At 41.8% G+C, this 72,089-nt stretch overlaps 1 protein-coding gene across 1 annotated transcript; it reads right to left on the reverse strand.

Annotated features, from left to right (window-relative positions):
- Window positions 1-23,410: 23,410 nt before the first annotated feature.
- On the reverse strand, window positions 23,411-46,550 carry BPNT2 (3'(2'), 5'-bisphosphate nucleotidase 2). The gene is made up of 5 exons (XM_075023322.1): window positions 45,976-46,550; window positions 32,714-32,873; window positions 31,675-31,770; window positions 28,661-28,822; window positions 23,411-27,196 (listed from the first exon to the last, which is right to left on the reverse strand). Exons 1-5 carry the CDS (start codon window positions 46,360-46,362, stop codon window positions 26,925-26,927), a joined length of 1,077 nt encoding a protein of 358 aa, XP_074879423.1. The 5' UTR covers window positions 46,363-46,550; the 3' UTR covers window positions 23,411-26,924.
- Between the last annotated feature and the right edge of the window lie 25,539 nt (window positions 46,551-72,089).

Raw genomic sequence — 72,089 nt, forward strand, 5'->3', positions numbered from 1 at the left:
ACATATCATGATTAGCTTCTTCCAGATCAGAGGATACATATTTGGCATCCTTTCAGAGGAAAGAAAATAATAAGCAACTCGGACTTTCCAAAATTAACCAGAGAGCACAGAATATAGTTTGCAAGTGCTACCAAGATTGAAACAGAGTGTGATTTCCAAATGCTCATTTTGGCTTTGCAATTGACACAAGATTTTTTAAATGGTGTTATTTAGTGACATGGCTTTTGACCAGTTTTTACAAGACCTGCAATGGCTTTCTTCCTCCTACTGAAGTTTTTCCCTTGCCAGACTAGTTTAAAATAAACTGCAGGTGTATTATAGTCAAGACATGTACAAATTAAGGATGAAATTCTGTCTTTACCCATTTGTTATCATGTTTTCTTTCGAGATTTCTATAGGAAATATGAGAGATTATTGCAGTGACTGAGGTTTAATGATGCATTAAATCTCCTTATAGCTGTTAAATCCCAAAATACTATGCCTCTTGTATCAGACATGGGGTCTGATACGGAGGCTTTTAGCTTTAAACTGAGTTTTTCCTGCTTTCAGATTTCACACATGCTTGCCAAATAGCAGAATTAGGCCAGGAGCATTTATTGCATTGGAAATAGTTCCTGTAATAAATATTCAAAGTACTGTGGACTTAAACGGAAACTTTCGTTAAAGCTCCAGATCTAAATAAAACAGGAGAAATGAGGGGATGCAAATGCTTTTTCTTAATGTTAATTGAGAGTAATTAATCAGTAATTAATCAAGAAGAAGAGTAATACCAGTGGCTCAGACTGGGAACACAAGCCAGGTTTATTCTAGAGGATTATTTCTTTTTTTTCAAATGGCTTCTTGATCTGAGTAATGTGACTACTTGGCTATTTTTGGCAGAAGAGGGTGGTGCTCTTAATGACACTTCAAGGTAGAGCCTATATTACTAACATATCTGGATCACCTTTTCCCCCCAATGAATATGTTCCCCTCTGGACTGAAAACAATTAGTGAAAGTATCATTGCTAGAGTTCAGGACTCTGGTTCAATCTTCCACCCCTGGGATTACAGAGGTTAAAGTCATGGCAGAATCACATACTGTTCCCATGGAAACTTTTTTGGCATTGATGCTTTCAGGCAAGTGACAATACTGGTGAATGTTTAAAGAACAGGATTTCAAATGTCTGTTTGAAATACTTCTCAAATCCTGTTGTTGCCTAAGGGAGAAAAATAATAATAATAAAATACCGATATTAATAATACTAATGTTCTGACTCATGCACATTGTCTTTAATTCAATTTTTAAGTGACTCGACATGGGTTTAACTACATGTCGGGATTCATTTTGGACTGGGCACTATAATTGCATCTGATCTGGTAAAGGCTAGAGGGGTGTTTTTTCAGGGGTAGTTTTGTTTTGTTTTGTTTTGCTTTTGCTATTTATTTTAAAATCACTGAACTGATGTTTTATATCTGGGAACTGAAGCTTGCCATAGGCTATTCTGCTAGCGTTCATCAGCCTGAGACAGAGGAAGAGGGGTGTTATTTCATCCTTAGGTGCATGTTCCAACACATGGCACTACATATCCCCCTTGTGCCTGTCCTCCTAAGTGTCCAGGTCCTACCTGCTGTAATTTATACAGCAGCGGTCTCCTCAAGAAAGCTGGGATCTGCTTCTGGGCACTGAGGCCGGAGCACAGAGTGAGCAGAACTTTCTTGAGCCCTGAAGCAGCAGCTATTCACCTGCAGGTCACTGGGGAAAAGTCCCTTTAAAGAGCAGCCTCAGCTAAACCATAGCGGTAGGTCTTTGTAGGAGGAGTAAGGAGAAGGATTTCTCCCTTGTTTTCTTAGAAAATCCTACACAATTGGACAGGGGCCCTACACCCTTAGAGGTGAGCAGGAAAAACCTCATGCTATGGGGCAGTCCTGCTGAGCAGCCTGGGGTGAGCGCCCAGCGCAGCCCCCTTCCTGCAGCTCTTCATGCTGATCACAGGTACAAGGAGCATTACATTGGCAGCATTTTTTCTTGGTCTGTTCTTTACTGAATTAATCCATTTGATCTTTTGCACTGCTTAATGGTTAGCCTTATTAGAGAAACTTCACTGGCGTGCTACTTGTCCTCCTTGACTACCATGAATTACTTTTCAGTTCATAAGTTACTTTCCTCCAAGAGTAGAGAAGACGACTTTTCGTCAATAATGCTGAATGCCACACATAAAACCCCATAGTTTTTCTCTTTTAAAAATACCACAAAATACAGAAAGATAAGCAAATAAAAAATAGTAATACTTCAGAAATGAAAATGTTCATTAAAATGAGGACAGAATGGAGAAAAGAGAAGCTAAATTGCAGGGAACAGGGAGTTGCACAACTCTGGGGCTGCTCCGGTAAAACCTTTGTCGCCCATGAGCTGATGCCAAAATCCTCACCACCAAGCAAAAGGTGACAGCCAAGGTCTGAAAAATAAACAGCACCAGTTCTCACTGAAAATTTATAGCAGCAGTGAAAATGACAGAGATCATTTTGTACTAACAAGGGAAGCAGTTCTCAGGAGTGCTCTCGGTTACGTGTCCTAAACTGGACAATTCACTGCACTGTTTTCCCTTTCTGACTCCAAGGGTTTTCCTCTGTAAATGTTCAAAAGGGAAAAGGGTTATTCTTACAGATAGCCAGCATGTTGACCCTTCCAGCAAATAGTGCAATTACTATACAGGTTTTGCTTAACACTGAACCAAAACCTGTGCTGCCAAAGGAGCAGAAACTACTAATTATTGCTCAGCCTTCTGAAATTGTTTCATACACGAAAAGTAAGTGCTGAAGTGCTTGAGGACTTAAGTGCTACAGGATGCAACATGAGCAGGAACAGCATTGTATCACCGTTGGAGCATACCAGCAAGCTTCCAAGTATTTTGACATCTTGACCAAACATACACACGAATTTGTCTGAAATCACTGCATTTATCCAGCCTCTGAGCAAAGGTTACAGGTAATACTGAAACAATCAGCCATACTAAGTAGTAATACTTTTATGCAGTAATCACATAGGTATAAAACATCATTATTTTTTCCAGCTCCAGAGCTGTTCTTTTGCCTTGTAACGACGGTGAAGTCACCTTTCTGATGTGTCTAACTTGAAGAGGGGTAAAACATTATTTACGGCAGGTAGATTAGATGTCAAGGATTTTGTTTTCCAGCTGGGATCCCACAGTCTCCCATGGTATGGCATTTCTGCATTTCTCTGTTGTTATGCACACTTGTCACCCCCAACTAGGAACAGATCCACCTGAGATCTGGATGCTTTGTCGCCTGTTCTGCCAGAAATGTGTGATGAGGAAGAGAAACTCAGTAACTGTGACACATAGGAACACAAAGTTTTCCCTACTTTGAATTAGAATCATAAGGAAGCTAAGGAGAGTCAAAACAAATATTATCATCTGTATTTTAACATTTTCATGAAATACTTAATAAACAATGATATATGCTATTTGTTGGAATCACAGTTATTTAAAACTCCTGTCTCTGTAGCAATTTTACTTTAGGAAACGCACGGGATTTCCAGTATTGTACAAAGAGTTGATTTTACATTCTGACACAAATGTTCTACTAATAGCTTGCCTAGGCAGAGGCATTAAGAAAAATTAAAACAATCTGACTAAAGTAGTGAAGTTAAAGAGTTCGGGACCCTTGAATAAAAGCTCTCCTTTTTAAAGCAAACACCACCACTACCCCCCAAAAAACCCACAAAACAAACAAAAACTTTACCACACTATGACTTAATTCTTCTATGAAAATAATCTTCACTGTAACTGTTTTCTGGATAAAAATCAAAACCAAGTTTCTCTTTCTGAAGGTTTATGGGATTTTGTAATCACTTTTCAAATTCTTGTAGAAACTTCTGCATTAGAGTTTGTGCAGGAAGCAATCAAGGGGAGCTGAAGTGATGAGAGATTGGCCTCACTCCAGCTGAGTGGACAATTGCATCAGCAGAGCAATCTTTCCTAATTGAAGAAAAAGATTACAGGTTGGTCAAGCAGCAGGAAAGAGGAAGACATCACAAATCCAAAACGTTAATTTCAAACCCACTGATAAATCTCTGACTCCACAGAAAGTGAGGAGAGGGGAAACTCATCCAACGGGAGCATTCATGGCACCTGGAAAATTACGACAGAAAGGGAATGAAAGTAAGCAGGGGGCTACTATTCCTGCCTGTGCCATGCAGCCGCCCACCCTCACACACACAAAGTGGGCACCTGTTGAATAAAACCACAATGAAAGAGGTTAGAGCAAGGTCAGGTTGCAGGATGTCAATGAGACAGGACTTTCTTTTTGCAGAAAACTGGCCTCTGGCCTCATGATTATAAAGTAAGTTCCAGGTTTCCTGCAGGATATATGTCAGACAATAAAAAGAAGTCATGGAGAATGAGAGGAACCTTATAATATCTCCCCTGTCATTCGAGTCTGGTGCCAAAGCAGGGAACTAATAATCACAGATGGGCTTCTAGGTGGCCCATGCATCTGGTAAACTACCACAATTAGACTTCTAAATAAAGAAGAAAGTGGGTGTTGATCAATACAGAAGCCTGTGGTTGCCTCTCAGTTACAAACAGTGATTATTAAAGTATTTAGCATTTCTGGTATTAAAACGCTAGGTGTGCCTCTGGGAGCCTTTCCAATAGTAAATACCTGTATTTTCAGGAGTTTTCTTCTGCACCCTAGCAAAGGAAAAGAAGCTTTGGAATGGAGATTCCTTATCTTTACCCATCTCCTCCAGCAAAGTAAATAAGCTGAACATAAATTTCTCTGGCTGAATAGGGCATATCTCCCAGCACAAGTTTTCTGTGATTCTTCAATGAAGAATATGGATGACGAAGGTTTTTCGTTTTCTCTTCTGGCAGGCAGTCCTTATTCTACAGAATTTTTCTGAAATATGGGGAAAAGGGCAACATGCAGCTGTCAGCAGGAGGCAAGCTGTAAGGACAGTTCAGTCTGGTTCACTTACAAGGTTACATCAGGAATGAAATGGACTGCCAGAAATTCCTGGAAGTAACTGGAGAGCTGGCAGAGGCAGGCTGGGCTTGCCAGGGTGCAGGTGTGGATACATGCACTGGTGATGCAAGTGGCACGGGCCCCAGTGCTCTTCCCATACAAGGAGATGGTGCTGAGCACCCTATCCTGTCAGGGAAACTCATTTTTGCTGAGCTTTGCTTGGCCACAGAAGACCAATTTCCACACCCAAAGGGAGCTGCAATATCAGTGCTATAGTGCAGCCTGATGAAGAATACACATCATCCTGGGAAATACCCTTGACAGAGGTGTGAACATGGGCTAAATGTATTCATTACAGCAGTGGAAAGAGAGCCAGCTAATGGGAACAAAAAAGATTAAGTTAATATCCCTGAAGCTTACAGGTAAGCAACTAAGATGCCCATAGGTTTTCACTCAATGCTACAGTGACAAATCACTCTTAAGCTACTATGGGGATTACAGGAACAGATCCTGCTTCTTGCATCTGAGTTGGAAGACCTCAGTCCTGATCAGGTGCTCAGATCTACCACCAGACCCTGTTCTGTATCCTGGCTGGGAGGAGAATCCAGCTCAAACCGGGAACACAGGTGGTACAGCCCCGGGAGGCTCGAGGGCTGGAGTACCACAGTACATCTGCTGGCTCGCTATTGCAGATGCTGTGTTCTAACTCCTTTCCTTCTTCTAAGATTAATTTCTTGCTCCTTGGGCTCTCAAAGTTCTCCACAATTTGTTGTGAGCTAGGAAGAAGCGACAAAGTAATTAATGCCTTACCCAGATCAACATTCGGGCTTTTCGCATTAGCCTTCACCAGACAGCTAATTATAAAACAGAAGTTTCAAAGAAAGCTTTTGCTGCCTATTAGCAAACCCCTAAGCAGCATGCCTGAATCAGAGGACAGTGTCCTGCCATGTTAACATCTGTGCAAAAAACAACCCCTCCCACTCACTTCACTGGGGACAGTTTTCCACATGAGATTTTCTTTGGGCTGGAGCACTGATTTTGTTATGTTTATCTGAGCGCACACTACTGTCCCTACAGAGGCAGCAGGGCTATTATTAGCTTTCCATGTTGATAACACTTGTAATTCTAAAAGAATAAGAATATTAATCTGATGGCGTCAGTAAATCTGATGGCGTTAGTAGGACCTAGGTTCCAAATTAAGCTTCTTCGTAGCAGAGACTGCTTGAAATAACTTAGGCAATTTTTATCTTTACTATTCACCCCTCTTGCCATATATGCATTTGTAGTCTCTTCTTCTTCGTAAAAGGCAAAACAGCTCCATGCAAGCGCTTTGCAGCCTTCCAGATTGTTAACATCCCAGATGCTTTTCAGTCTCTCTGAAGCGTGCACACACGAACATTAGAAAGCAAAAGCAGCAAGCTGGCACATACCTAGTACCCAATAGTGTTACATCCCCTTTGCACATGGCCAAGTCACAGGAACTTTCAGGTTCCCTGATACCTCAGAGATTTCCTTTCAAAGAAGTTCTGCATGGAGAGAGCTTGGTCTGGGTCACGCTCACCTCTGTAGATGACTGTTCTAGAAAATACTTACCCAAAGGTCTGACTATAAAAAACATCCTGCAATAATGCAGCCATGTTTGCAAGCCTATTCATGTAAATGACTTATCCAAATAAATGCTTCTTAGATATTAATGATGCTTCTGTTCCACTGACATTAAACTTCTGTGTTCCTCATCAGCCAATTCAGTGAAAAGGCACCTGCTTAACAGTTAATCAGTAGCTTCTAAAATACAGTTCTTCATTTTGAGTCATAATCCTGACATCCCAGCAGAAGGCTAGGAAAGTTCTTCTGAAGCCAAGCAGTACATTACAGTCCAAAAGGAGAACTGACGTGTGAGCATCCTGCTTCCAGGTAGTTTGCCCTCATTCATAAAAAATACTAAGGAAAGAGAACTACTGCAAGATTTAAAGTTTACAATACAGAAAAGCAAAGGTTTTATTTTCGTTCTCTAAATAAAAAAATGTTGGTGCACGAAAAGGTTCAGAATTTCAGCTTTCACTGACAAGGCTTCAACTCCGTCAGAAAGAAGGAGCTGTTGCTTGCACCACCATGGATTTACAACAATACTCTACTTCCCCTCTGTGGCAGAGTTTGATAGCTCACCAGTCCTGCAGCAATACAGCAAGGAATGGAGGAGGTTTGTACTTCTATTTATTAAAGAATTTTAATGAGAAAAAAAAGAAATTAGGAATGATTATCAAGAACAGTTTCAACGGTATTCATCACTTCATTACAGTCATTCCTTTTTATTCCCATCTTCCACCTGTTTTAAAACTATTTCTGTCACTATATATTGCACTTGAAGGTAGGTTTTTAAAAATCTTCCTGTAGTTCCAGACTTCAGGCTCGCAGCTGTGTCTGAAGAGGAAGACCGGTGGGGAGTGGGGTTTGCCCTGCAGGTGGGGGTCTTCAGGACCCCCCGCCTGGCACCCAGGCACCTGGGCATCTGAAAGGAGCATCATTGCCATTGCAGGGCTTGTTGACTTGGGAACTGTTGCACCCGGGTGCTGCTGCTGCAGAGCCCGGTCGGGTACATCTGTGGGACACCCCGCTGCGGCACGCTGCTGTGCCAGCATGGTGGGACAGCCGGCCCAGCATGGTGGGACAGCCGCTCGGGGCTCTCTGCCGCCGGGTGCAGCAGATATGCTCCTCGGCTCAGCTCTGTGTCGAAGCTGTAAGTAGAAAAAAAAAGGGAGGCAGCCCCAGAGAGCCCTTTCCAGGGTCTCTGCTGAAGTGTTTAATAGGAGGTCCATCCAGGTGCGCCATTTCCTTTTCATATAAGGAAACCAGATTCCAGGATTACAAGTCAATGTTTTCCAGGGCCAGAGAGTCACAGTTAAATCATTCAAACAACTAACTCTTCTCTATAGGGAGAACCCCAACAACCCACAGCCAGAAGGCACACTAAAACCTGATGACTAAAAATACTTTAATTAAACTTGACTCCAAACATACACATTGGCAACTACTGTCTGCTTATTTTATGTAGTTGCTGGAGGACCGTGTTAAATTTTAGGTAATTCAATGATGCATTTGTATAACCTCTATTTATTTCTCTTAAATGTAAAAAATGGTATTTTAATTTCATTGCTCTGTTTTGATTCTGCAATTCTTTTTGGGGGGCAGATTCTCTATAATTTATGAAATCAAAATTCTCTTACTAATATGAAAGTATTTTATGTCTCTAGACAATGCATATGACCATAGCCTAAAAGTTAATTATTACTATATCCCAGGAAACATAATATATTGGTATTTTTAATAATGCAAGCAAGTACATAATTAAAAATGGAGCTGCATCAGTTTTAAAACCATTGACCAGTGAATCTCTGAAATTTTATTGCCTTTATTACAGTGATTTATAGAATGGTTTTGTTGCTCTATAGACCATTTCTTAATGTCTCACTCTTCTACATCTTCCATTTTTTTTTATTTTTTGTCTTATCTGCACTAGACACAGTATTTATAAAATAAGATGTGCTCTTTCAGCTGTTGTTGCTCACAATTTCCCTTTCTTGCTTAAGCCCCTATGTAGGCACAGATCTGAGACAGATGGGGAAGAATGTGGCATAGTTACCCATCCTGAACAGGTGGAACAATATCCTGAGAACCCAGAAAAGGCTAGTCAGAGATTTGCATTGCCATTGCAACAGGTGAGGCAGCTGTCATTCCTGGCTAAAGAAATCATTAACCTGTGCGAAAGGGAAGGAGAAGAGGCTTGATTTTTAACACTGCATGGTGGGAAATGAGATTGAGAAAATACAGTGGGCATCTTTATACACCCTAATCAGAAATGACCAAATCCGGGACATCAGAAATCCTCTGTTTTAATGGTCTCTTAACTGAAAGGTGGTCATTTTGGGAGATTCCTGGCTAGCTGTCCCATGGTAAAGTTCCTTTTTGGACTGATCTGTATGTAAGGAGTTGGTTGAGACGGTACTCTGCACACTGACAGTATGTGGATGGATTTAAGACTAGCACTTAAAATTGACTGTGACAGGACAGATGGATAAGGATTTGAACACATCAGCAATTGTAAAATGTAGACAATACTCTGACAAAATGTGGGCATCCTGATTGTAGCGTTCGCTACATATCAAGGTGCCACGCTTAGATCACTGGTCGGCCCGGACCAGGGAAAGAGACAGATAACACACACAGTGTGAGCGCCAACTTCCCCCTTTTATTGCGCAGTTAATTCCTTTTATACTAACAAGGGGAGGCGGGATTACAGGTACATCACAAGGCTGCGACTAACCCTCTAACTTTCCGTGACATCGCGAGATCTTCTGAACGCCGAACCCTACACCTGATTGTGGCAGAGTTGGGAGAGGCACACAGGAAACTACTACTGATTGTACTGGGTATCAAACTTGCCCAAAATCACAGACAAAGCAGAGGCAGGAATTTGGATCTCTAGAATTGCAACCCATTGCTTTCATGTTTTGATTTCTCTGTGAAAGTTAGAACTTAAAATTCATCAGTACCCAGGATCATATCAATGTTACAGCTGAAGCTGAGACACGGGCAGTGCAGGCTCCTTTCTCTGATCCTTTGGACAGATCACAATCCAAAACTTTAAACAGCAGAAAAACATCTTCAAGGAGCAGCCAGCCAGCCTGTGATTTTTCAAGAGCAGCACTGTGTGAGGATTGCAGAAGCCTCCTCACACAAGCATCTTCCATAAGTCTTTTTATGAGACTAGTTATGAAGCTATAAAGATGATCTATGGTTGTTTCCTAATTGTTAGTATATTGAACTCTTCTGTCAAGCAGTATGAAGGTGAAACATTTTCCAAGACTGACATAACATAGGTCCCAGAAGAGCTATACATTGCTTCTTCACTTCACTGGAAACAGAAAAAGAATATGATTGTACAATTGCATTTCAGGGGCTACGAGCACAAAGCAACAGTGGGTCAGAGTCGTGCAGGCAGTTCTGTGGCAAGCAAGAGCAATTCAGCTGCTGCCTCTTGCATCCTCCTTCAGAGTGACTGCCTGGCCCTGACCTGAAACATTTCTCTATTTTTTGTCAGGTGAGTTGTTGTGTTGCCTTAGAGAGCTTACACAGCTCTGCACAGGGTCAGGCAAGTGCTCGAGGCAGCAAGAAGGCAGAGAAGGGCAGCAGTGGCAGATGTGGTCAGATGGGTTTGGTCTGCTGTGGCAATAACAGCTGAATCCACAGCAGAGCAGCACCTGGTGCCAAGGTTTGGGTAAGGGATAGAGGGAAGGAGATGTAATGAGCAAAAGGAGAGGTCTGAAGCCATCCTTTCCTCTAAGAGGTGTTGTCCTAAAGCCTTTGGGTGTATTTCTGAGGGCATTTTCCTGAAGGTTTTCTCTGTTACATCTGCCTCATAGAAATAGAGAAAGAATAAACAAAGCAAGTACCCCATTGAAAGTTAGCCTTGCAACCTCTCAACTGCAGGGACAAACCACATTTTCCTTCTTAAGCCTGTGCCTGAACAACTACAGCTATTCTGCTGGGGACACATGCTCTGCATAGCACAAAAAGGTCTATTAAATTCCATTCTTTTCTGCTAAGAAACAGCTGAATTCGGAAATAATCCCAGTTTTGCCTGTTCTCTTTTCTCACTAATCTGTTTGCCCTGCTTGTCTTGGCTTAGCTACAGTTTATGGAAGTAACTTAGCCATACAGAGACTGTCAGTAAAGGGCCTATGTCTGTAAAGGGCTGAAGTACATGTATACTGCTCCTCCTCATGTTCTTCTGAACTACCAGGCACTATTTAAATAACTGATAAGAAATTTTCATTAAAACAAAAAGCAAACAAGGTAAATAGTAATCCAATGAAAAATCACTAAAAAATCCTAGAATTCAGGTATCCTATGAAGATTTAATTCAGACCTCTTTCTGCCTTGCATTCAGCTACAGGTGTCTACTTCCACAGTCATCCTCTGCTGATCTGACCCATGATTTGCAGAAATGCTGAATGCTCATGGCTTTAAAGAAGGCAGTGAGACCTGTGCTCTAATGCTGTGAAACCTTCTATAATACTAGGGGATCCAAAAGTGCTGCCCAAGGGCTTTCCCCACAACTAGTCAGAACTTTTTAATCTTAAACTTAGATGCTCAAGAAATGTTGGGGGGGGATTTCTAAAGGTTGCTAGTCTAACCTCCTAGGAGGTTGCTCAAGTACAATTGTCACCAGCTCTAGATCTGGTTGCTTGTGGCTTTGTATAACCAGCTCTTGAAAACCTCCAAGTCTGGAGGCTCCATAACTGCTCCCGGCACATACTACCCTCATAGTGAAGAAGTTTTTGCAAATGCCCTTTGTTACACCATCTGGCACTGCCAAGAAGAGTGCAACCCTGATATCTTTGTAGCTACACTTCAAGATGCTATTAAATTGCCCCTCAGCCTTCTCTTCTCCATGCTAAACGAGCCCACCCTCCCCCTCAGACTTCCCTGGTACATGGTGCTCCAGGATCCCGACCTTCTCAGCAGTCTCCTGCTGGAGACTCTCCAGTTTCTCTGCAGGTCTCTTGCAGGAAGGTGGGGGGCAATCCTGGGCAAAGTGTTTGGGTATGGTCTCACTGTCACCAAGGATGGTAATAATTTCCCTTGATCTACTAGCCATGATAAACCTGGCATGTGTTTTGCCTTTCTTGCAATGAGACAGTGTTACTAGCTCATACTATGGTGTCCACCACAAGCTTACTTTTCTATAAAAAGGATCATTCCTTCCTTCGCCTCACAAGAAAAAAAAGAAAAGCATTGGAACATCATTTTTTTGACACTTTAGCACTCATTGGGTGGCTGTGTGATACCTTAGCACTCTCAAGAAGCGTGAATTGCAACAGTAAAAATGTAGGTAAAGCTTAACCTTATTGCCAGGGCACAGCAATGAGCTTAGTAAGATCAACATAGGTATAAATTCATGCTCATTTTTAAACTTGACCTTATACTGTGCTTTAAAGGAATTTTCTAAATGTAACTCAAAATTTTCTAAATCAAAATGCAGGTAGGGGAGAACCAATTGCTCTCTGAGCACACGAGCCAAGTCAGTCCCAGAGTCCAGGCATATATCCGCGAAGAGGAAGAGCTGCTAATTCCCTGCAATTTAGTCCTGTCAGTGCAAAGTGGAGGACATGCTGTACTTCTAGATAAATGCACTCCTGCCTCTGCTTCTACTGTCTACAGCACCAGAGGAAGGAGCTGAGACTGTTCAAGTTCACTTAACATCAGCCCAATCTTTTCCCAGTTAATCCTCTCCTAGCATAACTTTCTGGTTACTAGGATGCAGGCATGAATCATGAACTTAGAATAAAAGAGAGGAAGCGGCAATTTGGAAAGGTTTTGATTTTTAGGTCAGATATAAATCATTTAATGCCTCACAACAAGAGAGAAATTGGAAACAGATTTTGTCTTCAAATCTACTTTTGCCATCGTAGAAATTGTTCCACAGACTTGTTCCCTTATGCAAAGTATCTGGAGTCCCCAAGGGCTCTAAGACAAAATAGAAAAGCAGCATTGTCTCTCAAGTTTCAGATGTCTAAGCTTTATTGATAAAAATGCTCAGAAATATACCTATTCTACCATCCACACAAAGAAGGCAAACTCAAAAACTATTCTTGGCAAAACCAGTCATACTGATGAGACAAAAACTGGAACTTCATCATTTAGTTTTCCTTTAAATTCCCATCCTGAATTTTCTTTTGAGGGGCTTCTGTGGGAATCCACACTGGAAGAGTTTTCAAAGGGCTCAAGTATTTGCAGTTCTCACTAAAGACTCACACTCCCACTGTAGCAATCAGCTGAATATCACAGTCTAGATTTAAATCAGCCCCAATCATAAAATATTTTGGAGAGTCTTCTGAGACAAAACTACTGTCACCTGCATAAACATCAAGGATTTCCACTTAGGGGTACAAGGAGGAAACAGGGTCTGAGCCCACCTCATGTCCTGACACAGAGGATGACTTGAATTTCCACCTAATGCAATATAGTTATGCCCTTTGTCTAGTGCTCAGGATTTTTTAGGGAAAAATGGCTGTACTGAGGCAGTGGGAAATGGATGTCATCCATCACCTCTAGTGCCTCAGACCTGAGATGTTCCATCCAGTCCGTAATCAAGGGCACCATAACGGTGACATAGGAGAAGCTCAAGTCTCTCTGTCCTTATTGTCTGGGCAGAAGACTGCCAACACCAAGATGTTAAGTCTCTATATTTAAAATTATTTATTGGCAAGGCAACCATTTTAAAGGATTCCTATAATGAACCACTTAAAACGAAGCATATGATTGCAATGATCTCAGGTAGTCCCTTGCCCATTGTTATTCCATACTTGTTGAAGGCAGAAGCATTAATAAAAGGCACAGAATATGGTATTTGTAGTATTGTTCAGATTTTTGCCTTTGAAAAGGTAAAAAAAAAAACGAAACAAAACTCTTGATGGCTGAAAAAGGGAAGACATGGGAATAGTCTGTCATTGTCAAGAATTTTAATATTTAATATAGTGAAATATAAGATTTTTCCATGAAGAGAAAAACATTTCTAGAGATGCTGCAAAGACTGCGCTGCTGATCCTGAAAATCTTCATTTCATATTATTTGTCCCATTTTTTGATAGTGTCACTCACAAACTAGGGCAGGGCAGACAAATACAGATGAGTGGGTCCTCCAATGCTGAAAACATCTTTGAAACATTAATTGCTCATTATCATTTCAAGCAAACTCCCTGTGCTTTGTCTATTATGTATTTACAATATGACACTGAAATTACTGAAGCATACAAGAATGAACTTTGTATTTTCAATTAATTTCTGTGTTAATGGATGTTAGTTCAAGTGAAAAAAAAACAAACCAACCCAAAACCTAAGTAGCTCAGTTATGTTATTTTTCTGTTTTGGCTTAAAAGTAAGTTTTACAAAATACCAGTGATAGAAATTTTCTTCTTGGCTGTCAATATCTCATCATCACGATTTTTCATCTCATTTTGATAAGAAATTTGCAGTCTAAATATTTGATCTGAGTGATCTATGATGGAATGACGACATCAGAGGACAAGGGAAGAGCTACAGGTGTTGTCTATCTGGAATTCTGTAAGGCTTTTGACATGGTCCCCCACAACATCCTTCTCTCTAAATTGGAGAGATATGGATTTGATGGATGGACTGTTTGGTGGATGAGGAATTGATTGGATGGTCACATCCAGAGGGTAATGGTCAACGGCTCAACATATCGATGGAGATCAGTGAGAAGTGGTGTCCCACGGGGTCCATACTGGGACCAGTACTGTTTAATATCTTCATCAATGACATAGACAGTGGGATTGAGTGCACCCTCAGCAAGTTTGCAGATGACACCAAGCTGAGTGGTACGGTTGACATGCCTGATGCTTGGGATACCATCCAGAGGGACCTGGACAAGCTGAGGAATTGGGCCCATGTGAATCTCATGAGGTTCAGCAAGGCCAAGTGCAAGGTCCTGCACATGGGTCAGGGCAACCCCCGGTATCAATACAGGCTGGGGGATGCAGGGATTGAGAGCGGCCCTGTGGAGAGGGACTTGGGGGGAATGATGGATGCAGAACTGGACATGAGCCAACAAGGTGCGCTCACAGCCCAACAAGCCAACCATATCCTGGGCTGTATCAAAAGAAACGTGGCCAGCAGGTCGAGGGAGGTGATTCTGCCCCTCTCCTCTGCTCTGGTGAGACCCCACCTGGAGTGCTGTGTCCAGCTCTCTGGAGTCCTCAGCACAGGAAAGACATGGACCTGTTGGAGCGAGTCTAGAGGAGGTCCTCAAAAATGATCAGAGGAATGGAACACCTCTCCTGTGAGGGCAGGCTGAGAGAGTTGGGGTTGTTCAGCCTGGAGAAGAGGAGGCTCCGGGGAGACCTTACTGCAGCCTCTCAATACTTAAAGGGCATATATAAGAAAGATGGGGACAGACTTTTTAGTAGGGTCTGTTGTGATAGGACAAGGGGTAATGGTTTTAAACTAAAAGAGGGTAGATTCAGACTAGATATAAGGAAGACATTTTTTATGATGAGGGTGGTGAAACACTGGAACGTGTTGCCCAGAGAGGCTGTAGATGCCCCATCCCTGGAAACATTCAAGGTCAGGTTGGACGGGGCTCTGAGCAACCTGCTTTAGTTGAAGATGTCCCTGCTCATTGCAGGGGGGGTTGGACTAGATGACCCTTAAAGGTCCCTTCCAAGCCAGACTATTCCATGACTCTATGATGTAAAGTCATCTTAATTTCATTTCTAGTTAGATCCTCCTCTGTCCCTCTCCTCCTCCCAGTGTCCTGGATGGGTGACTAACCCACAGAAATTCAAATCACATTTCCACAAGTGATCAGAATGACAGAAGTTAGGAATTATTCATGTAATTTTCCCCCCTTGACTGCAATTTTCATGAGAAGGCTGAATTTCAGATGTAGAATTTCAAACATGGGTAGTAACTGTTCATATTTTCCTTTTTCAAGTGACTCAGCTGACGTGGCCTGAGGAAAATTACTCCTCTCTTCCTAACAGAAACGGTGCCAAACTGGAGGCAGCAACAGGCATCATCCTACCAGGCACCTCACCAGGGAGATTATTTCTGTAGGACTTTGTTTGCCCTAATGCAATTTCCGCAGGTGAAAGTGTTAAGACATGGAAACAGAAATCCAGGGGGTGTTACTCAGTAGGATTTTTCTCTGATGACCCCACATAGTGTGTAGAACAATGAACTGCCAACCCCCAGCCCATCCCCACAGTCAGAACACAGATGCACAGCAAAGCTCAGCCTAATCCTGATACAGTCAGCATTGCAGAAAGTGCCTGTGATGAACACGGACTATGAAAGACTCAGTGATTCAAAGCATTTCAATTTATACTGAGGACGGCTGTCCAAACAAACAGAAAATGCTTGCTTGCTTTTTTTTTTTTTTTTTTTAAACATAAGACTGGTTTTCTTTTTCTCATTCTCTTTCAACTCCCAAAGTACACAAGGAACTTAGTTTCCATATTATTATGAAGTATTGCACTTAAATAGGCAGCTATATATAATTAACAGAAGGAATTACTTGCATACACAAATAACAACTCCCAAATCAGCATCATATTTGGACACAAATGTCAACCCATAAAATTCTCAATCTATTCTGCTCACTGTCAGCTCTTTCTTTAAAATTAGGATGCCTATTTTTCTCCAGCTCTTTTTGTTGTTGTTAGACCTTCTGGTATCCATACCATACCTCTGGCAGGCAAGGACCCATTTACATTAGCTTTCACTGTGGGAGCAACAATCCTTGCTGCTGAAGACTGAAGTTTGGGTTGTAGCAAAGTATATTCTTCAAAACTCCTCTCTTTCACCTTGCCTTAGGTTTGACTACGCGAGAGCCTGCAGAGGTAGAGAGCAGCACGCACACACTTTGTCTGTGCAGCTGGAACGTGGGCATATGGACCTTTTCTTTTTCTCTGTTCCACAGGCAGGGAGGTGACAGTCACTAGAAGTTCATGTGGCATGAATAAAAGGCAATGCAAAGACAGCAATAATATTACATTTTTACGTTGTTAATACAGTACTGGAAGACAGTTGTGGAGAAAAGCACTGCAAGCTTCCTGTAAAAGGCTGAAAATTACTTTTTTTTTTCTCCACGAGAAATGAACACAAAGGACAACAAATGCCAGTGACAGAAATAAGAAAAAACTCCAAACAATTTCAGTAGCAAGTAGCTGATAAAATATCAGTGTGCTCTCCGTTCTCGCTGGCACAGTGGCCAGAAAGAGCCTAGAAAGGTATGATGGAGCTGTTTCAAGGGGCCCCAACATGCTGCTGCAAGACATAATATTTCCAGATAAAGATGGGTACAATAGCTCTCATGCAAGAAAGGCCAAAATAGAAGCCTATTCTTTGCTAACTGGAAGGAAGTTCAAAAGATCTAAAAATATACGGCAATTTATATTAGCTAGAGAACCAAGTCTCGGTATTCTAACAGTAGTAAGATGGGATGTTTCAATCGCTTAAGCAACAGAATAGGCTTTTTTATTTGTTAAACTAAACTGATGAAAACTTGTCTGGTGGAAGAACACCTAGATTTTAAGAACGAAGCCCAAAAAAAACCCGGGGGGGGGGGGGGGGGGTGTTACAGAGAGTCATCAAGTCATGTCTATGGTGGGTGAGAATAAGTTATTATTTCCATGAGACTGAAATGTATTTCCATGCGACTGAAATGCAGAAGTTGAGCTGATGGAAGTGGAGGAGTCACTCCTCCGACAATATCAGATGTGAGCAATTAACTTCAAATGGCAGGTGGAGTGGTTATGTACTGAAAAGCACACAAATCTTGGATGTACATTTGTCACAGCTGACCTTATTCTCATGACGTACAGAAGCAAAACTTCTAGGAAACGAGCATGCACACAGACATATTCATGGGAAGTTCACACCATGACATTCGAGCTCTAGCTACAGATGTCTGTGAATTCATAGGATAAATTTTAAGGAGCCTGAAAAAAGCTACTTAACAAAAAGTATATTGCCAGTAGCTTATACCCACTGTACAAAGGTGTGCATTTTTACAGCCATATTAAATCAAATTAAAAATACAAGAGAAAGCATGCATTAGAAATAATAACAAGCTGTCAAATCGCACAGTAACAATTCAGTGCAGCCCTCTGAATCAGACCCTAGAACTCTGTGGGTGTCCTCTTAACTAAAAACATGTGCCACGAAAAAAAAAAAAAAAAAAAAAAGAAACAGGCATGTAAATTCATAGTCCCCCAAAATCTTTCTGGCTTTTCAGGGCATTCATGAAAAGACAGAGCCCTCTACTGGCCTCTGCTTTTTTCTTTTTTTTCCCACCCAAGTCCTTCAGTATTAAAGAGCCAAGTGTCAGTGCTAAAAGTTATTCTGGCATACGTAGTTTTTTTGGGTCTAAATCTATTAGCATGGGGTGCAATTTAGGTTCCAAAAGCCATTGTTACACCTGCATAAAACTATTCCTGTAAGAGAAGTTTAGGATCTTATCAGATTAGCAAGCAGATGTGTCAGTTCAGTCCTGTAGAAAACATACATACAAGAGATACTTTTCTTTTGCCAAAATAATTGAAAATCTTTGCTGTTGATGCAAATATTTGCAACAGATTCAGGTACTAAGATTTCAGAAAATTATGGGAAGCAGGTTAAAACACTTGCTTTTCCCCTAGTACAGAATTCAGAATGTATTTGATCCCCTTTATTTATTTTAGTTGAACACTATCCCCTTGCAGAAATAGAGCATGCACTGTGTTACTTGCTCTCTGCAAATACAAAGACACCAGACGAACCCAGCCTGGGTGGAGTTCACATCAGAGGAGTGCGAACTTGATGCATTCTTAACTCTACAATAAAAATATCCCTTTGGAAGAAAACCGTGTGGTTTTAAAATGTAAAAGCCAAATCTGTGTAGTTTCGTGTCAGTCTGTTGCCCTAACAGAATTACTATAGATTAGCACAATGCTTGTTGTACTTTCCATTTAGGCCATACCACTTAATTTGGAAGAATTCCTGTAATTTGGAGTCATTTTACTTAAGATACGTGACGAGTAAGGGGTCACCAAGCCTAGGCCCGCAGCGGAGGTGACGGGCACCCACTCCAGTTCGTCTGACCTGACTGCAAAGCGCTCCCATAGCCCCTGCCCAGCTGCCTGACTGTGCTTTCACTGCTTCTGGACTCACCGGTGGCGCCGCGTCAAACCTCCAGTCCTCTGCAGTGGGAGTTCAGCCCTTTCCCTGGGCATGAGAAATTCCCCTCTGGCTGACGGAGACTCCTAGAATGCCTTTCAGCAACTGAGTTAGGGTCCAGACCAAATGAAAAATGCTGTGCAGTGTTATCGTGAAAAACAGAGTTTAATTATTTATTGTAGCACTACAAGTGAGCTGACGTTTGGAGTTGGAGACCATGACTGAAAAGCTCTCAGACACTAGACCAGTGTGCAGGATGTCTGTGTGCCAACAGACAAGAACTCTACTCAGGACAGTCTTACTGTTGTACAAAGAAAGAAATGTGCAAATGGCTCTTAGGCACGCACGACTTGAACTGAACTTACGGTATTTTTAATTATTTTAGCTTGCATTTATAAATAGCATATGGACAACACGACCACCTGAAAGAAGAAAATGAAAAGAAGGAGGAGCTGATCCAACAGAAAAAAGGGAGCCATAAATTGGGTTTATGTTGTTGGGGAGCAGGATGCCACTGCGGGCTGTTTAGTTTTTGTACAATGTTACGCCTGTTACCCATCACACTGCTCTGAATAAGTAAACCTGCAAAAATGCTGGCCCAGGGCAGGTTCTGTGGCTCAGGCAAAGCTGAGCCCTGGTGAGAGGTGAGGCAGGAGGCTGCTGCTGGGACCAGCGTTGGTGGCTAGCGGGTGTCTTCTCCAGGTCCAAGCACGGGTCAGGTCTTTGGTGTGATACCAGTATGACATGGCAGCACTTAGAGCCTGAATAAGCACTGCAAGCAACCAGCTCTTATGCCCTACTGCAGCAATAGGTCAAGTGGGAGAAGTGCAAGCTTGAGAGCCTCATGTAAACGGCTGACAGCACAGGGTAGGCATTAGCCTACAGTTCAATCCTTCACGCCTCCCAAAAGATACAATCATTTTTAAAAAGCCAGCTACCGTTAATATATTTACTCAACTTCTGCAATTTCCTTTGTTGTCCAAGTGTCACCATACTTGTGCTTTTGCCCTTCACGTGCCTTACCACGACCCACAGTAAAGTGCAATTTTGATGTTTTCCTAACCAGTGTACTTGAAAAGACAGTATTTTCAATGCAGCAAAGTACCCAAACTGGGCGTAGAAATCAGCTACTCTGGCAATTAGTCACATGAAACAGCAACCAGACACAAGCTGTGCTTTTCTCAGACAAGCCTGCCATTTGGGCTGTCCAGGTTGCTGCACAGACAGTGTCATCAAAGGCAGTTGGGAGAACGTCAATGCCACTGGTAAACACAAATACCCATTTTCACACACACACACACACACACTTTGCAAGATGGGAAGAATCCCTGCTCCTCTGGGTTGTTCCTTCCACAAAAAGCTCTTCAGAGCATTGCAAGAGACGCTTGGGTCTCCAAATTACTGCCAAATACTCCACACTGATTATCTGGTGAGATCACACATGATCAACAAAGGTTTTCAAAACATCCATGTACAGCTCCTGTGGCATATATTGCCTATGTCCATACAAGTCAGTTATACAGTCCAGAACGATCCTGGACTCCACAGGTCACCGGTCAGTACTACAGCATGATCCTCAGCATGTGTTTGGCCTAAGCAAACCAGCTCTGTCCCAAACAATCTCCCAGTTCAGTAGCCTGCACGATCCTGGGACGCTTGTCAGTGAGCAGTCCACATGCAGCCACCCCGTTTTGGAGTCTGAAAGTGTTCAGCAGTATGTACAATGAGCGCTAGTGCTAGAGCACAGTTTTAGGCACGCTAAAACGTAGCTTTTTTAAATACTGACTGGACCACGCTGGCACAGAGGCTGCCTGGCAAATTTGGTTCATACCTGGGGAAAGATGAGAATCAACAAAGCACGCCAAGCCCACCGTTGCCAGGATGATACACGACTTCATTGTACATCCAGTCTTGCACATATTGGTAGGGGTGATAACCACCGTATTTGAAGCTGCACCCAAGAACGGCCCAACATGCCATACTGATGTGGGACATTAAAGCATCTTTCAACTTATTCTATGGTTTCACTTAAGAGTAGCACATTATTAGAAAAAGGGCTAGTAATGGTACAGTTGCTACTCTATTACTACTATTCTCATGGAAACAAGAGACTCAAGCAGAATGAAGTAACATAATTAGGAAGAGTCCTGGAGATGCTGTTGGAAGGAAAACTTCAGATCCAAGGAACAATACTATATAGGGAATTTCTAAGCACTCATTTTTCATCACACGAATCCACCAAATTTTACAATAAAACACACATATGAAAGCAAAACCAGTGGAGATCTTGAATTATATTTATCATGAACTTAGCTGGACCTGTCAATAACCATAATCCCTCAGGCAGAAAGTCATGCACACACAATGGACACAGCACAGCTGAAGCAGCCTGACATGCATTACTGGAAAAAAAAAAAATCTGGTGCACATAGAAACATAAATACTCAACAGAAAGACAAGATATAGGAAAACACCATCACAGACCAGTATTTTCAGAGAGTTTATTTATAGAATTGTTATTTCAATTTGGCACACAACTGGAAAATGCTAATACAATTTGGTGGGACAACAGGAAAAATGCCAGAGTGTTGCTGGTCCTTTGGGGAGAAAGAAGAAATGTGAATTACAAATAAGGATCAATCAGGGTTGAAAACAACATTATCTGAAAGTGAGCTCTATCAGCAGTAGACCAGAAAAAAAACCCTGAAAGACTTAGAACCTTGAGACACCGGGGTGATGTTTCCAAGTTCTCTAGTAACGTAGACTGAAGCCGCCAGAGGCGAGTTTAACACAACCCAGATTGTTTGCTCTGTTGGCAGAACCCGACCTCTTCAGAACTTAGCTGAATTTACTGTTCGTGTTTTATCTGGCTTGCTTCTGCTCACATTGAATTCAGTGGGAATGCCATTACTGACTTCAGCAAAATCAGGTCTTTCACAGAGGACCAATGGAGCCTCTTTCATAAGCAACAAAGCTCTGCACCCAGAGGGACAGAAATGCCATATGGTTGTAACATTAAACTGAAAAGCTGTTTCCTTCTCCTCCTTTTTAAGACAGTTTAACTTCTCCTTATTCCACTTTTATCTTTTCTGCATGGCCAGTACCACCAATCACATGAAGCTCTCTTCAAGATGCCTGTATTTTGTTGGCCATCTATCTCACTTTTGGTAGGATCAGCACCTTAGACCTTGGTCCCAAACATTAACAGTCTGAGGATAAACTGGATAGTTTGCTGCTGTGGCTTTCTTGTTCTGGGAGTATTTACACCTCTGATCTCTCATTTTTCTTGTCCATATGGACTAAGAAAGGAGTAAGAATCAGAAAGGAACAGAAAAATGAGGAACAGCAAAGAGGGAAAAGTGGCTGCTAACTGCTGGCTCCAGAGGGAGCTTTGGAAGGAAGTTGGATGAACACTTCTGAACCGCTCTCAGAAGAGCTAAAGAGCTGGCGTGGCACCTGAAAACCACGAAGTATAAGGCTTCAGCAGTTTCTCAATACAACCCATGAGTGGCACAACCTGCTTGTAAGTTGGGAAGACATTCGCAGCAGGTTCTAGCACTTCATTATAAGAGCTGCCATACAGAAGGTGTGGTTCAAAAGTCAAGCAATCTTTAAGTTCTCAGTTACCAGAGTCTTGTCTCAGCAAGTTACATCACAGCGAAGGGGATATAGCGCAGTTTTATCACTGAGGAGAGCAGGTCAGAAGATAGACTATGAATGATACTTTGGCAAAGTCAAATCTGCAATTGTTTGTGCGAAAGGGCCTAGGTCTCTACAACAAAGCACTGAAAAAAGGCTCAGCGTGAATGGCCTGACAGGAAGGCATCCATCCAGGCTCTCCTTGGTTAGAGGCAGTCTCCCGCACCCTCATCATGCTTGGGCTTAAAATCACGCAGGCATTTACCTGTGGTCCATTAAATCTTGACTGTATGGTTATCTAACCTCTGAAGGACAAGAGAAATGAAACTATCAATGTAATTTAAATCAAGAAATGGAAATAAGTGTTCTCCGATACAATTTCTCCAACACAGTCACCTGCTTCTTTCCTCTCCACTTCTCTAGTTTACTTTAGAAAAGAGATCCACAAAGGTGTTGGGCATAACTGGGGAGACAGTAGCCTACAAAAGCAGTTTTGCCATCAGAGAAACTGCAGCTGGAACAACATCTACGAGACAACGAAGCAGCAAGCCTCAGTTGGCATAACAGACAAGGCCCAGCACAACACTCAGTCATTTCTCATTGCACTGCTCTGGGGGATGTGGACTCGTTTTACACTATTACACCATGAGTATACAGTATTGCACTGCTGTTGTTCAACTCCAACAGATAAGAGGATGCCGCAAAGATGTTGGGGTACATTTGTTTATAAACAAAAAAGCAGAGATAAACTTCAGTCCTGACTCCCCTCCATGCCCCTGATCTCCAACCACTGGCCATTTAAAAAAAAAAAAAAAAATCTCTTCTCACACCTAAAGCCACTTAGAATATCTGTCCACTCTAATGACCATGAAGTAAAAGCAAATATATGAAACAATATCACTAGATGACTTTGCAGATTCACCTATATGGTTAATTCACCATCCGAGTAAGCCATCTCTGCTATATATTTTCATTATTACTACGTGGTCTGTAAATCAGAACAAACAGCTCTTTTATAAAACTCCATCTATAAAAGTCTGGCAAACAGGTTAAACTCAAAACCAGTTAAGTACAATATTCAACCCTTTTATTTCTGTGTCCTTTTATTTCTAAAACATTCATTCAAGGAATGGAAGTTAGGACTCCTGGTACTGTAGGAGGTATCATCTATGCTACCATTCACTCTTTTTAGCAGAATGAAAAGAGAAAATACATACGGCTTTAGAATAATTTCACTTGCAATTACCTTAATCATAATAGCCACTCAAAAAATCCGTCGTTGGAAAACCAATGCTAAAATAATACATCCTCTTACTTCCCTTGTTTGGAGCTAGAATGATACCATGATTTTTTTTTAATTAAAATTTTTAGAAAAGACATACTTTGTAGGACCCACCTACAACATGTAATTGTTTTAAGTAGCATCCCTAAAACCAGTATGACAGTTTAATGTGGAAAAGGCTACAATGTAAAGAACAATGTTCTAGCCCAGTAGTAAAACATAGACATGGGTACAGTATGATTTCCTACCACTCTAGGCATAAGCTTAAGTCACATCCACACAGCTGAGACCAAACAAGTATTTAAACCAGAATAGCGAAATGTCTTTTCTAAGTGCAGTGTAAACATAGTCAAAGAAATAGGATATACTGAGTGTTAACACTATACAAACAAATATCAAAGTGCACTGGCACATGTGCACTAAGCAAGCACTTTTGAATACTTGCTGGTCTGCATAAGAGTTCTGTTTATTGTAAAATGACATCAGAAACTGCTATTTACCAGGTGTTTACCTATTCTCATATCAAAGAAGTTCCTCTTTAAACTAGACTGGGAGACTCCAAGCACCACCATGGGCCTCAGCTGTGGGAAAGCTGCATGAGCTCAGGCTCATGCCTGAGAAGTACCAGAAGTAATTAACTGGGCACCTCACTCTCACCTTTTCTTCATTTTCACAAGAAGTGAGCTTTGGCCAATAAGGGTCCACTGCGAATGGTACTGAACACCGTAATCCATTTCAACAAAGCAATTTAGGATATAAATGGCTCTAAACAAGCATGTCTTCCTAAAGGCAGACTAGGTATTTTAGCCAGCATACAGGAAGAAGGAAAGGAGGGCTGAAGCTCTTCTTTGTACCTTATCTTCCTAAGGAAAAATAATTTAGGCAACTACTTCTGTTTACTGCTCTATATCTTCAACTAAGATGCAGGTAAGCCCTTGTACAATATGTAACATCTTATTTTTCATTTCTCGTACAGAAGCTAAGTCTGATCACAGCTTATGCAAGGAAGTGATAGAATTGTACCCAAAATAAAAGCAGTCACATTTTCACAAGCTAAGTTTACACAATTTCAACCTGAATCTAAACTCACAACCTGCCACAGATTGTCTTAGTTGCCTACTTAAATATTGTGTATTCAACCTCTGTGACACAATTAAGTTTTTATACTAGGCTAACTATGGCTATTTCTCATATTTAAATTTTAATCCGTGTTCTTTAACTAATAAACAGAAGAGCTGTTTTTTTTATTAGGCCTTAAGTAACTTAATTCAGCCTGAAGGAAAAAAAGCTGCAGTCTTCTTGTAAAATATTACTAAAGCCTTGATAAATATCTGGATTTTTACTCTTCACTGAGGTTTGGAAGCTCCAGAAGTTTTTCAAAATAGATCAGACCCTTTTTAAAGAGGGCATATTCACTTATTAGTCATAGCATATAGTAGTTTATTAAATTTAAAAATTGGAAGTTAAGTTGCTTTGTGTATTATCTACATGTGTAAAAGCTATTTTCAAACAGCAGCAATAGCGCCAATTTTGGAAAAACAGTTCTCTTGGAAAACTACCCGTACCAAAAGGCTAGTAAGACTAAGCTTCAGTCTACTTTGCCAGTAAGGTTACAAAATAAAAGTCTGTATCTGTAGTTATGCAACATGTGAGGACGTCTTTCGGAAATGTGAACATTAGCTAGAAGTTAAAAGAGGTATCTAGACATGCTCTGCTACTTAGGTAAGGAGAAAAACCCCTTTTTAATCAGAACAGCAGTATGATGAAAGAAGTTAAAATGAAAGTAATTAAGAATTTGGTTTAAACAGCCTAAGCTTATACTAAATAAACTTTGAACAGAAAACATCTGTATTAACTAAGAACTTTAGCTTTCTTGAGGAGAGATGGGAAACTTATCTACTGATAATTCAAACAGGTACATTTTAACCTTCTAAAGCCCTTCAGAGGGATGCAGAGAACAATACAGATGGTTACATTTTTGCAGACAGAGGTCCACATATTTTAGAGATGCAACAAATTGTCATTTGATATCAAAGGGCCCATGTTCTGTTCTGCGTATGCTGGATTGACAAAGAATGTTTTTCAGCAAAGTTTTGCAGACCCTGCTGTACTTCAAGTGCCACACGTTCTTCAGACTTGCTTAAACAGATTCAAGTTTAAATGGTCTCTATGTAAATTTCCACAAACCAAGTAACTGCAAGCTGTTAGGGATGGCTCAAGAGCTTTCTGCAGAAAAGAGTGCAACTTAATCTAAAAAGACAGAAAGTAGTTTCTGGGGTTGTAGAAAAATTGCTGGTTTATATGTCATGTTGCAAATGGAAACAACCAATCAACTTACTATATCTGTTAAACTCATTCCATATGACTCTATCCAATGGGAAAAAAAATAACAAACAAAAAAACAGGTACTGAAGGAAGAGGCTGTTTCTATAGGCACAAATACGAAATGATGAGCAAGGCCTACATTAGAGAAAAATCTAGCATGCATCTTCAACACTGTACGCAGAAATCAAGGACAAGAAGTACCTGTTAAAAACTACACAAGGAAACATTGCCTTCTTTTAAAAAGGTATATGGAAATAATTACACTGATTAATAAAACACTGATATTCACAACCCATCTGAACTAAACTGGTTTACATCTTCAGGAAAAAAGTCAAAACAGTATAGAACATTTCTTTTTTTTTCTCTTAAAAAGCAGAAGGAATGCCACACTGTCAAAGATAAATTGCTGCTGCATATAAATTTGTGTCAACCTTCTTGTGCTTTCTGTTCAGGGGATACAGAACACAGGGTCATGTTTCCTGCTAAACTGTTTACAGAGTTATCAGATGCCTATACAAATCAACCTTTTTTCCTACCTAATTCATTATGGAGTTGCTACAACTACAGTAACAAGATGTAAAAGGTTCCAAGAAATTCCTGTGAGAACTACTTCGTTTATTTTATGAATAAATTTGGATTTTTCTTTAGTTCACCTACGTTCACCAATATATACTGTATATGCACCTTGAGTATAAGAACTGCATAAAAGCAGTCTGGAAAAAAAAAAAAAAAAAAACCAACGTGGAAACTGAGGTGTGAGGCAGTCAGTCCCCTTTCTACTTCTGATTATTATTATTATTTTATTCTTTTTTAAATACCACCACTGAAGAAACCCAATGCACTATATAGTCCCCAAACCCACACCAAACTGCTTTGCTTTGCTGTGCATCTTTCCCAGCAGGTTTTCACACCTGCTTCTTCAGACAGAGCATTCGGAGGCTACAAAAGCACAACTTGTACTTCTCCATCAGTCAAGTTTATTTGTGTGATGTTTTTTCCAGATCTGGAAGTTTTTCAATTAGTGCTTTATGGTTCATGTTGATACTGGCTATAAGTCCTCCCTCATTGCCATCTGAGCCAGTGTAACTAATTTCTTCACCAGTTAGGGTAGTCATATGGCCACCCAATGCTCTCAACACTGCATTTCCAGCACATATGTCCCACTTCTTAATGTAGGTGACATGGATATACACATCAGCTTCTTCTTGATTCTTTTCAGCAACGTCAAGGAGGGCCAACACTTTATAACCTAGAAGAAACAGGCAAAAGTTAAAAAAAAAAAATTAAACCAAGTTTTCCTGTTCCCCATAAAGGATAAATCTAATAGTAAGTGTTAACATGCACATACAAGATTTAGGAAAGTGATGTCATTAATTACATCATGCCATCCAGTATAATGGCAGAAGCATCAATAAACTTTGTCTGCCCTCTAACCTGTAGAGAAAATTTGAAAAAGGAACACCCCCACACACACTCCCCAACAAGATTTTTCCACTGCACCCCATTTAAAACCCAGGGTATTTGAGACACATTATTTTTAGACAGCCTTTACCAATATGCTATAGACTTATCTAGAGACACATTAAAAGAACAAGACCAGAAACTCAAATACAGTTTTGCTCTTAATGTTCACTCACTTATTTCTCAATCTCTGTATTATGCTGAAGTCAACCTTTTTCCTCCTGGATTTTTATTACAATAGAAGGGAGATGCATATACCACTCAGCCCAGGGCATTCCTCTTTATCATACATTATGCAGTACAAAGTCATTGCTCAAAATAGTATTCTTTCTTTTATGGAATTTTTTTCAATTTTTCAACTGTTCAGCCAATATCCTTGTTTCATTAAACTGTTCCCTTCTTTATCTTCTTACACAGAGTCAAGCCCTGGAGAAGATCTGCTATAATCAGTTACACTTTCACTTCCTTTATCATAAGAAAACTCATTTAGATTCATTGTCAAGAACCTACGCAACATCTTCTTGACTAAACAATTCGTAAGGGAGCTCTAGCTTCCCATATTAAAGACATAGAATGATACATTTCTGTAAAATTCAAATTTTGCATGGCTTTTCTAAGACTTTGAAACAGCAATTGCTTCACACTAGTGTCTCATATATTTCCATTCTGTCAGCAACACACACAAGGATATTGTGTAAGCTTACAAAAGCTAAGCTAAAACGTCTTTGGACTGAACATGAGGCACATAAAAATGGCCTTCAGTGACACTAGTTTTCTCTTTTGACATAAATGCAAGACATAGTACCAAGCTTTAACGGCTTTTTCTCAAAAAAAAAAAAAAAAAAATTGTTTAATGAAACATACTACTAGCTAACTAAGAACCAACAGATTCTCTTCCATGATTCCGTATGTGGTCACAAAACCCTTTTTCCTCCACAGAGGCACCAGTGCCTTCAATGAATGCACATCAGTGTGTTCAATGAAAGGACCACAAGAACATTGCTGGCCCAGGCTTAGGTTCACTAACATACTAACTTGTGAATAGCTTGAAGCCTGAACTAAGTTTGCATGTAGGTTTCTATATACAGGAAAAAACTGTGTCCCATTGTCAAGTGCTTGCTTTTAAGGATGCGAAGGACAAAAGGTGGGGAAAAAGAAGAGATGCCACAGTTATATCCTTTTGTCTAATAACAGCTATCCCCTTAAATCATTTGAAAGCAATAAAATGGATAGGATGCTTAAGGAACCAAACCTGCTCCACCAGCGGGGATTATCACAGTCTTATTTCCAAATGTCTGCCGTGCAACCTGCTCAACTTTTCCTGCATGGGAGCGGGATACAATAATCCTTGGAGTTTTCTCATTGTAGGAGGCACGAGCTTTTATGTTTGACCCACCATCCACCATTGCCCAGGCTACAAGAAAAACACAAATTCTGCTAAGATTTACAACGACAATCTCTGTTACGTGTAAAGATAAAAGGATACTTATCTGAGAAAATGGAATGGATGCTTCTGGTTTAATTTCCCTCCCTATTGTAAAAGAGAGTTAGGGCTGACAAAAGGAAGGGGTGCATGCCCACATGTGCACACAAGTGGAAGAGAAAGAGAAACAGCACCCACACAAACACACACTTTTGTGCTTATGGCATTATCCCATACCTAACTATTCTTGTGTAATACTTCCAAAAAAACAGAGTAGGAGGGAAAAATCCCAAGCAGGAATATTTGGAACTTACAATTGGAAAGCCACTGAAGTTAAAAGGATGGCTCTAAGTCAGAAATAGATCCAGTATTTCCTCAAACAAACTTTTTATAAGGACAAAAAGCCCCACTATCCTTCAAAGCAGGTAGCAAGGAAGGAAATAGCTCAGGAGGATAGTAATACTAAGGAAAACATTTGATGATGTGTTTCAGAGGACTGGATTTAGAATACACAACCTCCCACTTGTTTCATCATGAAGTTCAAAGCCAAGCTTGGTAGGTGGCACCCCCTAACCATTAATTTGACATTTACTTAGCAGACTAACCAGCAATTTCACCTCAGTAGAGGGCCAGATTGTATGGCAACTGACTGAGTTATGTGTAATAACAATACCGACTGCCCTTTACTGCTTTGTGTTTGTGTGGTAGTATTAGGAACAATCCTACTTGCAACATATTGTTATTTCCAGCTTAGGAAATGAATACTGTTCACATAGAATGACAGACTTCATTGCACCTCATCTGATGCCATGTCTGAGCATTTCACACTTTACTATCACTAAAGGAGATAAATTTTCAAAATTACAGTCCTAAAAAAACATTTCTTCAGGTAGATGTTGATAGTTAGAAAAATGTTCCAATAACCCCAAGATTCTCAAAGCATATTGGAATATAGCACACACTTAAAAGACTGGAAATTAAGTTCATATTTAAAGACAGTAAAATATTTAGCACAAAATATTGAGCATTCAGTGGGCAAAAAAAGAGAACAAATAGGAAATACATTTATTCAGAATTAGTTTCTGTGCCAGAGCTACTGCATAACTTCACAACTCTAGAGGTCAGTATTGCCTAAGGGAAAATGAGAACAGAAATTCTTGTTTCAAATATATGGTAAGACAATGTATTGGGTTTGTGTGGCAAGGTTTTAGTAGCGGGGGAGGCTACAGGGGTGGCTTCTGTGAGGAGCTGCTAGAAGCTTCCCCTATGTCTGACAGAGCCAATGCCAGCCAGCTCCACGATGGACCCACCGCTGGCCAAGGCCGAGCCCATCAGCAATGGGATAACATATTTAAGGAGGAAAAAAAGTTGCTGTGCAAGAGAAACTGCAGCCAGAGAGAAGAGTGAGAACATGTGAGAGGAACAACCCTGCAGACCCCAAGGTCAGTGAAGAAGGAGGGGAGGAGATGCTCCAGGCGCCAAAGCAGATTCCCCTGCAGCCCGTGGGGAAGACCATGGTGAGGCAGGCTGTCCCCCGGCAGCCCAGGGAGGTCCACGGTGGAGCAGATCTCCACCTGCAGCCTGGGGAGGACCCTACACCAAAACAGGTGGGTGCCCCAAGGAGGCTGTGACCCCGTGGGGGACCCACACTGGAGCAGTCTGTGCCTGAAGGACTGCACCCCGTGGAAGGGACCCAACGCTGGAGCAGTTCGTGAAGAACTGCAGCCTGTGGGAAGGACCCACATTGGAGAAGTTCATGGAGGACTGTCTCCTGTGCGAGGGACCCCACGCTGGAGTAGGGGAAGAGTGTGAGGAGTTCTGTCCCTCAGGAGGAAGGAGCGGCAGAGACAACGTGTGATGAACTGACCACAACACCCATTCCCCATCCCCCTGTGCTGCTGGGGCGGGGGGTAGGCAGAGAATTCAGGAGTGAAGCTGGGCCCGGGAAGAAGGGAGGGGTGGGGGGAAGGTGTTTTGAAATTTGGTTTTATTTCTCATTACCCTACTCTGGTTGATTGGCAATAAATTAAGTTAATTATTTTCCCCAAGTTGAGCCTGTTTTGCCCGTGATGGTAACTGAGTTATCTCTCCCTGTCCTTATCTTGACCCACGAGCCTTTTGTTATATTTTCTCTCCCCTGTCCAGCTGAGGAGGGGGAGTGATAAAGTGGCTTTGGTGGGCACCTGGCACCCAGCCAGGGTCAACCCATGACAGACATGAATACTAAAACTACTTTGAAGCTTTCAGAAGTGCATACACATTGCCAAACTTGCAGCTACACTCACCGATACGTTATTAATACTAAAGAATTAATTAGTTCATGGTTGTGGCATTAAAATCATGTCAGATAGTCAATGAGGCTATGCTAGAAAGTCTTGCTTGTTACACACAAACAGTTGCCATTAAGATCTTTAATCAATCTTTATTATTCACCCTGAATAAACAGCAGCTTCTGGGTATAATATCATGGACCAAAGTTCTTCTACTGAATGAGCAAAGTGCTCTTCTGCTAAAGACTAATAGCACACGTAAGACCGTCCAGTACGTGTAGGTTTCACTTTGCTTTGCTATAAGCGCTCCAACTGAAGGGATCTTAATTCTTAAACACATTTTCAGTTAGTTTGTTTTAAATGCATCATTTTTATGTTAAACAAGGGCACCATTTCCCTTTGTGGTTTTACAGCACAGAACACATCTGCAGCTCTAATTCTGAGGTCTGCAGCAGCGCTCTTTTGCCCCAGGTACTATTTTCTCATTTATACCTACAGATGTTCTCTTAAACATCAGATTTTAATTAACAGTATGACTGAAGATGCTGGAAATATGTGAAGGCATAAAGATACCTGTATATGCTGAGAACGGCTTGTGAATCACTCCTATTACTGGTTTACCATTTACAGCCACGCAAACCATTGTCGTGACATACTGTCGAAGATCCTCTGTGGGCAAAATGAGAAAGTGAGCAAGTTTACAGCCAGATGCCAAGAACACAAAAAGAAAGCAGACCTGACATTATAGAAAAGTTGTTCTTTGAAGACTAGTCTATATTCTGCCTCTTACAATCATGTAACTTTGTTGTATCTTCAAAAAACCTTGGCAGTTCTCAAACAACTTTAAAGACTTCAGTTTTCCAGCAATTTTTCCTGTTCAGTAGATGTAACCTATCCTACCAGGTCTAATGTTAACAGCTGTGTCTTATGCAGCATGTATTTTCATGGAAATCTGTGCCCCTATACTCTCCCTTCTCTGCCTCACCTCCTGTCCTCTATTGTTTCAAAGCTGATAATTCAAATACCAAAGAACATTCATCAGAAAAGGTGACTGTATCAATGGAATACTCACAAAAAAATCCCCATTTTTCTGTTTGTTCTTCAGTACTTATCAGCAAGAATTTTAATTGGGTTGCCTTGAACTGCTTATGTGACATCTTAAAACACTTGAAAAAGGGGAAGATTGAATTATGAATGCTTTTTTGAAAAACTATAACAATTTTTTTATTAGATTAAATAGAACATTTACTTAGTATTCCCTTTAAGTAAACAAACAAAATATTCTGAGATATTTAGTGTTGCCACAGTAATAACTTCAATAAAGAAATGTGTAAATCCAGCAAAATCCATAAATTACAGTTACCATTTATTTTAGCAATTGCTTATTTCCAAGGAACACCAAAGTAATTTCACAGTTGGAATATATAAAAGTAAGCGCTGTGGTCTAATAACTATAGAGATTTCATGATGCAATTTGTTCAATTAAATCACACTAGTTTTGACATAACACACTTTAACAAGAGATGTCATTTTAAATACTTACTATTTTGTCTCCAGTATAAAAGGCAGACATCAGAATTACACACATGATTTGTCAACAAGAATCAGCTACCTGTGTATTCTTGTGTAGCATCTAATGGATCAATCCAGACAGTAACACTTTCTGCTGGAACCTCTTTAGGCTGTATTTTTTGTTTTATGTCTTCAGGAATACTGCGATCCCAAGAGACTGTCTCCTGATCAGCTGTATCAACACGCTCTTCAGAGTTTATCTATGATGAGACAACAAAAGTAGCTTCATTAACTTATCAGATACAGTAACTGTGGTACTCGGAGAAATTACAGGTTTGCTCAGATCTTCTCTTTCTCCCTTCACCTCCAGCTAAAAATGCAAAAATTACTCATTTTTCAGCAACTCACAAGCTATTACCATCACGCAACAAGCAATGGAAAACCACAATCCAGAATTCTACTATGAACCACACCACAGCTGGACACTTTCTTTGGCTGCAACTCTTCCTACTGAACATTCTCACAGTATGAATCACAGCTTTTTTAAATCAAAAGTTAAATGCAGTTGCTTCAAAGACTACAAGCCGCACATCTGACTTTGCAGAGTCACGTGGTATACAGATACAGCAGGGGTCTAATATCCCATTTATACACATCAGTAGATGCAGATTGAAATATACAGGTATTTTATCAACAAATATTTTGCAGACTATAGTATGACTTGGGGGAGTAGGAACCCTAGTATATATTCCTGCTTCCGGCATTGAGTTACAACTAGCAATTTAAGCAGCTCAACTGGATGTAACCATTACACATTGCAAGATGAATGTTATTTTATAAACAAGTTAATAATATTCCTTACCTGTCTTTAGGGTAAGTTGGGCTAAGGACCTAAGAAGGCCCATGAAGAACATTTATAAGCAGAAATCAAAGGTCACATTTAAGCCTATTGTCATTGGCTGCCTAGCTTAATGAATTTTATTCTGGACCAGAGGGCATTTTAGTATGCCAAATAGAGTTTGGTCCAGTAGCGGAGCACACAGTCCCAGTCTGTTGAATGGAAGAACGTTCTGCAAAACCCAATACAATGTCATTGTGACTGCAGTAGCAAGGTATTTCTGGATCACAAGAGATGCAGTTAGCACAAAACATTACTGTATGTAATCATCTCTCATGTTACAAACCACGACATAACCTGTCAGGAAGAAATGCTGGGGAAATATGGATCAATCTGTCTTAACCCATCCATACCAGCTTACTACCACTGTAAACGTGGTTTATAGGAGAGCTGTAATGCAACTGGACATAAGTAGTGCTAACAGAAATTCAGACAAATTCATCCCATTTACTTTTAGCACCTTAGTTACAGTAGAAGACTAGTATTTCTATGCTCCTTCTACTGCCAATAAAAAGGAAATCATTGCTATGCCCTTCTAGCTTCAGCCTGTGTGAATGCTTCAGAAACATAGCACTCCACTAATTACTTAGTAGGACGATGATGCTTATGGCTTAGATGTGTACGTTATATGTCTGCAGTTGAGTTAACAAATCTGGACTTTTGGGACATTTAAGAATACTAGGAAAACCAGCTTTTTTATTCTTGCTAACTTTAAAGGTGGTTTCCTCTAATATAATTCTAAATGGATGCCAAACTGACTAGCTCTTGTGTCCAGTCAAGGCAAAATAGTAGGCACACATGGGGTACAATGTGTCTACAACCTAGAACCACTGATTTCCCTTTACTTGCTACAGGTAGTGTCAAGACTGCTAGCTCAGATTCAGCTGACTGCTAGAGCAGATAAATCCCCTCTAACTAAACCAACTTGTTATTACAGATGTTGTAGGCAGGTGACTTTGAAAGACAATGAAAATAAAGAAACAATCTGACTACATTTGAATGTTACAGACTTTGTATCAGCAGGATTTTTACATAATTCACATCATGACAAGAAAAGACATCACAAACCTCAACTGTAACACATTATTAGCAAAGGGTTAAGGGCCATCTCTCCAAGAGAATTCAAAAAAAGAAAGCAAGCAGAACTGCAGCAACTTCAGCCATACATCATAGCTGTCTTCTCACGTAAAACCAGTATTTGAAGCATTGTGTGCCAAACACAGAGTCCTTGAAGTTGCCGTGACATTTACAAATTAAACATCTGTCACTGTACAAGAAACCTGACGATTGTGTTTTCCCCTAGGGAAAACAGTCCTGCAAAGTCAAGATGACTAGTCCCACAGACTTGGCAGCCTCAACACAGCCCCTGGGCAGTTTAAGTTCCACTACAGCATATTACTGTAAAAAAAACCAAAACAAAAAACAACAACCAAAAAAACCCAAAAACATTTCCTCAACAGAAGAAAGAGGCCTCCAGAAGTTAAAGGGTTGGAACCAATCCTCAAAAGGAAGAATATCTTGTTAAACCTGTTGTTACAGTACACTAATATTAAAAGACTGAAACTATCTGAAAGGTATTGTATTCAGAGAAAGACCTCCTAGTAGTTCAACTTTTGCAGAGGTGGCCATGATGCTGCAGTATTTATAATGCTTCTGAGGAGTCTCTCTCAACAGTCACAATTAGTCTGCCAGCGAAAAAAAAGGCTGGGGGCGGGGAAGGCAATAGCGATCAGGTTGCAAAGCCATCTGGAGAAAATAAAATAAAATAAAAAAAAAATCAGCTGGGTCACTAGTTTTCCATTCATATCACCATTTACTCTGTAGCCTTGGCTGAATACTCTACAAGTTATAGTCCAAGTAGAAATTCATAGTTATTCCACCACACGCAGTTATTAAATTTATTTATTGTTAGGAAGCTAAAGCTACATTATGCGTTTTGCCAGACACAGTTGCCTGAGAGAGGATCACCAACCCTTAACGCTGGGAACTTATCTCGCCTCCCGCACTTTATTTATTTTTTTTAATGCATGAGAATATAACCTGGAAAACATGCCTTTGTGGTAATACAATGTTCCCTTCCTACTTGTCATTCTCATTTACTGGAAGCCTCCAGAGGCCATGACCTTACATTTCAAGCTTTTCTGAAGCGATATGGATATGTTTCTGACTGCATTCCCAAGTCTTCACTCAGAAATTAGGAGCAGCTATGGTAGAAAGACAATCTCAACACCAAATGTTTCAGACAACAGAGCTTGTTCCAGCAAGACACTGAGTCAAACTGCTACGTTAATGTAAATAATTATAAAGTCTGCATGCATGCTATCATATACATAACTTTGCCTACTCCTGAGAGTCAGATTTAGATAGCAACCCATCATGCAAGAACTTGAGGCAGCAAGCAGAAGACAGAAATAAATAGTTATTTGGGGTTAGCCAACTAACAGCTGTAAGCTGTAAAAACCTGTCTCAGGAAGCTCTGTAAGCTGCCCATCGACACTGAGTTTAACTACATTTAAGCAATCTTCCCCAGTCATACTTGGAAGGGAAAGCCCTCCTCACAAAGAGCTGCATCAAACACAGAGATTTAATAAAACACATATAAATAGATGAATGGACTACTATTGAAAGGTCAACAAAAAAATTATTCCATAAAAAAGGCAGTCTGGCTGCATCTTGCCAGCACAGAGCTTCTTCAAAATGAGTCTGAGCGGTGCAGGAATCCCATAACGGATGAGGGATGCTGCTCACAGCAGCCAGCAGCAGAGGTCCAACAGCAACGTCGGGATCAGCACACGGTGTGCCTTCCGAAACACCCAGGTGTCCCCAGCCTTCGGAAGCCCCTTGCACCCTCTCCTCTGGTACGTTAGTGATTGGAATACAGATGTGCTCAGAGACACGGGAAGCAACTCAGGAGTGTACTACAAACCCGTGTGGATAAACGCAGTGCTCTGAACAGCCAACAGTCCCGACCACGTAAAGTCTTCAGGGAACCTCACAGTGGCTCATTGTCCTGTGCTGGGCTACTCCCTACCAGCACTTCGTGATGTCTATGTGGCAGATCATCACCCAACAAAACTGCTTGAATACTAGGTAGCTGTCTGTGGCGAGGTGAACAAACTCAGGCTTTTTCCTGGTTTGAAAGAGTAGGACACAGCTGTAGTTTTGGTTCTGAATTCACCCATTAAAGATAAATTAAACTGAAAACACATATGCTAAAAAAATTAAATAGAAGTTTCTGTTCAAATACATAAATTATTTAAAAAAAATAAACATCAGTCCATGAAAATGCAATGTTTTTCTTAGTGTTTGGTAGGAAGTGAATTTTATTTTAATTTATTACTCCCCCTCCTTCCCCACATCCTTATTCATCCCAATACTCATTTTGTATTTTAATGTGCAAACAAACCAGTATCTTGAAAAAAGATGAGGTAGAACAGCTCTTTATTCCTGAGTGTCAATATCCTCATCTGATAATTAAGTCCTCTCAAATCCAAATCTCAGTGCTGTTTTATTAAAATAGAAAACAAAACAAGAGAAACACAAATACCATCCCACCTGTATTATAAAGAAGAAATACTAATTAAGCTATCAAGGTAAAAACAAAACAAAAACACCCCACAGTTTAGGTAACAACAAAAGATACTATTCACTAGTCTGAATATGAATATAAGAATATTCCATGTATTACATTTCAAGAACAGAGACTGGAACAGGTTGCCCAGAGATGTGGTAGATGCCCCAGCCCTAGGAACATTCAAGGTCAGGTTGGATGGGGCTCTGAGAAACCTAATCTAGTTGAAGACCTTCCTGCTCATTGCAGGGGCGTTGGACTAGATGACCTTGAAAGGTCCCTTCCAACCCAAACTATTCCATGATTCTATGATTCAATGAATAAGTCTATTGATTTGAATGGCACCATGAAATTGGAAAGCCTGGAGGCCCAGACAAAATAGCGTGCACAGGGGAACGCTAGTACAACATTAATAGATGTTTGACTTTGTTCTTCTGTTTTGTTATGGCACTAACTCTGCATGACATACACAGCCACTTCACTGGTGATTATGCAGTGTAAGCATTATGCATACCCAAGATTCAAACTTAACTTTGCCATTTGCATTCACGTGACATGAGATGGAGGAACGGAGCAGAGGGACAGAAGTAAATAAGTAAATGCAAACATTTACAAACAATAAAACAACAATGATCCCTTCTTACTGGCTGACTGTCCTGGTTTCAGCGAGGATAGAGTTAATTGTCTTCCTAGTAGCTGGTGCAGTGCTATGTTTTGAGTTCAGTATGAGAAGAATGTTGATAACACACTGATGTTTTCAGTTGTTGCTAAGTAGTGTTTAGACTAAGTCAAGGATTTTTCAGCTTCTGATGCCCAGCCAGCGAGAAATTGGGAGGGACACAAGAAGTTGGGAGGGCACGCAGCCAGGGCAGCTGACCCAAAGTGCCCAACTGGGTATTCCATACCATGGGACGTCACATTTAGTATAGGAACTGGGGGGAGTGGGGGGATCGCCGCTTGGGGAGTAACTGGGCCTTGATCGGCGGGTGGTGAGCAATTGCACTGTGCATCACTTGTACATTCCAATCCTTTTATTATTGCTGTTGTCATTTTATTAGTGTTATCATTATCATTATTAGTTTCTTCTTTTCTGTTCTATTAAACCGTTCTTATCTCAACCCATGAGTTTTACTTCTTTTCCCAATTTTCTCCCCCATCCCACTGGGTGGGGGGGAGTGAGTGAGCGGCTGCGTGGTGCTTAGTTGCTGGCTGGGGTTAAACCACGACACTGACTGAGATCTGTCCCCTGTCACTATATGCATCCTCTGGACTAATGTCCAGAGAAACCAGCACCTTGAAAGGTATATTGACCTACTAGATGACTGCACGGGACTGTACTTGATTTGCTGTTATTTGACTGTGCTTCAGAGATGTCACAACTCAGGGGAGAGCACTTCAATCAGCAGCCTCTGGGCTTTCCCCCGCTTATGGGCCAAGCCTCACACCTCACCCCTTCAACCACTGCTGTCGTGCTTCACCAAAAAGCAACATGCCCTTATGCCCGCTACACTACAAGTCAGACTGTTTTACCTCCATTTGCTCAGCTTCTCTGTTTTTTCCCTCAAATATATCAGAGGTGAAAGCTGTCTCATCTTCTCACAGCATCTGTACATACACAAATTGTGTGAAGGAATCAGATGCCAAAACCTCTGAACGTAAACACCCACTTGACAAGTCATGATGTATAAATATGCACAACAGGAGAGCACTCTCCAGGAGAGCAAGAAGCAGTCAAAGCACTGTATTTCCAATAACCAAGGAAAGTATTTAACTTATCCTGGTTATGAAACAGGGCTCCAGAGTCTGCTACAGAAGGAAGGACTTGCATTCACACCAAGACTTAGCTCACCAGCAGCCAGGACCACTCATGATCCCTCCAACTTTTGAATTTTGGGGCAGTGAGCAGCAGTTTTCACTATGAATGAAAGCTGCTTCCTGAAAGCTTATGTTACTTGACACTGAAAAGAATGCAAACTCAGAAATCAAAATATCACTTCCTTCTTTAAGTTTAAAGTGCCTTTAAGCTTTAAACAGTTTGAATAGTAGCCTTGCCAGCATAGTAAAAAATTCTAGTTTTATTCAATACACTGACATTTTTAAAGCCAGCTGCTTCCTTTTGAAAGGGTTCTTTTCCTCCTTAGATTACCTCGACCTATTAGAAAGGAAAAATGAGCTTTTACAGGTGACCTTCATGCCTTTCAAAAAGTTTCCTCTTGCTAGGGTCCAATTTACAAAGAGTTTTAGCAAGGTACATTCTGTTATGAAAGGATAGAGAGGACCTTGCTGAGTCACATGGTTCTCTAAATAAATAGCTTGCTAAAAGGTAATAAAGTTCAATAAAAATATAAAGTATATTTGTATATAAATGTGGAAGGTATAAAAATAGACTAATATATAAAATAATAAAACATATAAAAAACGCTGGTCTCATGTTGTCATTCATTTGAAATGAAAACAACAAATACTTCTATAATAATGCCACAAAACAGATAAAGGAGGCACGCATTTTTTTCAAGGCACAGAAGTCCAGGCAGAGAGAAGTTTTCCTCTACCATCAACTACATCTTCATTTATTTTAATAAGAATTCGTCACTTCATGCAGGAACAAGATTACTGGATGTGCAAAGAAGAATATGGACAAGCCTAAATGTGAAAAAGCTCAATTAGTACTTATCAAAACTCATTACGTGGTTTGGTCATTAAGACAGCAGGAAGCAGAGTGAAACAAACAGGTTTTCACAAATGGTAAAGACGTATCAGATGACAACTCTGCTTCTACTGACTTAAGACAAATAGAAGTTAGTGAAAACAACAAAAACGCAACAGGGGGAATCAGCACGGATCACAGAATTCCAAGTTTCCTCCAGTAATCTGTAGAAACAACTAGAATTTAAAGCCAGTAAAAGTAATAAAGCCACTCGCTCATTAGCTCACATATGTTTCAGTAGATGGCAAAATTCTCTGTTACAGTTATATGCAGATGCAAGTCTAGCAAAGAGAAAGGGATGACTAGTTTGTCACAAGAGTTGCAACACTACTTTTCATTTTAAAAAAACATCCAAATAAGGCCAGATTAGAAGTCTACCAATACAATAAATAACACTGAGAAAACTTTTGCTGTTTGTGAGTGGTTACCCTACTAAGAAACTCAAACCTCCAGATGCTCAGCTGACAGATGAAACACCCCCGGGATACACACAAGCCAAATGAACTACTTGTCATTACATCTGAAAAGATCATCACAGACCTCATTACCATAAAGTTACAGGCTTTAATTTCATTTTATGTAGAGAGAGACAGCATAAGTCATCTAGCATCAATTCAAACCCATGTTAAGAGATGCATCTCCAGACAACACCTATTACCGAGATACCCAATTAACATTCACGCTTCTTGCTTTACTTAGAAACCTGTTGCCAGTTGCTAAGATCATTTGGGTCAGAAGAATGGTAATTTTGTTAAAAAAACCAAGACCTGAGGATGCCATTCTCACAACGTGAAGAGACAAATAAATTACTGAACTTATTCAGCAAAGCACTGAAATCCTTCTGAAGTTTAAACAGCATTTTGGTTTTTAAACCTACTTCTTTAACGTATCTATCTTTCCCACAGAATCGGCATCAGATGCACAGCTTGCCATCTTAGATGAAATTCCAGTTTTCTAAGTATGATAGCTGGCACTGTAGTCAGAAGTCTGTAAACAGCAGGTTTAAACCTCACAAGTAGTTCAGGTAGCTTGATTTAAAAAAAAAAAGAAAAAAGAAAAAAGGAGTGCTTGGAGACATTAATCTTCAAACAGTGGAATTAATTTAGAGGAAAATCTCGTTAAAAGTTAAACTGACATGTTCTTAAATTTCCATTTCAAACACTGACACCCAATTCCAGCATTATCATGCAGAAACTTGAAATGAGGTATTTATCATCCATCTTCACTGGGTAGAACATTCAGATTCAGGGCAGTGGCATGACTGTGTGCTGGTTTAGGCTGGGATAGAGTTAATTTTCTTCACAGTAGCTAGTATGGGGCTCTGTTTTGGATTTGTGCTGGAAACAGTGTTGATAACACAGGGATGTTTTCATTACTGCTGAGCAGTGCTTACACAGCATCAAGGTCTTTTCTGCTTCTCACCCCACCCCACCAGCGAGGAGGCTGGAGGGGCACAAGGAGTTGGGAGGGGACACAGCTGGGACAGCTGACCCCCACTGACCCAAGGGGTATTCCAGACCATAGGATGTCATGCTCAGCATGTAAAGGTGGGGGAAGAAGGAGGAAGGGGGGGGACATTTGGAGTGATGGTGTTTGTCTTCCCAAGTCACCGTTAGGCATGATGGAGCCCTGCTTTCCTGCAGATGGCTGAACACCTGCCTGCCCATGGGAAGTGGTGAATGAATTCCTTGTTTTGCTTTGCTTGCGTGTGCGGCTTTTGCTTTACTTAAACTGTCTTTATCTCAACCCACGAGTTTTCTCACTTTTCTGATTCTCTCCCCCATTTCACCGGGGGCTGAGTGAGCAAGTGGCTGTGTGGTCCTTAGTTGCTGGCTGAGGTTAAACCACGACAGACTGATAAAAAGATGCTTGAAGAGAGACTAGGATTTACACTAGAAAACAAGACATACAGCTGGTGCAACTATAGAACATAAATCAATGCGCTGGTCAAAATCAAGCCCAAACAGCTGAAAATGAGAGTATAGGGCAGAATTCATTCTGGCAAATAAGACTGAATTCTGCATCCTGTGAAAATAACGCTAGTATAGTGTAGAAGCGAAATAGCAGAATTGTGTGGGTCACTAAGATTGGCTTTTTGATAGTCAGAGGACATAGGAAATGTGGCCAAAGTGCTTGTTTAAGGAACATGTCTTCCTCTGTCAATCACTCCCGCCTTTGTGAGCAAGTAGGGCTGCTCCTTCAGATGTGGTGACACAGGCTGTTGGTAGGGCCATAATGTGAAGTGAACCAGGGTATTCCTAAATAACCTTTATTTTACATTTTTACCTTGGATAATTCAGGTATCAAGTTCCTGACACTGACCCCTGGACAAGCAGAGTCAGAAAAATGGAAGACTGATGCATGGCTCTAAGAAGCTCTTTTATGAGGTAATGCTGCTGAAACCCATGTATAATGAGATCATCTCTTCAAACTGAGAAGCTCTTTTGGGCAGAACATACCAGTGTTTCTGTCCAGTCTCTTAACTGGATTTGGAAACACTGCCTCCCCAGTCCCCTCTCCCCCCAGCAGCAGGGCTGGCTTGAGCATCTCCTTAATCCCCTCACCCGATTCCCATCTCAGTCTTTCTTATCACACCACCACTGTGCTAGCACAAGGAATAAATGGGGCCACATGGAGAACCTACCAGAAAAGCAGTGAAGTAACCCAGAAAAGATAAATAAGATAAAGAAAAAAATGAAAAGGAGCAGAGAGGATGATTATAGCTGGATCAGAGCTTTAACTTATTCTCAGCATGACAAATAGACAAAGACAACACATTGGTAGTGCAGGAGCAGTAAACACCTCAAGCCTGTAACTGCAGCTGAGGACTTTATCAAGAGAAACCACTGCATATATCTTAGTATTAAATGTATTTTAAAATCAACTGCACAAACATACTTCATAGAAGATGCATGCAAATATTCACTGATGGATGTTGAGTGCAATCAGACAACACTGGGTAATACCTGAGTTAGAAATAACTGACTTGCCCCTTCCTCCCTTATCTTTCTCACATCTATTTCTAAGGGATATAACAACAATACTCAACACCACTCAATTTACTACACAGTGATAAAACAGAATCAATCTCCTCCTCTTCGGTCTTACCTAACCTAGCTGTGAGAAGTCTTGAACTGACGCAAATGCATCTATTTATATCAAATAGAGCAGGTGATGTAAGCAGTGGAATTCCTCTTCCTCTGTAGAGATAATACCTTTACTTAAAAGGACAGACAAAGGCAAAACATTTCTATGGGTTTGGGTTTTTTTTCCTCTCTTCCACCCCTCAGATTTTGAAAGTGCTTTTATAAATCGCAACTGTAAGGATTATAAGACTCTTTCCAGATTTATTTCAGCTTCCACAAGTGAGAAGCCTAACTCTTCCATCTTCTCTTAATAATCACACCTTAAGAGAAGATCTGCTTCAGACAGACTGTTTGCATGCTTTCCCGTATTATGTCCAGCAGCACAATACAGGGAATCCAAGGCTGCTCACTGATTTAACTTTATTTCTGTCAAATTACTTTTCCCCCTGGTTATTTTTAAACATTGGAAAGCCATAGTTATTCTTAGAGGACAATTAATGGATCATTTCCTTTGCGTTATAGGCATATTTTGTCACCCAGGTTTTGTGCTGGTTTGTTTTTTTTCCTGGCTGCAGCATTTGGCACCACTTTAAATGTTGCGGTACCCCTGCTAGGCTCAAGGACTCCATGATGGGAGTAAATCAGCATTTTGCATAAATTTTCTCTTTGAATTCTTTCAGTTTTTGTTTGACAGTTTTTGTTAGCTGCATTTTCTCTAGCAAGAAGAGAAGAGGGGTTTTATTTGACTTCAATGTTTGTTATTCTGAGGTGTCACTCTGTACACAGGGATAAGGCTACAGATATAAAGTACGATGCCTCTTACAAGATACAGCTTTATAATGCATCACATGAAAGGTGTCTCGGGAAATCCTCTATAATCCTTGTATTCACACCAAAACTACAGTAGATCTGTTCTCTTTTAGATGTGTTGTGCTGAAGGTACACATGAAGGATTTGCAGATTGAGATGAGACCTTGTCTTCACACCTGAAAATTGTATAGTGCCACATGCATATAGTAAAACAAAAGTTTTTATTTTGGTTTGGACAAATGTTTATGAATACATCTTCATCATAGTATAGACTTTAAGAGACACCATGTCTTATCAGTATATACAGCTTAGTGGATATTTTTTAAATGCTGCATGAGATAAGCTGTTATTATCCAGATCATGTACTCAGAATACTAAATATCCCAGAGTTGATCTGTCAGATTGAGTAACTCTAGATCAGCTGAAAGATTTGTCAGACAAACTCTTCCTAGTCATCCTCAGTGCTCAACCTCAGTCAACCTAAGGGGGGTAGGAGAGGGAGAAAAAGAAAAAAAAAGGAAAAAGAAATATGCCTGATTTTTTTCCAGTTCCACAGATGTACACACCCATTTTTGTCTTCATACTGTGTTTGAGAACACATCTGCACTCTAGAAAGTACCAACTATTTTTTAAAGGCGAGCAGCACAAGTTGACCATGGGGAAAATAAAAAGGAGCAGCGAAGTTCTTTAAAAGCAGACGTTCAAAGTTAACACCCTCTAAGAGGAAGATGCACAAGTCAGATTGTCACTGCTATGCACCCCAGGCACCGGAGTTTATGCATGTGACCACAGACACAGAACAGGCAACACAGTTCCCTGAGCTCTTCAAGCACAAACCGAACCCCAGCCTTCTCTAGAAGCACAGACAACTCTTACATCTGAACTAACGAAGTCCCTCCATCCGTGGAAGGGGAGAAAGCGTACAGATTTCAGGTAGCAATGCAGGTAATGCCTCGCTCTGTGAGGCCAGTGAATAGCAAAAGAGAACAAGGGACAATACTTTTTCTTCCTTTAATGTAGGGCCTGTGACCGACAATCCAGCAATCTTCAGAACATAACCTTCATAATCTTTCTGTAGAGGATGATTAATCACATATCAAGTTTATTTCAAATACTGAAGAATTTGGTGTTTGCTTTAGATTTCATATTCTATAGGTTCTCTACAAACTTAAAAAAAACCCAAACAAACAAAACAAAAACAAACCCCAAAGAACTACACACCACACTGACAAACTTCCAAAATAGCCACTGAAAACTCACTGAGTGGTAACTAAAGCAAAAAATAAACTACACTACTTTTTTTCTCAACTTATCGAAGAAAAGCATGCAGTCACCACCTCTGAAATCCAAACTCAGGGTTTTCTATCCGTTTCAAATGACTGTGAAAAGCTAAAGAATTTAACATCAAGACACCGAAGAGAAGTTCCCATTTACTTAAGCGAAAGTGGAAACAAAGCCAACAAAACCCGAAAGGCCTCTAAAGTATAGTTCTGGTTTGGGTGCGACCTGAACTGTTAGACCCAGATTTCAGAAGCGAGTGAGAGCAGGGAGGCGTGTACACCTCTGACAGAAAAGTAAACACATTTTGCCCACGTAGGCAGTGACCCACAGCGTGACACAGCTGTTAGCTTATCTGCTGTCCCAAAGTCAGGAGAGCTAAGAAGTCAGATACTGTAACGCTATGTTCCTAAACCTCGAATCCTCAACCCCTTCTCCCCGTTACCAGCTCTGCCTATAGCTTACGGCGGGAAGGATAATTAAGAAAATAACAGCATTGCTAGTCTCAGCACCATAAACACACGCAGAATCGGCGCTATGAAGCAACCTTTATCCATAAGCAGAGAGCACATAATCCACGACGGTCAGACTCGGCGTTCCCCCCCCCCACGCACACCCCTCACGCCCGTATTATTTCAAACATCGTTTCACCTCGCACGGCTTCGCTTACACATGACCCAACTCCTTCCCCTGCAACCCAACACCCACGGCAACAACCGTGAGGCGGCACCGCCACAAAATCAGCAAGAGGGGAAGGAAAAAAACCGCAAAACTAGGGCAGTATTTCCCGTCGGCGGTTACAAAACGGGGAGGTGACACGTGTCCCCCCGCGAACGGCCGAGCCCCCGCGGCGCGGCAGCCCGGCGGTTCGCCTCAGGCCCTTAGCCGGCCGGGGAGGAGCAGCCCAGCGCTGGAGCCCTGCACCGGGCGGGAGGCGGCGGGGGGGGGGGGGGGGGGCCGGCCCCGGCGCACAGCCCGCTCCCCGCCTCACGGGAGGGAGCCCGGCACCCACCTGCACGGCGGGGAAGGCGCCCTTCAGCAGGTAGAACATCCTGCGGTTGGAGAGGAGGTCGCCGCTCGTCAGCTGCTCCTCGGCCCCCTCCCGCGTCTTCCCCTTCGCCTTGGCGTTGAGGACGTTGCCCTCGCGGACCCGCTTCACCTCCTCCCCGCCCCTGACGGCGGCCAGGACGGACACGGCCAGCAGCTCCCGCAGGTCCACGGCGCCGGCGAGCGCGGAGCCGCGGGGCGTCTCGGGCCCGCCGGCCGCCGGCTCGCTCAGCATGAAGAAGGCGAAGCGGCCGGCCAGGAAGCCGGAGTAGAGGTGGTAGAGGACGCCCAGCCCCAGCAGGCAGAACACGGCCATGCCGAGCGGCGAGAGGCGGATCCCCATGGGGGCCATGGCCGCGGGGCAGGAGGACGCGGCGGGGCGGGCGGGCGGCGGTACCGGGCGCTCACCACAGCCCCATGGCGCGGCCGGGGCGCTCCGCTCCCTCTGGCTGCTGCGGCGGCGGCGGCGGAGCCGGCCCGGCTCCACGCTCCTCAGCGGGCCGGCGGGGAGGCAGCGCCGTCTGTATCCGGGTCAGGCGGAGGCGGGGCCCGCCGCTCGCACTGAGCATGTCCCGCCGCCCACCGCACGCCCGGCGGGCGGCGTGGTCCGGTCCGGCGGTCGTTCCCCTGCTCTGCGGGTGTCCCGGCAGGAGGCTGGGGGAGCCCTCCTGGTCCCTGCCGCGGGCCTGCCTGATGGCGCACGCTCCCCTTCGCCCGCTGGTTCTCCTGACACGTGCGGTTTGGGGTGGGGTTTGGGGGTTTTCTTTTGCTTCATCTGCTTCTAGGCAGCAGGTGCGTGAGGAGCACGCACCACCGGGCAGCGGTGGGGCCGAGGGAGCCGGCCCTGCCCGGCCCTGGCAGCGCGGCCGCCCGCGGGGGCTGGGGCCGGAGCCGGAGGCGGCTCGGAAGGATGGCACGGCGGGCCGGGAAGGAGACTTCTGCTGGAAGTTGCTGTTGGCATAAATAGCCGCTTAATTTCTGAAGCTTTGCCGTTAACCGTTCTGAGCATCGTTGCTGAGCAGCATCTCGCGTCTTTCACCTACTGGTTAGGGAACTTTGGGACTCTCAGCCCCCTTGTGCTGCAGGAAAGGGGCTCGAAGTTAAGAATTCCTTTTGTACAGTAGAATGAAGAAAATCCAACCGTTTTCTCAGCCAAGTGATGTGCTAAAGGCCTACCTGTCTAAATTTATACTTTTCTTTGCACCTCAGTTGGTTTGGGGGAGTGTGAAGCTGCATGTTTATGACCAGGATGGACATCTGGGGTGGAAAGCAGGAAATCTCGGATTCTTTTTCTGTTCTCTTTTCTAATTCTCTCTAGTAGTTTTGAGTAAGTTACATCAGAAACAAACAAAAAAATTAATTCAGCATTGTTTGAATTAATTACGTGTTCTTTTACTTAAGCGATATTCTTGTCTGCTGATGTACAGTTTATAAAAGCAGACCTTAGTAGTGACTCTGGGAAGAAGTAATTACTAGGGATCATGTAATATAACTCTTTTCCTGGGATCTTGCATTTTATTTTTTTAAAAAATGTTAAACTTGTGTAATTGTGGCTGGTTGACCCTGGCTGAATGCCAGGTGCTCACCAAAGCAGCTTTATCACTCCCCCCTCCTCAGCTGGACAGGGGAGAGAAAATATAACAAAGGGCTCATGGGTCAAGATAAAGACAGGAGAGATCACTCACCAATTACTGTCATGGGCAAAACAGACTCAGCTTGGGGAAAATTAACTCAATTTATTACCAGTCTACCAGAGTAGGGTAATGAGAAATAAAATCAAATCTCAGAACACCTTCCCTCCACCCCTCCCTTCTTCCAGGGCTCAGCTTCACTCCTGGATTCTCTACCTAACTCCCCCCAGTGGTGCAGGGGGACAGGGAATGGGGTTTACGGTCAGTTCATCACACGTTATTTCTGCCGCTTCATCCTCCTCAGGGGCAGGCAGGACTTCTCACACTCTTCCCCTGCTCCAGCGTGGGGTCCCTCCCATGGGAGACAGTCCTCCATGAACTTCTCCAATGTGGATCCTTCCCGCAGGCTGCAGTTCTTCACGAACTGCTCCAGCATGGGTCCTTTCCACGGTGTGCAGTCCTTCAGGAGCACACTGCTCCAGCGTGGGTCCCCTGCGGGGTCACAAGTCCTGCCAGAAAACCTGCTCCAGCGTGAGCTCCTCTCTCTACGGGTCCTCAGGTCCTGCCAGGAGCCTGCTCCAGCACGGGCTTCCCACGGGGTCACAGCCTCCTTGGGGCATCCCCCTGCTCCAGCGTGGGGTCCTCCCTGGGCTGCAGGGGGACAGCCTGCCTCACCAGGGTCTTCCCCACAGGCTGCAGGGGAATCTCTGCTCCAGCACCTGGAGCATCTCCTCCCCCTCCTCCTTCAGTGACCTGGGTGTCTGCATGGTTGTTTCTCTTACATGTTCTCACTCCTCTCTCCAGCTGCTGTTTCTGTCTGTCCCAGCAACTTTTTTTTTCCCTTCTTAAATCTGTTCTCCCAGAGGCACTACCGTCGTCGCTGATGGGCTCGGCCTTGGCCGGCGGCAGGTCCGTCTTAGAGCCGGCTGGTATTGGCTCTGTCGGACGCAGGGGAAGCTTCTAGCAGCTTCTCACAGAAGCCACCCCTGTAACCACCCCCCACTACCAAAACCTTGCTACACAAAGCCAATACAGTAATCAAGAATGTGAAAACGAGGAAAGAGCAAAATTAAGATTGGCCTTGCAAACTGAAATTGCCATATCATGTCGTCTGCATTTCCTTTTTAATGGCATCTTCAATTACATGGTTACATAGCAAATGTCCTGCAGAATCACACCCTCTCTGAAGTGTACATGCATGTACGTGCAGGGACTGGAAATGAAAGAGAGGACTGTAGGAAGAGGAAGCATTCCATTTGAAATGGGATTCAAAAGAGCTGGATTTTCCTCTTAGCTATGCTGAGATTTAACTTTATATGCTTTCAGGCAACAACTAGAAAGTCCACGTGTTCCAGCTTCCCATTCTTTTTAAGGTACAAGGTTTTTTTCTATGCAGTTGCTTCTCTGGCAGAAAGGGGGCTTGAAAGGATACACTGATCACTTTCCTTAATACCAATTTCACGATTCAGCATTTCATATAGCAATAATTAATGGTAAGAAGCTATGCAGCAACACAGGGTTTGTGTTGAACAAAGAGTAAAGTTGTGTCTGTAATGAGCCGTGAATGCAAGACTAACAACTAGGCATGCTTGTAATTTGTCCCCTTTTAAAAAATGCTGGGCAAAGTAGTCAACAGCTGTGCTGCCTGATGTTATCAGTAACACTTTATGTGTGTTCAGTAAACAGGACTTCTAAACTAGTGGTAGAGGAAACCCACTAGAAGGAAGAAAACCTGCAACTTTCTGGTTTCTTACTTAATGGGAAAAAAAAATACTAGGATTTTTGTCCCACTGAAGTTTGCAAAGACCTTACAGAGGCATAGAAGAATGATGGATTTATTACTTGCTGCTAACATTTCTATGCCTGCAGTAAATATAGACAGTAAATATTAACAGTAGTGTAAACTGTGAAGAGGACAGTGCACAGAGGGCTCTTTATTTCAGTGATACTGTATGTACCATCTGTGCCAGGTTTCAGAATAAACAGTGTTTGTTGATGAATGCAATCACATAACCAATAGACAATATGCTGGCATCCTTTTTCTCCCTAACAGTCTTATTCTCTAATTACCAATATAATTTTTAAAGGTCTCAGTCTGGCACCTCCCATGCTGTTTTCCCTAGATTGGCTTCCTCATGTTTATCCAGGGTGCCGTTGACTTCAGCTGGGCTCCAGATCACCACAGAGATATTTGCAAAGTGCTCCTGGCATAAAGGGAGTTTGGGCAAGGTTTTCTTTATGGCTTCAACCTGTAAGATGTGTTTCCAGAGACCATGACGTAGGCACAAAATGAAATAAACGTGAAAAAAAAAAAAAGTCTCCATTCTTAGCAAAAGGAGATTTATCCCTTTATGTGTGGTGTGAGGTAAAAACCTTAATGGAAATTTTCCTTCTGAAAATACAAAATTATTATTTTGGACACTTTAGCTAATTGTGGGCCAAATTGATGTATTTGAAAAAAAAATAGTTTTGCCTGAATCAAACCAAGTTTTTAAACATATTTGTGTTTTTGACAGGAAAATTACATCCATCTCTAATACTGAAGTGATCCTTAACTGAGTGAAAAAAAGGTGCTCCAATCTGGATTGAAGCTGAGGATGCAAATCTGATGTTACATACATCCCTGTTAGATCTGTGTCAGCTGCCATCTTAGGAGGAGTCAGCTTTATGTGAAGGCAGCCCTGACCTTGAGGACCCAAACAACAGGCTTATGTGCTGAAAGTAATGTGCCCCTTTAGCTTCCCACAGAAACAGTCGCTGTGGAAGGGCTTGGCAGAGCTTCTCGAATGGGTTGCAGTGTGCTGGGAGTGAAATGTGTTGCTTTCTGTTAGGTTCATCTAGCAAAGGCTGTGCATGATAGAGAGGCAATACGATACTGCAGTCTGACTCCCTCCCTGAACTTAGCAAGACCAATGGTTGTGCTGTTCACTGCAGCATTCATGAGACAAGTGGTGGTGACTTTGGCAGAAGGGTTGTACTTTCAGTTCGGGAGGTTGACAAATGAAGGGGTCACTTGCTGGTAGGGAAAAGGCTTTAACAGAGGTGTCCTGAGCACCAGGTGGGGATCCCCAGGGAGCACAATGAGGAAGCTTATGTAGGTACTGGTAACCTCTGACAACGCATTGCGAGGGAAGTCAGTGCTGGAGAAGAGAGAGCCATGGCTGTACACAAAGCTCCTGCTCATGCTATGGCTGTGTGGGGAGCATGCCAGAGCACAGGGAGTTTTGTGTCTCTGACGGGGAGAGTCTGTGGCAAGAATGTATAAAGTAGTGAGCTCCCATCCTTGCCCAGGCTAGCAGTTTTTTGTCAACAGTACTTCACAGTGTAGTATATTGCCATAGCTGCTTTCCCAGCGTCAGCGCTGACTCATGTGGAAAAGGAAGCGGTGCCCGCATCTTCCAGAGCTGCAGCAGTGCTAGCAGGTTAACATGGCCTGTCAGCAGCAACAGAAGTGCTGTCTTGCTGGTTGTTTCTCTGTGACTCCTGCCTAACCCTGATGGTTTATGAAGGCACTCACGGGCAACCTCCTTGAGCATTTGGGTTTTGTGTCTGCAGCTGTAGTATATCTGTGGAAGAGATGGGGAGTCTCTCAGGGTCAGAGCTGAGTTTGATCTGCAGCATATGAAAAAGATCTCCTGTGTCTGTGCTTCTGAGAGGCCAAGAAAGAGCATGTGGCTGTTGAATGGGACCAAAGTACCAGAGGGGAACCTGCTGTGCAAAGTGCCAGCACCAGCTGTAGCCACTTCACTTCCCTGCCCGCACTGGGAAGGTAGTCCATGAGGGAGGCCCGTACTTACTATTGAGCGTAAAGTCTTTTGTAGTGTGGGGTCGCTTTCCCTTGCATAGACCGTTTGATTGGTGCAGTGTGTGTGTATGGGGAGCTATGAATAGTCATTGTTGGGTTTATGCAATTGGGTTCTTTCTTCTTCCCCTCTCCTTTCTTTTCTCCTTATATTTTCTGTGCTTGCCTGGTAATTTTGCTTGCAACATCACCTCACCCAATCTTGTTTGCAGCAGCAGTCCCAGTTATAGCTAGCTCTTTCTTATATCCTGGCTGGCTCTGCAGGGCTGAGAGCCTTGGGAGGGTTGTGCAGAGACCTATTGAACTTCAGGGTATTTTTAATGGACTTTATTTAATTTAGTATGTAAAATAAAAGCAGGATACTACAAAATGTGTGAAGCATGAAGGTGGACTAAACAGTGCAAAGAATAAGGATCAATGTGTTTTAGCATGTATCCCAAATAGGGGTGAGCTGATGCTTCTACCATGCTTTTTACTACCCACTCAACCAGAGCATGAAGTGAGTGCTCTCAGTGCATGGGAGAGGCATGTAAAACTCCCGGTGTAGAGGCTGCATATGTAGTTTAGAAGACAACAGTGAAGTAGTAAGAGATGTAAAGAAGGACTCTATGGCTGCTTCAGGGCCTTGATTAGATGACTTCTGCTATCTGTTCACCTTTCCAGACCAACTTTATGTTTATTGGTAAGAAACAAAAATTTTGTACTTGCCACATGACTTCCCATTGCTGCCATAGAACAACCCACCACTGGTAAGAGCATGAAAATCCACTTCATTTCTTCTCAGCCCTACTGCAGTGTCTCCCCTGCCTTCACACTGCTGTGGATTCGCTATCTGAAGTGATATGCATTCTTGGGGCAATTTTGGAACTCACTGAGAGAGACAAGCTGTGTGAAATCTTGCTCAGTTTTATCTGGTGTGGTCTCCTGTGGAACAGACAGGCTACACCTTTAGCTCTGTCTGTGAGCACTGGAGCAAGTTTTTTCACAGTTGGGAATAAAATGTCAACTAGTAGGACCCATGCTAAAGTGTGTGTGGTACAGGTTAAATGGGACAGTTGTTAAAAACATGGGAGCAGCTGCAGGATGGGTCTGGAGCATGGTGAAGACAACAGGCCTGGGCACTGCTGGAGGTGAGGCATCCCAGTTGTTGTATTAGAACACTCTGTTGGTTAAATGCCTAAGGCCTGGCTGCATTCCTACAAGAGAAGGGAAAACAACCATGTTAGGAAAGGTCCCACAGAGTGAATTTCTTACCTGGTCTTGATCCTCTATCTGTCTTGAGGTCCTGTAGGAACTGAAGAGTCCCTAGGTACCTGGAGCCCAGCTTTTCTCAAAGGTTTCCTCCCCATAGCAGTGTGCTCCTTGGCTATGGATGCTTCCTTTTCCTTAGTGGAGAAGAAATGGATCCAAATCCAAATATGGGAGGGGGCCATAATATGCAGTGCATGTGGGAATTACGTCTGTATTCCTCACCAGGATAGGATCCAGCTCCTGAAGCTTGCAGCAGATCACACTGCCAGAACTAGAGCTGTCATGGGCATTCATCGTCCCCTGGTATGTGCTGTTCAGAGCTTGTCTCCTGCATTGCTCCAAGTCCGCTTAGTGCTGATACTGAGATGTTCAGCCAGCAGCGATGCAGAAAAGCTCCTCACTCTCTGATTGCCAAGGGAGATTGCTTTGCCCTCCTGAGCTGCATCCAGGGAATGCTGCTTATGGCATGTCTGGCTCTGTGCTAGGGCTTGGCTCTGGCTTAGTGGCAATGCCAAGGTTATTAAATGCAATACCTGTGATTCAAGAAAAGGCCTAAGGGAAGGCAGAAGAGCCCAGTCCAAGAGAGGGCATCCAAGGTGAAAGACAGATGGAAAGTGGCATGCAAAGTGTGACACAGAGAGAGAGAGCTGACTATGGTGAGGCTCCGGGAAGAAAGAGCACGGTCCAAGCCTGCATTTGTGGAAGAGCAGCCGCAGCCAGGTGCCATGAGCTCAGGAGTAAAGGAGTGGGAAGGGAATAAGAAGGGGCCTGAAAGGACCTGTGGGTGGTCTGGGGAATTCTGATATAGGCACCTGCTGCTTGATCTGATACTAAACTGGTTTGCCAAAATGTTTGGAACAAATTTTAATGGGCACGGTGTTTATAAATCAGATCAGCAGTCATCTGAGTGCAAAAGTTTTAATGTGCTCTTTCAAGACATTATGTCATCTTACAGGTGCAGTCAAACCTGGTTTAGGACAGTGGGAAAGGGCAGAATTTTACTACCTTGTTGAGTCACAAATTTGTTAATAGTCCAGTTAGGTACAGAGCTTAACAGCTATTCTGCAAAAAAATTATTATATCTCCAAGGAAATGAAAAAGTCTTTAAGTAGTCAAGTGCAGAAATATCTTCTGAATAAGTAAGAAATTAAGAAGTTTAGAAGGGAAAAGGCTGAATTTGTATGGAACCCTTAGAGGATTAGAAGAGCGAGCTTATCTGTAAAAACTTATGTGATACATAAAAAGAGGCTCTGTAGATGCAGCCTAAGCTGTATGGTATGCAGAAGACTGCAAGCACAGGAAATAGGAGGGAGATTTTTTTTTATATTTGACCTTGGTGCAAGAAGCGTAAGTACTTGTAACTGTCGGTTTTGGATGCCGTACAGACAAATCCTTTTGTTTGAATTGTAAACAGCTTGAGAGTTAAATGTGATTTCACTGGTAACTGAACTCCAAGGCTGTGGAGAATCTGAACCACAGTGCACAGGCATTTCAGCTTAGGAAAAGCCCAGCACTCCAGCACAGGTGAAATGCATTGAAGCTGTTCAGAGCAGTCTGAGAGTGTTGCAAAAATCGGGAAAAGCAGAAAAATCTGCTGGTGACAGTAAGGAAACTGCTGTGATGATGATAAAACAGTGGGGAAGACACTGAACTGCAGGAATTTTAAGGGATTTTGTGGCAACTATCAAGCACAACCTACACTTTGATCAAATAAGTTATTTAGCTTAGCGTGGGTTAAGGTTAGGGGTCCAAGATAAAGAGATGATATTAAATGACCTGATAGTCGTTTCTGGTCTTAAATGCAAAATCTTCAAGTCTGTAAAGTGAGTAAAAATGCTATCAAATTAGAACAGCATTTACATATGAATTGGAAATATCCATTAGAGTGAAATACCCATTCAATTTATAAAGGAATAGATGACTATATAAGTACAAGGCAGTGAAATACCATATTTCACAGCTTTGTGGAGACTCTCCTTTAAAAGCCTATTATATATCACCTGAGAGGTTTAATTGCTGATGGATTCTAACAGACTCTTCAAGAAAGGGTTGTGGTGGTAAAATCCCCTCAGCTAGGCAGAACTTCATTTTAACACCATGCTGGTTTACAGCAGCACCTCTCAGAGCTGTCACGTTTATTCACAGATTTCCTGTCCACTCAAAACAAGATAGCATTTTCTCTTGCTTCCAGCACTGCAGAAAGCTTCAGAAATGACACTGAATGCTATCAATTGCTCAGTAGTTCGGTGGCGATCACAGCTGAATGGAGTTTTTGTTCCTCAGTTTCTATCTATGACTGCTCATTTCTGGCCCCACACTCTTCTTCCTCCAGTTGTACCAGCACAGCTATTCATGGAGCTGTCCTGCAAACTGGGACAGTGAACTGAGCCAGAGTTAAAGCAGTTTTATGTCCTTGTGTGGCTCTGCCCACCCGAGCTCTTTAACTTGGTGCAAGCCCAAACCTGTCTGCTCTCCCTGCAACGAGCTGTCCCCAACTGTGCGTTTCCACCACCTCCACGCAAGCTAGTGTAAGTGAAACCACGTGGGGAGCTGGGCCAGGGAACTCATCCATCTGAAAACTAACCTGGCAAAACAAACAGAAAGCATTGGGCATGGCACAGGATCGGGTGTTACGCTGCTCTTTTGGATGGCAAAATTGATTTTTTCCTACTGAAGTTGCTATGTCCTGAGGAATTGGATGTCATGCCAAGGGCTGGGAATGAGGGTCAAGAATACTTTAAGGCTCCTAAGTATTGTTTCTGAGGTCCTGTGTTGTGAAACTGTCTCCTGTGCTTCTTACTGCAGCTCCAAATTAGCTTTGCAAAAGAGTGCGAATACCCTCAATAAAAGTGCCTGTGCTCTTTGAACATCTGAGGATGGTTACCTCAAAAGGAAGTAATAAAACCCAGGTCTTCCCACAGTTAATCCATTTGAAGAAGGCAGTCTTGAAGTCTAGTTCACTCCTGGCCTCAGCCCTCAAAATTAACATCTGGTTTCAGGATACTTGTGCTTTGTGCTTAGTGAGAAACACCCGAGTGGCAAGTGCCTCCTGGTTGTGGACACCCTGCTGTAGACAAGGGGAGAGGATCCTGTCCCAAAGTCTCCCAGCAAGCTTTGCCTAGGAACTTTTTATGAAGGGGTAATATAACAGAATTTAGGGAAAATTTTGCTTTGAAAATTGAGGAGCTTGAACAAACTCCATTATTCCCTGAAGCAGCTCTCTAGTTTGTGGCAATGAGCAATTCTTTGGGTCCTCTACTCTGGCCTTTGTTTTTTTTTCTTCTCTTTTAAACTTGCTTTACAACACCGCCTTCAGGGAAGTTTACTCTCATAAACTGGGGTGCTGGCTTTATTTGGATAATGAATGTTGAAATAAAGTGAGTATTTTTACCTTGGCTTGTGGAGGACACTGTTGAAAAGTGTATGATTTTATGGTAGTTGTTTCAAAATTATTCTCAACCTGTAACTTTTAATACTTAATACCGTAATACTTTTAATACTTACCAACTTTTATAACTTATAACCTTTAACTGGCCAACAGTCTAGTTTGGGAATTTAGAGGAAACTGAAATGGAGACCTTACCAGGTTGTTTTGGGGGAACCTAGATGTTACTGATAATTACTCGGTTTCACTGATCTCAGTAACCATTCATAATCCAATCAATGATCTAGTAGTGAACATTACAGAACAAAAGCAAAGGTATTAGGTAGAAGATGGTTATTTTTATATACATTCTTAGTCAAAAGCTGAAGATAAGTGTCTATCCTGTATACATCAGTTGAAATTAAATTAATTTCTTAAGTAATTTACAATCCAGAGTTTCTACTACTACAAAATCTAACAATATTGCATGAGACTGTAGACAGGGATAATAGTATAACAGGTAATATGCCATCTACTACTTCGAAGGCTTATTTTTTTTATTCTGTAGACTGTTCTTAACTGAGTAATAAACTTGATAGTCTTGACTTTGATGAGAAGGTCATTAAGTGTAAGAATATTAAACTAGCCTGAACAAAATTGCTTCCTTTGGCTGCTGTATACCAGTCTGTGCTCACCTTGAATTTCTGTGTACCTAGAGACAAGAGACAGCCAGCTGACACTGAGATTTGTTGAAAAATGTGCACTGTATTTCCTTTGGCTCTTTTGAATATCTCATAGCTTCTGTCTTTATGCTGCTGCCGCCGCTGCTATTCTGCCAACAGGAAAGTAGCATCAGGGTGGTTAGGAACAGAATTTTATGTGAGAGGATGTCATGGTTTAACCCCAGCCAGCAACTAAGCACCATGTAGCCGCTCGCTCACTCCCCCTCCCCCTGCAGTGGGATGGGGGAGAGAATCAGGGGAAAAAAAACCCCAACCTCATGGGTTGAGATAAAGACAGTTTAATAGAACTGAAAAGGAAGGGAAAATACTACTACTACTACTACTAGAATATACAAAACAAGTGACGCACAATACAATTGCTCACCACCCACTGGCCGATACCCAGCCAATCCTCGAGCCGCGGTGCTCCCCGGCCAACTCCCCCCAGTTTACATACTGGGCATAATGTAATATGGTCTGGAATATCCCTTTGGCCAGTTGGGGTCAGCTGTCACGGCTGTTTCCCCTCCCGGTTTCTTGTGCACTCCCAGCCTCTGCTGGCAGGGCAGTATGAAAAGCTGAAAAGTCCTTGACTTAGTGTAAACACTGCTTAGCAACAACTAAAATATCAGTGCGTTATCAACATTCTTCTCATGCTAAATCCAAACCACAGCACTATACCTGCTACTAAGAAGAAAATTACCTTTATTCCAGCTGAAGCCAGGACAGAGGATCTTGTTTTTGAGAAGGGGTTGCCTTCCCATTCGAAAAGTGGATGAATCAATATTACTTAGTTTCCGTTCTTGTGTTCTTTGAAAATTAATGAGAGTATTTGTGAGATTATTTGGGGGGAGGTGATACCTCTACAGGTACTAGCTTGCCAACTATTTGAGAAAATTTTGTTCTTTTCACTTTCATGTAACAGTGACTTAAACATAACTATTATATTAAACTGATCCAATGATATATAGTTTGTGTACAACAGCTTCTATTACATCGATAATATTTTCTATGAGCAAGTCTGCCCCCATTATACAGAATTTTTATTCTAAATATTGTCAGTGGATTTAATTCTTTCCTGAGCCTGAATTCCACTTCCCTAATGATCTGGCATCACTCTCAAATTAGGTGTATCAGGTTAGCACAGACATCAGCTCTGCATTTGAGTGCATGCTCTTGAGGTCTTCACGTAGCCTCTACATTAATTGAAATTGGCCTGAGCCTGGAGCACATACTGGCTTGCCACAGGAGGGAATTCAGGCACAAGGAGCATTTGGGCAGTGTGGGGACAGCCAGCGTGAATTGTGTGGTGCAGCAAACAGAAGTCCACATTCAGAAATGACTATAGGGATATCTGAGAACGAGCAAGAGGGGAACTGGCATGATGACTTCACTTACTCATTTAGTCTTTCTTAATATGACTGCTGAGGTAGGCTGGAGGTCCAGCTCACATGCTGGCTAATGCCAGGAGAAACACAAAGGAAGACTTGTTTGCAGCCAGAAGCTGGTGCTTGTGCACCACATACTTTTCAAAGGGGAAATGCCAGTGTTTCATTCTTAACTTGCCAAAAGCAATAGTTCTGATGGCTACTGGCTGCTCTCTTTGCACATCATAAAGATTTCTTTAGCTGTGAGATATTCTGTTTTTACTGGCTCATTTACTAGTTACACGTGAAATGTCTTTTATAAGAATTGCACAGGGGTTGAGTGAATACTCTGCCTGCACTGCAAAGGTCTCTGTTCTGGTTCCATGTAGTTTGGAGTACTCCTCCATGTGGGATGACCCCAGATCTTCTGTAGTAACCAGGATTTCCAGTGCAAACTGCCCACAGGACTTACAGCAGTTATAAACTGGAAGAGCTCCTCTAGGTCTAGGTATTCAGCAGCTCAGTATTCAGAGCTGGTGCATGGGTTTGGATTTTATTCTGTTCCCATGGACAGCTGACAGGGCTTTAGGTGGTAATATGTGACTGTCATCAAATGGATGTCTTTGACTCTGTTTGCAGTGCCATATCAGAAATACCTGTCCATGTTCCCTGAAGAAGGCCTGATTACACAGCATGTCTCCGTAACTCAGTCATTGCCCATCGGTTTTGATGTGAATTGAAGATGATTGGTATGACAGAGATCCAGTTAATTGTTAAAGAGAAGGCTCTGGTTAAAGTTTCCATTCTGCTCTTCTCTATATTCCGCAATGGGTTTCATACTCTTTATAAATAGTTGCAAGGGAATGTTTACAAAGGAAGAAGTGAGATTAAATGATCATGATCTTAATCACATTATAATTCTCCTTGAAACCCATGGTAATTAGTTGCTTTTGGCTTTACCCTTCAGCCACGCCTGTGTCTCATTCATTATCTTCTAACTCCCCTAATCAAGTCCTCACTGGTTTACCTTGTTGTTAATAATATTAATAATGCTACTTTTGGTTCTGACCTTCTGAAATATTTATGTTTATCTCTGACTATTTTTCTGATATGATCCTCATTAGAATACTTAATTTGGAAAGTATGTTTTTTAAATCATAAAGTTTTATGACTTTAATTAGGAAAATCAGGAGATCACAGGTGAGATTTAAAGACTACCCAGGAAGACATAACTGAAAGAATAATTGCTGTTTTGTCCTTTTAATACTTTTCTAGGTGTAAGACTAGGCAGATGAAAAGGAACAGTGGGAAGAGAGGAGGATGTTAGCTGAAGGATGAAGAGTGTAAAGTAGCAGTGCGTGCAGTTCTTAAGTACTTATGGGAAACTTTTTGTCTGTGTAGATATCATTAGAAATTGTGACAAATATTTTGCTGAAACATTCTTAAGTAAGTAACAGCCACTCTGTTAAAAATGCCATCCTTCTGCTTGTACTATTACTGTTACTGTAATGCATGCCTAATTGTGGAGCTCTGTTAAGAATGGTGTCCTTTTGGTTTTTACAAGTATTGTGTAGGCAGTGCCTTGCTCCATGTTTCTGAAAGAAAAGTGCACTATCATGGTATCTTCACATCAATGAAGTGTCTATAAACAAAGGGGTTCTTGTTTGTCTATCCTTTGCCTGAAAAAGAGTCAAACTGTTGGCTGCCTGCCTTTGTCATTTTTTGAACATGAACACGTTCCATGAAGATTTTTGGAAATAATAGACTAAGGATAGGAGCGGCACAAACTCAGGCTCTCATTCCCCGCATAAGCAAAAAATGTGCTGCCAGACATGAGGCAAAGTTCTCATGCCCATGAAAAAGCATATTTATGTATTCAAATAAAATAGTCTGTTAAGCAGAGTAGAACTACGTGCAGGGATTGCATCAGTCAAGTGGATGTTTTTTCAAACTATCTTTAGATATTACTTGAAAAATTGTTCCAAACCAACTATATTTTGTTTGAATATTGCAGACTGGCATTTTATCTTTACATGTAGTCATGGTCCTCACAAAATATTCTAGAATAGGAGTATGGATTTTTATTGTTCATATTCTTGTGAGCAGTAAGAGTAAGAATATTTTTTAGATGATAGAGTAAAATTTGATGCCTTAAACAGTTTTTCCTGGTTAGGCAAAGGAAGTGCTGTTGACTGATACATGTATTTTGATATTAAAGAGCTTTAAATGTATATTAAAAAAAAAGATTTTTTTTATTAATCATAAAAATTTATTCCTTATTTTGCTATTGTCTTAGTTATTTTTCTGCAGTCACCCCATGTTAATCTGACTTTTACTCTGAAGACTAACTGTAGGCAAACAAAATCTGGCTAATTTTCTGCTAATGGCAATGTTTCTCTGGAATGAATTGAAAGTCTTCCAAGGCATTTAGAGAGCCAGGGCCTCAAGCACATTGAATCCAATGCAGCAAGGGTTCCTTCCCAAGTCTCACCTTTTGCCTCCTTTTTCCATGTAAGTGAATGTTTCCTGGAGAGCAAGACATTTCTCTGAAAGTTAAAATCTATATACAACCACCCCTGTTAAAACACTTTGCATCTCATGCTAATCCTTTATTCAGTGTGTGGTCTCATAACCAAGAACACGTTTAATTCTTCAGATTTCCAGTTTTAAAATGTTACCAGTGCACTAGGAAGGCCTCTTGTGATTGCTCTTCAATCATGGTGTGCAAGTGTTGAGTTTTGTAGCAAATTAACAGCCAGGGAGCTGTGAAATGTGTGTTGTAGTTTTGGAAAGAGAGAGAGACTAGTTTTCATGTGGCCAATGTTGCTCAGGTTCCCATACAAGTTTGCTGTGGTTGGTTAGCACATACTCGGCAAGTCTCTAACCTGCTGGATTCTTGCATTCACATCAGAGATATGTAGTGTTGTTGAAACTCGTACAAAAATGTTAGGGTGTGTTAGAAACTGAGTACAACCAAATATGTGGCTCCAGACTCTAGATGTATCTGGAAAATCTGAACAAGCAGAGATGGAGATAGACTGACAATGCTGTTCAGATATTAAAAGCACATTATACACCATATTCCTGTTTGAACAAGAACCTATCAGCCTGGAATCAATACCTGGTTTTTTTGCCTATCTTGTGTACATGAGACCAGCGCTACTCACAGATACTGCTCAGCTTTCTTCCTCAGGACTGCTCTTGTAAATAGGGCCTGCAGAACTGCGCTCTCAATGCATACCTTACAGATTAACCTTGAACTTTTGGATACTGATGACAAAGAGGTAGGGAAAAAACTTTTCTTAAAGCAGGACCCTGAAGACACGCTTATCTAGCCATACCATTCAGCTCTCACTTTTTTTAATGCTAAACATTTGGATTGACATCTAGGAACACTCAGTTAAAATAGGTCATGTTATTCTTCCATTTAACTTTAGCAGTGCCTCTCCACACAGAGATATCCTTAAAGGGATGAGCCAGCAGTGTCAGAAGGAAGTGGAGCCTTATGCTTGCTTTCTAATCTTTGCTTAAGCACAAAATATGTGGAAATATATATATGAATGCTGTCTTCCAAACAATTCAAATAGTACTTTGCCAAATGTGACTGCAGTCCTACTGCTGTACAGGTATAATCTCCCACAAAGTTCATTTCTCTTCCACTGTAGCCTAAGTAATATATCATTGCCATGAACTTTTAATTTCTTGCAGATGCACTTTAAGATATTGGGCTGTATTTCATCAAGTTGCAGGTTACCTTGTTATTGTTGATCCCTTAATTTAGGACATTAAAACCCCTAGGTTGCAAATTTACCAGTCTGCCAAAGAGCCATGTGTTACTGGCGCTATATTTCTGATTTAATGATTGCTTACCCTATCACAGCAACATTTTTCAGACCCTTTCTGGGCTGATTAATCCTGGAGCTTTTGCTTTGTAGTGCTCAGTACTAAATAAATTGATCTTCTATACCCCGAAAGGCAGTGGAATAGAAGATTAAACTGGGATGTCATCATTGTATTAAATTCCCAGGGACGAAACAGTGAACTTACTTGAATCAGACTGTCTGCCGTTGCTAAGATACTGGCATATGAACAAAACTTCATGGTAAAAAAAAAAGCGCTAACACATGTGAAAGAATCAGCCCTAGGCACTCAGTCTTTTCCCACAGTAGAAAGCTATCATCCATCAACACAATCACCAGAGGGCTACATGCAATCTTAACAAGTACTTTAACATATTGGTGATGGAGCTCAACAGAGGTGAATTTGTCCAGAAAGTGTTTAAAGCAAATGTCCATGTGTAAATTTGTTACACTACATTGCCTAAGCCAAACTGGTTTACCTGGTGCTTCAGGGATCCCTCTCTATGTATGTATGTATGTATGTATTACACAGACAATAATTTATGCTTCCATTTGTTGTGTATTCAGCCTTGCTCCACAGGGCAGGCAAGAGATGCTGGAGCAAGTCAGAGTCCAAAGTGCTGACTGAAAAGCCTTTATCTTGTACCGTTCAGAATTCTCCAAGATTCTTAATAATTAAAAGCTTAGAGTTATTAGGCTACAAACAGCACAGTTCATCAAAAAGATTCAATAATCTGTGAAGTGAGAAACCCTACTAAGCTGTCTCTTTGCAATACAAGCAGAGACAATAATGAATGTTGTTCAAGCAAACACATGATTAAATCTGACAGTGCACATTAAACATTTGATATGGGCAGCAGTCAATACTGATGGAATCCGTTGGTGGAAATACCTTCCAAAGCATCTGGTAGGTGAGGTGGATTGAAAACAGTGACAAAATGGGTACATTAACAATCCAGTACTGTGGTGAATGCTAAAACCCTTCACAAGCAGCAGAAGGATTACGAAAAATAAAAGAATCAAAGGCTGTGAATTAATGGGACTTCAGTAAAGATAGACGCTAAAATGACTGAGGAGGTAAACGGAATGTTTTTTTTGTTACCATAGTTCAATAAATTTACTTCTTTCCTTGTGCAACATAACTAGCCCTCTGTCGTTAATGGTGTGTGTAAAAGCACTGTTTGATGGGAAATGGAATTGCTAGAGAAATCCAGTCAGAGAAATAAATCTGTGGTAAATAACTGGAGGTCAGACCAGAAAACAAACCTAAAGAACAGGAGACCTGTGCCAATTATTTCATAAGCTATTTGTAGTAGCAGTATCATTAAGCTTGCTTCAAACAGCATTGTGCAATGAAGACACTGTGCTGAATGAGACAAAATTTAATATTACTTCCAAGAATGGGCTGAACTTCAAATACCTACAAAGTTCAGTGTTTTTGAAAACTACCTGTCAGAGAAGTGGAACATATTCATTTATGCATTGGAGTGGTTCTGTGTTAACGATTGCTGGAACATCCCAGATGTTCATACTTGAGGGCAGACTGATGCTATGCATAAACTCCTTTCTTAAGGTCTAATCTTTTCTTGTTCCCTGGCCACTAAGGAATGGTATCCTGCCAGAGAGGCTACCAGAGAACTGCCTCTTGCATAGAGAAACTGTGCTGGTGAAAGCAGAAGTCTTTTCTTTTTTTCTCAGCTATAACCATTAGCAGGTACAGACACTTTGCAAGCCTTAGAGCATGCATGGTATACCTTCTAGCTGCAGAAATACGTATTTTAAATAATGTCTGTTAACAGCTGGTCATATTTGGACAGTTCACTTTCTAGCAAGGGTGAGATGTTTGTTTCTGATGGTTGTACCTACAAGGTGCAAACCACCTGCTGCTGCCAGCCTGTCCTGGATTCACTGAGCTGTTACAGACACCTGCCACTTCACTGTTACTCCCCTGTTTGGCTAGGTTACATGAGTTGCTTTAGTGAGCCTGGACAACCAATTCTGTGGCTCAGTTACTCAGTTCTTCACCTGTCTTACAGTAATGCATAATTTCAATCTTACTTCATATGCTCTGAATCAGAGAAATATCTCCCTGTGTATATATAGATAAATATGTATGCTATGAAATAATATGGCCGTGTCATGGTTTAACCCCAGCCAGTAACTAAGTACCATGCAGCCGCTTGCTCACTCCCCACCCTGCAGTGGGATAGGGGACAGAGTCAGAAAAAAAAGTAAAACTCATGGGTTGAGATAAAGACAGTTTAATAGGACAGAAAGGAAGAAAATGAAAAAAAAAAAAAGACAATAATAATAAAAAAATTAGAATATACAAAACAAGCGATGCACAATGCAACTGCTCACCACTTGCTGACCGATGCCCTGTTAGTTCCTGAGCAGCCATCCACCCCTCCCAGCCACCTCCCCCCAGTTTATACACTGAGCATGACATCCTATGGTCTGGAATACCCCTTGGGTCAGTGGGGGTCAGCTGTCCCAGCTGTGTCCCCTCCCAACCCCTTGTGCCCCCCCAGCCTCCTCGCTGGTGGGGTGGGGGGAGAAGCAGAAAAGGCCTTGACGCTGTGTAAGCACTGCTCAGCAGGGAGGAAAACATCCCTGTGTTATCAACACTGTTTCCAGCACAAATCCAAAACAGAGCCCCATAGTAGCTACTGTGAAGAAAATTACCTCTACCCCAGCCAAAACCAGCACAGGCAGCAAAACCTTTTGGGTTTTACAAATCTAGAATGGCATGTGGCTTTTAACCAATACACTGAAAGTCATAGAGCTCTAAACTGCAGATGTAGACACCATGAACTTAGAAACTGTGTTGTATACTGAGCAAGATCAAGTGTGGCTGGACATTTCTGGCTCTTTGAGAAAGTCTCCTCCTGCGGCCCAGCCCGAGCTCTCACTGTGTTCTTGTCTGTCAGGTGTGTTTCATGCATCTGAAATCAGTCACTGGAGCTTTGTGATCGTAACAGAGCTCTTTGCATTTCCCATCTGACTTAATCATACTTCACTTCTTGAGCCCTTACCGGACATCACTAATTTGTGAGAAGTATAGGGATGTTCAGATTGTGTCTAGAATATTCATTTAGTGAAGACTCGATGGCAATATATTATCAGTGAGACATGTGATAGGCTGTGTCCATGAGGGAACGTTATTTTTCCTGTTTTGTTATTGCTGGTAATTCTAACTGTTGGTGAAGTATCATTGAAACACAGATGTCTCTCTACATATCCCTTGCCGTGGGCACCTTGCAAATTTAGCATCACTCTAGAATGTTACTTAGGTAACATTGCCATCTGGATATTTTGGAGTGACTTACTCCTGAGAAAAGTTATTCGCTCCTGAGAAAACAAGTCTTACTTGTGGAGGCTCAGCTCAGCATCTTTGCCGAGACGAAGGAGGCTCCTAGCTCAACAGCTGATAAGTCTCGGAGCTGTAAATGCAGGCGGCAGAATCAGGCACATCTCAAAGCACTCACTATGCTCAGTCCTTGTTTACAAATTGTTATGATTCAACCTTTTATTTTGTAAGATTCTAATGGAATTATGTGATTCCAGGGTTGAAGGTCAAGCCTTAACCCAACCTCCTGGAAGCCTCTTTTGAACGGACTTGTCCTGATGGCTTCTCTTGGGCTGGCTGTTCAACAGTTAACCCAATAAAGGAGAAAATTAATCACATTAAAGTTACCTATTTAGACCTGCATTTTAGTAGTGTTTCAATCACACTTTGCATGCTGTTCAGCTCCTTGCAGTTGCTAGGTTTTTCCTGTTTTCAGAATAAATAAAAGGAGGTGTGAATAACAGTTGTATTATGCACTTTTAAATGATTTTTTTTAAATTATATAAGGCCTATGTTTGTTCCAAGTTATCCTGACAAAAATCTGGAATATTTTCTTTGGGGCTAATGAAATTAAAATAGTGGAAAACAAAATGTAAGTAACATCAGAATCTAACACAACAAGCTTAAGAAATATTGGAATAATTAATCACAATAAAAATGAATCATGTTATATTTCTTTCACAGTCACTAAAATGGTATATTTAAATCAACATTAGCTAAAATTAAAAAAATAACCCCATTCTGGATGAGCAGTTGCATTGCTTGCAAGCTTCTTCACAGGGAACCATTACATATGCATTCATTTGAAAGTGACTTGTTTCCACATTCTACTTCCATCTTTCTTTTCAAATTGCATTAGTTAAAATTCACCATAAAATTAAAACGTGTTGTTAAAGCGAGAACTAGCAGTGCTTGCTGGAGTATATTTTATTCCCGATTACACTGCCCTGAACCTAGAATAATGATAGCAACAAAATAACTCCAGATTTATGCCACCTTCAGTCAGAACAGAATCTGAGTTTGGAAAGCATGATTTTGATGTCATGTAACTTTCTCATTCATATTAAGTGATGCTGATGTGTCCCAAGCAGAGAAGACCAACTCAGGCGAAACTATCAGTGCTGTTATGTTGTGAAAATTCAGTTGTATTTAATATGCTTTTGAGATGTTGCACAGTCTTGTTGAAATATTTTCTACTTTGAGACCCCCAAACTGCTGGAATTCTTTGTGTGTGGTTCAGCCCAGTCTCTGATTTTTGTTATTTCAAAGCAGCTGGGAAGTGGAGCACTGGGAGGAGGTTCCCCCATGCCAAGAGGGAGTTGTTCAGCACAGGGCTTTGCCAGGACTGCCACTAAGTAATAGCAGATGAAAATTGCAGTGTGAGAGCTGGGGGATGAGAAAAGCACACAGCAGAAGAGCATAGTGGTATCTGGGTAGATATTACAAGGGGGATGGGAAGAGCTGGGCTGAAAGTTGCTGTTGGGTTGAGCTGCATGAAAGCATCGTGGCTGATTGCAGCTGTAAGGAGTGTTTTTCTTTGCTCCCTTTCACACATGTCCCAGACTGCCTAGCACTAATTCCAAGGGCCATCACTGCTTTGTGGGAATGGAAGACTGTTTCAGAGATAAATGGCACTTATTTGCTTTATCCTAAAGCCAACCATTTTTTGGATAGCAAGAGACAGTCAGGACTGAGAGCTTCATATATTACAAAGGCAGTTAAGCATATACATTTTATAATGGGCAAGGATCTTGCAATCTGTTTTCCAGGAAGCATGACCGTGTATTTTTAAAAAATGCAGTAACATGCCTGCATTCACCACCCTGCAGCCTGATTTCAAGGCACCTCATGATGCAACTTATATTTTGGAGAGCTGTATTAAATACATGTACATTTTTCAAGTTGAGACAACTTGTGTGGGATTCATCTCACCTACCTTTGTAATTCCCAGTAATTAGGCTCTATCTATAGTCAGTGGAAGTGGAGTGAAACCTCTAGATTGCATTTATCGGCTCATAAGATAAAGTGAATTGTTCTCTCAAGCAACTTGTGCTTCTCTATTGACTATACAGGCAACCCAGAGGACAAGCTAGCTCTTACATAGCTAATGTCAGTTGAAACTTATTCTGCTCATATTATACCACATCCCTAAGGAAAAGGTACCCACCCGCTACCTCAGTATCTTTCCTTCACACTATTATCCAAAAAGTATTTAAACTGTTTGTGAGGGATCCTGCACCAGCCAGAACTTTGATGTAGAACCGCACCACCTCTTCTATGAAGGGATTGGCCAAAAGGTTCTCAGTCACCACAGGCTGGGTTTTAGGACACAAAGTCTAAACTAGAAGAAACAACCCCCCCATCTACTTGGTGAAGCATGCTACGTGAAAAGATGTAAATATAAAGTTGCCCTTCCTCCGTAGATTTTTGCGGGCTGGGTCCATTTTCTCCATTTTCTTTTGCTTTCTCTTTTCTACACCTCTAACCCGCAAAGAAAGAGCAAACCTACTTCTCTGTGAAGGTAATTTCCAAAAAGGAACTGAAGTAAACTCAGGCTAATTCATTCAACCTGCCTGGAAACCCTGGAGCCCCTTTCTCCCATGAAACCCGTAGAAGTCACTGCTGAAGTGACAGACCCTGGCTGTGCCCCTGACCCCAGCTTTCCTGCTTGCTGCCTTTCTCGCCGCTGACCTGCCTCCCCTTGCCCACCAGATGTGTCTGCTTGCTGGCTCCCCCCAGCCCAGGGCACAGGAGGCACAGCAGCAAACAAGCATCATTCTCATCCCAGATGAGATTAAGGGAATAAGATTTCTTGGGAGAGCTAGCACACATGCCTGAGAATATTTTCCTATCAATTACACTCACTTACATGCTATCTAGTAGATGTTGCTGACTGGTGTCTAGTGGCCTGGCAGGTTTGGTAGCTGTGGAAAAAGTCACAATTATAACTGGCTTCCGTATAGCATCTTTGTTCCTGAGTTCAGCAGAGAAACCAAGTCCATTAGGATTTTCCTCAGGAAGTCCATCCAGATTAAAAACAGAACAGTCAGCCAAAATGGTGTAGGAAGCTCATTTATTTGACTTTTAGGTGCTTTATGTGTGATTACAGAACGTATGTAAATCTTTTGTATTCCAATTGAAATGTGATTACTTCTTCCTTTATCACTTCCTTCTCAGATCAACATTTTGCTTGCTTAAAGACAGGAACAACCTGCATAGGTAAAGTTCATGCATAGGGAATTAAAGAAACTGAGTCTGAGATTGCTATAAATGGTGTCCTCATTATACATTGTGTTTAGATTTTCTGTCCTATTGTATGTGAAACCTCTATCTCCCTGTAGAGGGAGTTCATAGCGTGAAAACAGTTAGCTAATGTTTAGCAATTAAATAACTAATTGCCAACAAATAGAACTCTAAAAATCATAAACAGATATTTGAGCATTTAACTGTTAGTAGAATTCCTTTTCTGGGTAAGCATATATTTCTGTCTGTATTACCTTGTGCCTGAGATCACAAATAACCTCTCACATCATGTAGTTATTAAATAAGTGTTACATCATAGCATTTAATACACTTTCAGTAGTAAGTTAAAACTTCCTAATATGTATCATAGAGCTGATGAAACGTTAGTGTTAACTGCATCATAACTAAAAAAAGTCCTTGCATATAGCTCCCAGGCTCCCCAGGACATCATGACTGCATGCACACAGCTGGCTTGAGTTACTTTTCTCCTCTTTTTGTGTCTGGTGGGGATTCTTTTTGTCAGCTGGACCCCCAAAATATAGAAAGGAAGAAACTTGGTTTCATGAAGCAGAGGAGGTTTTGTATCATGCCATTCAATAAGTATGGGTAGGTTAGTCTTTAGGTAGACCCTGCGTTTCCCTTGTGAATAAGTTCATGATCTCACTCATTGCCTTATCTGTGCAGCTGGAACCCATGCTGAAACTCCCTGACAGAGTCCTGGTGGGTTTGGCAGGGGAAAACCAGGAGGTCCAGCTGTGTACTTCAGGTCAAGCACAAATTGGAGCAAACAGCAGCAATCCCAATACAGTTAACAGCAAATTAGAGATGAAGAAAAATATATTTTGTGGGGAAAAAAAATTGATGGGAAAGCCTCACACCCTCAACCCACACAGTGTCTTGCCGAATGCAAAAATCGATATCAGTTCCTCCTGAAAAAAAGCCCCAAACAGCAAATTTAGTCATACGTATGTATATCTGACTAGAAGCTTCTGAAAAATTTCCCCCAAAGCTTGGCTGAAACCTGCCAAAAACTTTTCTAACCACAAGAAAAACATAAACAAACAAAACTCGGTTATGAGTGAAGCAGATACTTCAAATGAAAGTGCTAATTGAATCCCAAATCTGATAAACAGATTGATGGCAACTTTTCAAGTAAGTCTTCTGGTGAGAATAGGCTCAGGCAACCCAGCAGGGTAGTAGCTTCTCCTTGAACTGCCTTGGTCCCAGCTGCACAGTAACACATGGCAGGGAAGAGGCGTAAGGCCTGAAGGCTCCTTACAGGGTGAGAGTGAAAGCAATAAAACATGGAGCCAGACATATTTCGCATTTGCAAGACAGGAAGATAAGGGAAGCATGGAGTCTTATTTCCACCATGCACCATGCAGCAGATTGACTTCCTCCCTGGGTAATAGGGGTAACATAAGTCTCAGCTCTTTACCAGAAAACTTCAGAGGCTGCAGAGCAGCATCTTGCTTCTCAGTTTTAGGCAGCTACTTAATCACCATTTAATCATCTGGGGTGGTTGCCAAATTCCTTCTGAGGGACTAAATTAGGGATTATTTAGGGAGTTTTTCTCCCTGGATATAGCTTTTATGAAAGCAACATGCATGACTAATTGCAAAGTAATAAAAGCTGGAGACTGAAATTAAACTTTACAAAAAAGCTGAAGAAAATCTTGTCTTTTGGTTGGGTTTTTTTGACACAGTAAATTCTGGGTAAGCAAATGTAAAATGAGTTTATGTCATCCTGAATATAAGCATTTACTGCAGTTATGTTGATTACCATGTGTGCATTTGCACCAAGCTTTCCCATTTGCACTGCATTTTTGCAGAAGGCCCCTGCACATGTTTGTTAGCTGGGTAACGCTCAGAGCTGCAGGCTTGGAATCAGTCTGAGATAGAGCTCTTCTCTGATGTATGGGCTCTTGCAAACACCTGCTTTCTGCATTGGCATCCCACAAAATGTCAAGGCAAGGTCACACAACAGCTTAGGTTTTGACTTTTAGCTAGAGTCTGGGGGCTAGCATGTGTGAATATTACCTAGACTGAACAGGGTGACGTTTCTGCTCTTGAGACAAAATGGAAACCCTGCTATAAAGGGAAATCAGAGCTGTTTTGAAGGCACAGAGATGAATAGCAATATTACCGCCATTTCTGCTGCTGCCTAGAGAAGGATGTGTCAGGACCTCCCATGATGACATCCAGACAGCACTGAGGAAAAAGAAATCCCTAGTTTGTATGCAGAGACCGAAGCTCTTTTGATCATTGGAAGAGAAAATAGACATGGAGAGGGAGGCTGGGAGCAGTTGACGCTGGAAATGGGAGAGGCAGCCCACAGACATTGCAGTGCCATATCAGCATTGAACACTGTGGTGACATGGGGTTCAGCCCAAGGTGGCTACTAAGTATTTAGTCAGTTCCTTAGCAGGTTTTCAGTCCCGGTTTCACTCTTAATGCTACCTATGTTAATTAGTTTAAAGCTAGTTTGGATATGTTAACAAAAGCTTCATCTACAGTAGCAACTGAAATGTCGACCAGCCTGGAATGAGCGTATGGGAGTTGGAGACCAGATAAGGCTGAGCCTGGCTGAGAAAATTGAGACTAAGATAAGAAGACTAAAAGGTGGGGCCAGGGTGGATGAAGTAAGAAGTCTGGTGCAGAGGAGAACAGACCAGAATGGGCAGTGAAGAGGTGTTCTCTGATTTGGTGTGATGCAGTAAATGCGTGATGCACACTGAGCAATGCAGAAAGTGCAAAACATGAAGTAATTCCTCTGTCAGCGATCACTGCTCATCTGAGGCACAGAGTGCACTCGTGCCCTGTGGAAAGGGCTGTATATAAGCATGCAATGAGAGGCAATGTCATAAAAAGTGCACAGAAAGAGGCTTCATGAAGGCTGCACAGGGAATCTTTATCACAGCCTTTCTTGACTTTGAAGCACAGATGCCAACCACTCTGTTGTCACAGGTTTTTCTGTGCACGAGAGAAGCTTGTGTAGATTGTCAAGTAAAAATACACTGTATGCTTTTGGATGTAAGTGAAAAAATCTGAATTAGGGAGGATTTCTACGTCTTTCATAGCACAGCATGGGAAACTGGCTGTATAACAAGTTTTTGGTTTGTTTAATTTTTTCCTGGAAACGTCCCATATTGGTACTGGCTAGAGGCAGAATGTCAGAAAAAGCGGCTTGTTGAATGGAAATAATACAGGGAAATTTGCTTGGCAAATAAAAGCCTCATTGCTCTAGAAGTTGAATCTTTTTTCTCTAATTTTTTTTTTTTTTTGGTGGGGGTGGGAATTCTTTATCTTTTCACCTCCTAAAACATTCATTGTAGTAGAAAAGATAGAATATGCCTTTCTCATATAACTTTTTTTTTTTTTAACATGGTGAATTAAATCTGCTGATCAATAGCCCACCAAGTTCAATAGATAGATTTGATCTTTATCCTTTGGCTGAGGTGCTAAATGCAAACTCCTTTCACTGATATTAG

Source organism: Buteo buteo, chromosome 3 (genome assembly GCF_964188355.1).
Source record: "Buteo buteo chromosome 3, bButBut1.hap1.1, whole genome shotgun sequence".
NCBI lineage: Eukaryota > Metazoa > Chordata > Aves > Accipitriformes > Accipitridae > Buteo > Buteo buteo.

Excerpts from the sequence above, each read along its gene's own strand:
- BPNT2 (XM_075023322.1), bottom strand. The coding sequence starts at position 46,362 with ATGGCCCCCATGGGGATCCGCCTCTCGCCGCTCGGCATGGCCGTGTTC. Across the intron at positions 32,874-45,975 it reads GCGCCTTCCCCGCCGTGCAG|ATAAACTCTGAAGAGCGTGT; the intron begins GTGGGTGCCGGG and ends GTCTCATCATAG. Across the intron at positions 27,197-28,660 it reads AATCCCCGCTGGTGGAGCAG|GTTATAAAGTGTTGGCCCTC; the intron begins GTTTGGTTCCTT and ends TGTTTCTTCTAG.